Raw genomic sequence first — 65,770 nt, 5'->3', positions numbered from 1 at the left:
GACCAAATTTCCTACAATTTCAAGTGGCATGATTGTATATGTGGCTTATGTTTTAATGTTTTCACTTTTTTGGAGACAGGGTGTCCTCTGTTGCCCAGGCTATCACCTTGCCTTTCCAGACTCTGGCAATTTTCCCACCTCTGCCTTCCAAGTAGTTGGGAGCACAGGCTCACACCACCACATCTGGCTAATTTTTTGTACTTTTGTGGAGATGGGGTTTCACCACATTGCCCAGGCTGGTCTCGAACTCGTAGGCTCAAGTGATCTGCCCACCTCAGCCTCCCAAAGTGCTGAGATTAGAGGCGTGAGCCACCATGCCCAGCCCTAATGCTTTCACTTTTATCCACCAAGCCCCTTGGTCTATTTATATGATCTAGTGGCGCTGCTACTGGGTCTCTTGATTAGGAATCTGACTGTTAGAAAATAAAAGCAAATGTGTTAAACAGGGTTTAGCAACCTTTCAGAAATGGAAAAATCACCATTCTATTACATGCAGAATGACTTGGAGAGGGCAAGGGTCAGTGAAAGAATAAAAGGAAATTTTGTTTGAAAGATTTGAGGAAGCAGGAGGTCAGAATAGAATGATAACTTTGAAGTATGAAATAGTTTGGAAGAGAATAGGCCTAGATAAAGTACTGGACTCCCAAAAGGAAGCATGAATTACACCTGGCCTCAGGGATAGGGAAGAAAATTGGTAGAAAAAGGCAATGAAAATTATCCAACTCTCAGCTGGGCACCGTGACTCATGCCTGTAATCCTAGCACTTTGGGAGGCCAAGGAGGGAGATTCACATGAGGCCAGGAGTTTGAGAGCTGCCTGGGTGACAAAGTGAGCCCCATCTCTACAAAAAATAAAAATAAATATAAATTAGTTGGGTGCGGTCGCACATGCCTGTATTCCTAGCTACTTGGGAAGCTGAGGCGAAAGGATTGCTTGAGCCTGGGAGTTCAAGGTTTAGTGAGTATGATTGCGCCATTGCACTCTTGCTCTGGGCGACAGAACAAGACCCTGCCTCTAACAAAAAAAGGAAAGAAAATTATCTAATAATTTCATATCTAAATATCAAAATTATCTAATGTTCCTCCATGCTAGTGCCTTATTTTTTTTTACTTTAATTGTCACTGTTACTGCTCTAAGATTGCTGGAAAGCAAAAAATCCTATGTATGTCTCAACTAAAAATATTTAAGCATATATAGTTGAAGCACTGCAACATGACTTGGATCTGAAAGATAATCAACTTAGAAATATTTGCTCTTAACCAAAATACAGCTCTCCAAACATTCTCACATTTGCTTCCCGTACTGATGATGTAAAATGATATATCTGTATCTTTTACATAATCAAGCCCCTCTCCTCTCTGCTCTCCTCATTTCTCAGTTCACTGTGTTGACACATGAAGTTATTACTTTGAGACTGGACAGTAAATTTAGATTTATTCTTAATATAGGCTTAGCTACTATCTAGTGAATTCTTTAGCAACCTTGACAGCAGGGTGCTGTGTAAGTAAAGCTTTGTTTCTGAAAGTTGGCTGTGAGGAAAGGGAGGAGAATCTGAGGAAGCTACTTTGTTAGAGAACTTGCATCTGTTTTGCCAACCCTTCTTGCATTCCAATCTCCTCCAACCCTAGCCCTTCTTTGTAGAGAGGAGAAAAGGCACCTGACGAATTAGGACTTACAATGTCTTAGGTTTTCTGTTTGCCTAAGCATAAAACCACAAAGTGAGATCCTTTCCATTTCCCTTATATTTTATGCTTATTTGTCTTGGGAGAAGGAAGCATTTCCTTTTTGGCAGAAGTTTCAAATGGTTCTTATTTCTTGTCTCACTAAGGCAGTAATAGTGTAGTGATGGACCTGGTTAGGTAGTGAGGGACAGCTGAAAAGGCAGGAGTTTTACTTTTGTTTGAAAAGAGACCACATAATGTATAGCATCTCACCATTCACAAAGTGTTTGTACACCCACCGATAGTGCTCTAACTGATGCCAAACCTGAACCTGGAAATAAAAAGATTTTCCTGGAGCAGTAGGATTTCAGACTGTTGGTTGAGCTTATTATCTCAAGGTAGATAAGAAAGCCTTTGAGAAGGTTAGCACAAGGTTCTTTGAAATAACTCATTGGTGTCTTTAAGCTGAAGCCTTTAAGCAAAGACAGCAAAGAAGTGCTTTTCTGTTGCATCTGAAAATGAGGAATTCTTCCAACTGCACCAGTTCTTTCTAATGTGCCAAAATTAGCTTCTAATTTGGCTCCTAAAATTCAGGTTTCCCTAGTGAGGAAAATGCATTTAAAAAAATTTTTTTTGTGGCCGGGTGCGGTGGCTCAAGCCTGTAATCCCAGCACTTTGGGAGGCCAAGGCAGGCGGATCACGAGGTCAGGAGATCAAGACCATCCTGGCTAACATGGTGAAACCCTGTCTCTACTAAAAATGCAAAAAATTACCCGGGCGTGGTGGCGGGTGCCTATAGTCCCAGCTACTTGGGAGGCTGAGGCAGAAGAATGGCATGAACCCAGGAGGCAGAGCTTGCTGTGAGCCAAGATCGCGCCACTGCACTCCAGCCTGGGTGACTGAGCGAGACTCCGTCTCAAAAAAAGAAAAAATTTTTTTTGTAATATGGCAAACTTCTAACTTAACGGGGTCCTTGGTTCTACCAGAGACATAAGAAGCTATGAATATTTAATAGGACAAAGATGGCATTTTAAGTCAGTATGTGAAAAGATTATTTAATAACTGGTGTTAAAACTGTGGATTAGGCTGAGTGCGGTGGCTCACACCTGTAATCCCAACACTTTGGGAGGCTGAGGCGGACAAATCACCTGAGGTCAGGAGTTCGTGACCAGCCTGGCCAACATGGTGAAACCCCATCTCCACTAAAAATACAAAATTAGCCATGTGTGGTGTCGCGTGCCTATAATCCCAGCTACTTGAGAGGCTGAGGCAGGAGAATTGCTTGAACACAGGAGGTGGAGGTTGCAGTTAGCCAATATCATGCCATTGTACTCCAGCCTGGGCAACAAGAGTGAAACTCTGTCAAGAAAGAAAGAGAGAGAGAGAGAGAGCGGGCGGGGAGAGAGAGAGAGAGAGAAAGGAAGGAAGAAAGGAAAGAAGAAAAAGGAAGGAAGGAAGGAAGGAGGGAAGGAAGGGAGGGAGGGAGGGAGGGAGGGAGGGAGGGAGGAAGGAAGGAAGGAAGGAAGGAAGGAAGGAAGGAAGGAAGCAAGCCCACAATGGATTAAAGCTTGAACTCTATCCCCAGTGCCACTACTAGTTCATATAGCACCTTTGTGCTATATGAACTAGTAAGGCCCCTTCCTCTCGTGGATTCAGTACCTCCCAATGCACCATAGCTTGACTGAATTTCAGTCCCCACTCACGCCCTCAGCCTGGTACCTTTGTGCAGCAAATACACTGTGCAGTCTTATGCATTGATCTTGCCTGTTTCACTGCTTATCCCCAAAATAATTTTGGAGAAATCAGAAATTTTAATCAAAATTCAGTGTAATAGATAGTTTTGCAATCTTTTGCCTGTGTGACATAAAAGCAAGATATAAACAAGAAGATTGCTATTACTATAGTAGATAAAAAAAATTAAATATAGCGTGGCCACCTATCCTCCCCTCCAGAAAAATTAAAACACCATAAATTCAAACTAGGAACATTTACTGGCAACAAATATTTACATCTTTTTTTTGCCTTGACCCAGGGATCTTGCTCTGTCGCCCAGGCTGCAATGCAGTGGTGAAATCAATCTCCTGGTTTCGGGCCTCCCAAGTAGCTGGGAGTGTCAGTGCACACCACCACACCTTGCTAATTTTTTTAATCTTTAGTAGAGACAAAGTCTCGCCGTGTTGTCCAGGCTTGCATCGACTTTCATCTGGTCTCATGACTCATCTCTGTATTGTTCGTACCCACCTCCAGCCAAATCGGAACCCTCCAAAGACTTGACCATGGCCTTTAAGACCCTACCCTATCTGACCCCACTCTTTCTCTGACCTCCTCCCTGACCCCCTCTTCCTCACACACTGCTATAGTCAGCCTCCTTGCTGCTTCTCAAACGTGCCAACTAATTTCCCTCTCCCTCTCTTTACACTAAAAAATACAAAAAACTAGCCTTTTGGCTTTAAAGGCCAGATTTTTTTGGCAGAAAAAACATTTCTGCCTGAAAGTTTTTTCCTTGATCTTCAGGTAAATTACTCCCTTTCTTCCTTTCAGGTAGGTGTCTTCTCAAATCTCCACTCTATCAGAGAGGCTGTCCCTGACCATTCTGTACACTATACAGAATAGCATCCCATCCCACACACACTGCTATCACTTTCTATCCCTTTTTACCCTCCTTTATTTTTTTTCTATAGCACCTGTCACCACCTCGTGCATGTGTCTGTGTTGTGTGTGTGCGTGTATACATACACTTTTTTTCTTTATCTTTCTACTAGAATTTGAACTCCTTAAGGGCAGCGATTTTCTTTGTTTCCTGTTTGACTGCACAGTCTAGAACAGTACCTGAACGAATAAAACTGTTTTACCTAAAGTACAAAAACTCTTAAAAATAAAAAATTGAGGCCGGGCGCGGTGGCTCAAGCCTGTAATCCCAGCACTTTGGGAGGCCGAGACGGGCGGATCACGAGGTCAGGAGATCGAGACCATCCTGGCTAACACTGTGAAACCCCGTCTCTACTAAAAAAATACAAAAAACTAGCCGGGCGAAGTGGCGGGCGCCTGTAGTCCCAGCTACTCGGGAGGCCGAGGCAGGAGAATGGCGTGAACCCGGGAGGCGGAGCTTGCAGTGAGCTGAGATCCGGCCACTGCACTCCAGCCCTGGCGACAGAGCGAGACTCCGTCTCAAAAAAAAAATAAAAAATAAAAAATAAAAAATAAAAAATAAAAAAAAAAATAAAAAATAAAAAATTGAAAACCAAAAGAAACAGGCAAAGGACGTGAAAAATCCACTAAAACATTTTAATGGCTCATATACATGAGATGTTCATTCCTAACTAAATAAAATGCAAAATATAATGAGAAATTGTCATTCACTCTAAATGGCTGAAAATTGCATTTGTAAGGATGATAAGAAACAGGCACTCATATATTATTAATTGGGACGCAAATTGGTACCTTATTAGAAGTTGATTTGGCAAAATTCACTTAAATATTCCCTTTAGCTGAGAAATTTTTCTAAGAATTTATCTCACAAAAGCATTGACATAGGAGCTCGGAGAAAGCACTGTTTCTAACACTTGTCCTGTCCGCTTCCAACACTCGACAGTCCCCAGAGGGATAATCCACGTGACAGACCCCAGGAAGGTAGTCCTGGCACTAGTGCAGAGGCACTGGCAGACCATCTCTGCAGGCTTCAGGGTGCCTCGCCATTGGCAGGGAACGCCCTTCCAATTTGCCATGAGCCCTTGTAGATGGCAGAACCTGAGCTAGGCAGACATTTTCAGCCTACATAGGGAAAAAAGCTGTGGGGAAAAGGTGATTGCCTTTCGTGGGGAGAGTGTATGGGAGTGGAGAGAGGAAAGAATGAAGGCTCTTACTTTTCAATTTGTACATTTATAAGCATTTTGAATTTTCAGACCACGTACATGAATTGCTTTTTTAAAAAATGTACTGGGTTAATCTAGGCTAAGAAATTATAGGCTGTATTTTTGTCATCTTTTCCCTCCTCTATGTTATAAAAAATAAGCCTTGTTAAATGTTCGTTTTTTAAAAAACCTTTGACATTGGAAAGCTTTATTATCTAAACATGAAAGCAAGGTTGATATGGAATTCAAATGAAAGTAAAAATAATTTTAAATCATTGAAGATAATATATCTGAGCTTTTATTTTTAGTACATGAAAATTCATGTTTAAATGTTTTATAATGTTCTATTAGAGATATGCTTTGTAAAATTACCATCTTCCTACTATTACAACTTCCTGTGTCTGTGAACAAAGTATAAAATTATATAAAATCCAACTATTTTCAACACAAAATACATTTTTTATGGCTTTCATATAAAAACTTGAGTTTTCACAAAGTGACGTATGTTTAAGAAAAGAACAAACAGTGATGAACTTAGGCTACACTTCTGTAGACGTGTGCTTTATTCCCTCAAAGCATATTACTTCCGATAATCTTGCTCCTTAGAGGCTTGTGTGACCAACCTTCGGCTTATGAGCAGTGTTGTCCTGTAAATTCATGTTAGCCTTTCCACAGGAAACTGTGGCTGTCCCGCCAAACTGCTAGTTTTTAAGCCCCTTGTGAGCAGGGGACTATGTGTCTATTAATTTTATATACTCCCAGAAATGAGCACATGGTTCTTAAAAATAAGTAGTGAATTAAAATATTGGAAAGGAGGAGCTACAAGTTCAGAAAGTAGTTACATTGGAGCCTTGGTGAGAGGGAAAAATATCTGAATGAGGCTCTAGGTATAGCTGAAAGTGTAATCTCACTTTCATTTTTAGTATGCCAGTTTATACATGTTTCTTTAACATGTAATAATTGACTGCTGACCTTACATTGCAATATATTTCACCGTCCTGTTTACACCTTTTTAAATTAAATGTTATTTTCACAAGTATATTCCACCAAAATGTGTACCGTATTTCCTATTAAATTGCATCAGTCTTGAAATTAAAGTGAGGATGGCATTTCATGAAAACAAATACCAATTAAAATCTGTGGACAAAAAGATAGATATGCATTTTATTTGTTTTCTTTTTTAAAACTTTTTTTTTTTTTTTTGGCATCTTAAAGCCTAGCTGGCTCCCCATACCCCCGCACTCTCCCACCAAGAATTAGGGTTTCACTATGTTGCCCGGGCTGGTCTTGAACTCCTGAGCTCAAGCATTTCACCCACCTTGGCCTCCCAAAATGCTGGGACTACAGGCATGAGCCACCACCCTGGCCCTTACTTGTTTCCTTTTGCATTTTAAAACAAAATTGAAAAATCTGATAACCCTAGAACAAAATGATCAGTTTAAAAAGATGACACGCATGAATCTTCAATGATATTTTCTCATTCAAGGAAATGATAGCTAAGGGTGAATGAGTGTGCAGTGAGTCCAGAGTCCCAGCGAGTCAAGGGGGTCAGGCTGGCAGAAATATGAGCGAGACAGAGTAGACAAAAGCTAACTAGCATGGCCAGGAGGGACCTTTTCAGATCAAGTGTACCCCATCACTAAACAGATATAAAGGCCATTGCTCAGGACTCACTCAGACAGGCATGTTCAATATCCTAGCATATGGACCAGTGGTCAAGTTTCCATGGTATAGGCCTTTGGGGGCAGCTGCATAGCTCCTCCCTATATCATTCCTCTGTGACATTTTATTATGAATTGCCTTGGACTTGTCTATATGTATGGCCTTACCTCTCCAACTCATATGAGTTTGTTGGGGGCAAGTTCTCTTTTATTTTTTTCGAGATGGAGTTTCACTCGTTGCCCAGGCTGGAGTGTAGTGGCACAATCTCAGCTCACTGCAACCTCCGCCTTCCGGGTTCAAGCGGTTCTCCTGCGTCAGCCTCCTGAGTAGCTGGGGTTACAGGCGCCCACCACCACACCCAGCTAATTTTGTATTTGTAGTAGAGACGGGAGTTCTCCACGTTGGCCAGGCTGGTCTTGAACTCCCGACCTCAGGTGATCTGCCCCCGTTAGCCTCCCAAAGTGCTGGGATGACAGGCGTGAGCCACCGCGCCCAGCCGGCAAGTTCTCTTTTTATGCCCTGGTTAGGATTTCAATATAGTGCTCACATTATAAGGGGTCGACTTTACAGGCCAAGGTCTGCTTAGAACCTTCTCAGCATTGAGATGGCGCTCTGCCTGTGGTACCAAACCAAACACTAGCATGGTGGCTAGAAATTCTGCCTTTAGCCAAAATATCTGGACTTGAATCCTAGCTGTTTAGCACTGGACAAGTTACTTCACCTCTCTGAACCAGTGTCATCTATAAAATGAGGATAACTGAAGTGCCTACTTTACGAAGCATGGAGAACTGAAGCTTTTAAGTACACACACTTGTAGATGTTTGTATTGATTTAGTTCTAATGGTCTAAGGTTCTCTGGAAACCTCTCAAGTAATTTGAGATCTCCGCTGGTTGATCTCAGCTGGTTGGAGCCTTACTATCTTTTGACTTAATAGACACAGTATAGCTAAACCTGTAATATAATAAAGTGAAAGAAATGCAGTATTCTGTAATTTAAAGATAAGGGAAAATTAGTTGTTTCTATCAGGATAAGTTTCAGGGAACCAAATATTTGTACTTAAAGAGATAGTCCTGGCCGGGCGCGGTGGCTCAAGCCTGTAATCCCAGCACTTTGGGAGGCCGAGACGGGCGGATCACAAGGTCAGGAGATCGAGACCATCCTGGCTAACACGGTGCAACCCTGTCTCTACTAAAAAATACAAAAAAAAAACTAGCCGGGCGAGGTGGCGGGCGCCTGTAGTCCCAGCTACTCGGGAGGCTGAGGCAGGAGAATGACGTAAACCTGGGAGGCGGAGCTTGCAGTGAGCTGAGATCCGGCCACTGCACTCCAGCCTGGGCGACAGAGCCAGACTCCGTCTCAAAAAAAAAAAGAGATAGTCCTTAAGATCAGCTACATACCAAGGTATCAGGAAAGTCCATCCAGTCCCCATTCTCATTCCACAAGGCCATTTCAGCCCAAAGGACCTCTGGCTTGCAGCTGGGCTGCTTCTGTGCCACGTTCAGAGTGCAGAGATCTTTGAAAGACTGTCTTGGGTCCTGTTTGCTCCAAGGTACCAGGCAGGGTCTTGCTGCCCACCAGCCACTTACAGGTGCATCTCAGTCTTCCTCTCCCAACCAGGAGAAATGGCTTTCTAGCATAGGGGCATGGCCTACTGATCCCATTTAAGGCATCTAGTCCCTTCCTGAGACTCTCTTGTTGCTAGAGCATCTAGCCACACAACAGTGTTGTGGTCAACAGTGAACCTCATGTCTGACTGTGGTCCCATAAGATATAATACCATAATTTTACTGTACCTTTTCTATGTTTAAATATGTTTACTTTTTATTATTTTTTGAGACAGTGTCTCACTCTGTTGCAGGCTGGAGTGTGGTGACATGATCAGAGCTCACTTCAGCTCCATTTTCTAGGCTTCAGCGATTCTCCCACCTAAGCCTCCCAAGTAGCTGGGACTACAGGTGTGTGCTACCACACCTGGCTAATTTTCTTTTTTTTTAAATTAGAGACAGTGTCTCACAGTGTTGCCCAGGCTGGTCTCAAACTCCTAAACTCAAGGGATCCTCCCACCTCGGCCTCCCAAAATGCTGGTATTACAGGTGTGGGCAACTGCCTGCAGCCTAAATGTGTTTAGATACACAGATGCGTACCTTTGTGTCACAGCCGCCTACAGTATTCAGTACAGTAACATGCTGTGCAGGTTTGTGGCCTAGGGGCAATAGCCTGCACCATATAGCCTAGGTGTGCAGTAGGTTTATACCATCTAAGTTTGTGTAACTACACTCTGATGTTTGCACGATGAAACTACCTAACAATGCATTTCTCAGAATGTATCTCTATCATTAAGCTAGTATCTGTCATTAAGCAATGTCTGACTGTATTTCTATTTTATGCTCTGCTACATCCCTCACCTGAGCCAATGAATAAAAGGTGATCACTTGCTTAATAGGAAAAAGGAAAGGGGAAATAATAGGAAGCCCTGTGAACTCAATTCAGGAACTGGAAAACCTGGGCTCAACAGCTGCTTGATCTGGTTAGGTCACTGGCTTTGCTTGCCCATCTAAACTAGTACTGATGGCTCCTACCTCAAAGGGTTCTTATGAGAATGAACACAAGACAGTAGGTGAGCATGGAAGTTCCCTGACTTAGAGCAAGCAGTGATTTGTGTCTTGTTTCCCCAGCATCCAGCCCAGGGCAAGGCACATGGGAGGCAGTAGGAGCTGGTGCAAACCACTGGTGAATCTAAGCCACTGTTGAGAGAGATGCCTGACATTCTTATTCACTCCGGCCTGCAGCTGCAACCTGTTGACTCCCATTTTACTCTTTGTTGAACACAGAAATGTGTTCATTTTTGCCCTCCAGGACAGCAAATAATATCTTGGAATGTGGCAAAAAAGATAAGCCCCTAGGGTCAGGCGCAGTGGCTCACACCTGTAATCCCAGCACTTTGGGAGGCCGAGACAGGCAGATCACCTGAGGTCAGGAGTTCAAGACCCACCTGACCAACATGGAGAAACCCCGTCTCTACTAAAAATACAAAATTAGCCAGGCATGGTGGCACATGCCTATAGTCCCAGTTACTCAGGAGGCTGAAGCAAGAGAATCGCTTGATCCCAGGAGGTGGAGGTTGCAGTGACCTGAGATCATGCCATTGTACTCTAGCCTGAGCAACAAGAGCAAAACTCTACCTCCAAAAAAAAAAAAAAAAGCCCCTATATATTAAGTTTTACTGTGGCCTCCACAGTGATGATGGGTACCACGAAGAATATAACAAAATGTAAGGCATGCTCACTCCCTTCAGATAGCTTATAATTTGGAGAAACAGGCCACATCACTTAAAAGCCAAGATAATATTAGAGAAATAAGTCAGTTAAAAACAAACATCTCAAGGGAAGCCATGAGCAGGAGCCGATGGAGTGAAGCAGTGTATGTGTTAGACTGAAGTAAGGGCTAGTGTGGCATGACAGGGGCTGGAGCTGGCTTATATTAGGTAGTTTTCAGCTGCAAAAAAAAAAAAAAACCAGAAGAACAACCAAAATATCTTAAGGGGTAAGAATATCGGTTATTTCATGTAGCAGCAAACCTGGAGCTCAGAAGTTCATGCAGGGCCCAAGTTGTTTCCACCTTCCTATTCCTCCATCCTCAGCATGTTGGCTTTTGTCCTCGAGCTGGTTCCCTTGTGGGTCTCAGTTGGCTACCACAGTTCCAAGTTCCACAACAACTTGGAGCAGCATAAGAAAACTTTCTCCCAGCCGGGCGCGGTGGCTCAAGCGTGTAATCCCAGCACTTTGGGAGGCCGAGACGGGCGGATCACGAGGTCAGGAGATCGAGACCATCCTAGCTAACACGGTGAAACCCCGTCTCTACTAAAAAATACAAAAAACTAGCCGGGCGCGGTGGCAGGCACCTGTAGTCCCAGCTACTCGGGAGGCTGAGGCAGGAGAATGGCGTGAACCCGGGAGGCAGAGCTTGCAGTGAGCTGAGATCCGGCCACTGCACTCCAGCCCGGGCGACAGAGCAAGACTCCGTCTCAAAAAAAAAAAAAAAGAAAAAGAAAACTTTCTCCCAAAACCCTCCTAGCTGGCTTCCTCACATGTCTGTTGGCCAGATTGTCACATATCTGGGCCTACACCAATCCCTGGCAAAGGGAAGGGCGTTACCAAGATTAGTTTAAACTTAAGAGTCACCCCTAAGGGCTGGGGCTGGGGAGGGGCCTTTCGCTGAGTACACAGTTAGGAGAGGAGTGTACATTCTAATAAACAGGGTTTCTTCCAGCAAGGGAGGTGAGATGGATTTAGAAAGGTAACCAAGCCGGGCATGGTGGCTCACACCTGTAATCCCAGCTACTCAGGAGGCTGAGGCGGGAGGATCAGTTGATCCAAGGAGTTTGAGGTTACTCTAAGCTATGATGGCACCAATACACTCCAGCCTGTGTGACAGAGCAAGACCCCATTCTTTTTTTTTTTTTTTTTTCTTTAAACAAAAGGTAACCAACAGTGTCTGCTATATAGGTAGTGTGTTGTTGGGAAGAAAAAAGGAAGGATTTGGTAACACAATAGCATCCTAGACTCTGAAATAGATCACCTGGGTTCAAACCCATGTCCTGTCATTTAATGACCTGAGTTAGTTAACATCACGATGCCTTAGTTGCCTCATCTCTGAAATGGGATTATAATGGTTCCTAGCCAGACTATAAATTTCATGGGGACAGGGTCTCAATTTGCTCACTGAGTTCTCCCCAGCGCCTAGCAGAAAGCATTGTACCTAGCAGGTACTCAGTAGATATTTGTTGAATGGGTTAGTTAATTGTATTGTGAGGATTAAGTGAGTTAGTGTATGGCAAGGGTTCAACACAACACATAATCTAAAGTACGTGCTCAAAAAAATAGTGTTTCACTTCAGGCTTTGTAGAGACCTTTGGAACCCTCTGTCAGCAGTCCCCAACCTTTTTGGCACCAGGGACCAGTCTCATGGAAGATAGTTTTTCCACAGATGAGGGGTGGTGGGGGATGGTTTTGGGGTGAAACTAAATTCTCAACCTAGATCCCTTGCATGCACAGTTCACGATAGGGTTCGCATGCCTATGAGAATCTAATGCCACTTGCAGGAGGCAGAGCTCAGGCAGTCATGCTTGCTTGCCTGCTGCTCACCTCCTACTGTACAGCCCAGTTCCTATCAGGCCACAGACTGGTACCAGTCCGCAGCCCAGGGGTTGGGGACCCCTGCTCTGTGTGTGTCTTTTGGCTCCTTTGCACCACCTATGCTGCCAGGCTTAGCAGCAGCCCTAGAAACAGGTGTGTCAAGAAGGCTCTGCTCCTGGTGGGCTGGGGCTGAGATGGCAGAGGCCCATCCCATCATATGCCAGAAAGAGGACACACCTGTGAGCCCAGGACTTGGGACTCTACAGTTTGCAGCTCTGCTCAGACTGGCTTCTGGGCAGCTCCTCACTTTGCCATTAACTCCTCAGAGTCAAGACCCAGATGCCGCGTGGACCAGCCCCACTCCTAAGGTCATCTGGTCAGGGTCTGCAGGGGTGACCCTTTCACTGCCAAAAGGCTTTTATTTTTGGTCCTATCCCTAGTGAAGTCCCAGCCAGTCTTGGTAGTTCCCCTCTTTTCCTGCTCTGACAGAGATGGGCCAGCCCCTCTCATAGGGGCTGCTCTGGGGAAAGGCTCATCCACAGGCTAGGCCTCTGCCGGGCCTGCTGCCAGCCACTGAGCCTTTGGAGATTGAAAGCTGAGTCCCCACTGAGGTGTAGTCCTCCATCCAGCCAGCACAGAGGGAGGCACACCCCTTGAAGCAGTACCCGCAGCCCCGGTCACAGCAGGCTGTGGCCAGACCCTGATTGAGTGGCTCCCTCTCAGCCATCTGTTCAGTCACCCAGAAACAAGTCAAGTCAAAGCTCCCAGTGAGTTCCTGCCTCAGCCATGTGGTGTCACAAGGAAAGCCAGGGCGTTGCGACTTCCTGATTTGGGAGAAGATGTGTACACACATTGAGCCTCAGACTCCTTATCTGTAGAACCTGGAATAATGATACCTACTTCATGGTGTTTTGAGGAGTCCATGGAATCACAGATGGAAAGGGCCTAGATGTACTACGCCTGATGTGTTGGAGACTTCACATAAAAGGGTTTTCAGCTGCTGCCACCCCATCTTGTGAAATCAAGTATTTTCACAATTCCATACACCTGGTCCTGGAAAAAAGCATTTCATTCCCTGTTCACTTACTTTGAAAATCCCTCCTTTTTTTTCGAGAGAGAGGGTCTCACTCTGTTGCCCAGGCTGGAGTGCAGTGGCCAAATCTCAGCTCACTGCAACCTCAACCTCCCAAGCAGATGGGACTACAGATGTGCACCAGCATGCCTGGCTAATTTTGTTTATTTTTTGTGAGACAAGGTCTCGCTTGCCCAGGCTGGTCTCGAATTCCTGAACTCAAGAGATCCTCCGGCCTCAGCCTCCCAAAGTGCCAGGATTAAGGCGCGAGCCACCACGCCCAGCCTGAAAACCCTTTCTCCTGAGGGAAAACTGTTCGAGAAGTCAGCAGCAGAGTCCCTTGCCAGGGCCTCTTCCAATACTGACGAGATTCTGGTCTGTGCTTCCCTCCCTCATATCTTGTATAGCTTTGTGACTAGAGATTGGGTAAAAAGGGAAGACCTTGCCAGATGGTGCCCTCCTGCTACCCTCTCTGGCTGTCTGCTGACATTGGCTACTTGTCTTGAGTCTCTTGTCACTTACTGTGCCCACCCTTGGCCCCTGCCAGCATCCTCCACACACCTTGCCCACAGGAGGACAGCGGGAGCAGGGCCACAGGGGAGGGCTTGCAAGGGACATATCTGACAAGGCCCTGAAACTTCCCTCCCACTGAGGACCCCAGGACTTTACTTAGTCATCCCCTACTTTGCTGCCAATACTTTGGGGGCAGGCAGATGTCCAGGAAGCGTCTGTTCCTCTGTACCCTCCTGGCCAAGGAAGGCACTTGAGAAAAATCTCTTGAAGGTAGAGCCCCTGCTTCTGGCCTAGCTCTCCTGGAGGCGCAGGGCTGACGAGTGCCGCCAAGGTAAGGCCATCTCAGGAGTATGGGATATACAGGCCTCCAGTGGCAACACCTCATTAATCAAGCCCGTCCTTTCCGGAACCTGCCCTGACTTGGGATGGTGGGAAGGAAGGAGGGCAGAATCTGTTCCTCCCTTCCTGGCCCTGCGGTGAGAGGCGCTGACTAGTGTAGGTGGATGGAGACAGGCCCATCAGAACGCCTGAGTGAGGCACCTTCTGTACATGCAGCACAAGCGGGTGTGCAGTGTGGGGAGGAATCTAAAGATCTAGAAAAATTTGGCAGCAAATGAATTTTACCCACATACTGGAGCCCTAGGCTTTGTTTCTAGAAGTTTTTATTATTCTTTAGGAAAACTTGGGAAGCACTGGTGTATGAAAATTTTTAGAACTTCATTGCTACATGGCCTTTCCAAAGACATCCCCAGATGGTTATTTTAAAACCACACAGTGGGACAAGGTTGATATAAACAGTTGTTCCAGCTGAATCCAACTCACCAAAATGATGCAGGTGAGGCAAATTACTTTTGAGACTGCAAGTACTGTATATGTCCATTAACAAAAACACAGTAAAAGACTAAGAAATTGTAAGGATACTGGGTTGGCTGATTCATGCTGCTGCAAATCCCTAGGAGCCAAGATTCAAAGGTAGAAATGTCTGTGGTGACAGCACCACCACTGCCTTTGACCAAATTACAGATCTGTCACACTCAGAGTGTGCTGCTAGCATGGGGCTGCCGAAGGGAACTCCATGGGTCTGTGAGGAGGAACAGCTGAGTTCCTGACTGCCTTTAATTTTCTCTGAGGCTTTGCTGAATCACCTAATCTCTTGGGGCTGTGATTTTCTCACCTGTAGAAGGAGGGCCAGGGCTGATGTCCCTAGAGTGCCTTTCAGCTCTGGGATGCACACATTCTAAGGAGGGTGGCTAGAGCACAGAACCTCTAAAGATGTTCATTCGTTCCTTCAACAAAGTTTACTTGAGCACCTGCCATGTACTAAGCACCAGGGCCCACCACTGGCCCAGAGACACAGGCATCTGCTGCCCTGCCCGCTGCAGCAGCAGCCACCTTTGCAGGCTAGTGGAGCCCCCTTTCTACAGCCTGTGGAAAAAAACTGGTTCTAAATTTGCAGATCCTCTCATCAAATCAGGAAGTCATGAAACATGATATAATAGAGGAACTGATCTCAGTTTGCACAGGCCATCAGTTTCACAAGACAGGAATCAAATATCAACAATGACTGATTATCACACTCAGGAATTGAAAATAATTAGAAAAAGTGGCAGAGATGCTGTGGCAACCATTGGCTGGTCCCCTTTGGTCTCCAGCACCCATTCCCCCTTTGGTTTAGTAACAGCACCCTAACTTTCCTCCCTAGATCATGTGATAACGGAATAGGATACCCTCCCTGAGAAACAGGCATACGACCTGAGCCAGCCAATCAGACTCCTTCCCTGCAAGGATGCACTAAGTGGACAGCATGGTGGGAGCACCTCTCATCCAGGCAGGGGTGATCTGTGGGACTGCAGTCAGTCCTGACGCTTAAGAGACCCCAGGACTGCCATAGCTTCTGTCCTGGACTTGATTCTCCAGGCTGACAGAGAACCTGACTGATGCAGATTCAGGGGAGGTGGTTTGTTTTGTTCTCAGTTCCTTTCATGAAATGGCTATTATCTCTGCTAGCTACTATAGCAGAAATCTGGAAAACATGATTTTTCTTGATTTATGAAATTACTGATGTTTCTTCAGGAATTTCTGCCTGCTTCTCATAAACAGGCAGAAACTTAGAAATGTTACATTTCTTAAAGAGAGTCATGGTAATTATTATCTGAAAAAGATGATAGTGGTTTGAATTTAACGTAATGTACTCTATCTCCTGCCTTAGTGCCCTCACATTGTCATGCTGCCCTCCCTCTAACAACATTTCTGAAAATTTGAAAGACACGAGGGAAGAAAAAGTATTTTCCACATCCCCACATTTTTGCCTTAAAGTGGAATTTGTACAGGAAAATGTGCAAATATACAAGTTTTAAGTACTCTCCATAGCTCTTGGGTTTCTATTATTAGGTTTTGTTTGTTTGTTTTGAGACTGAGCCTCATTCTGTTGCTGCCCAGGCTGGAGTGCAATGGCACAATCTGCTCACAGCAAACTCCACCTCCCGGGTTCGAGCAATTCACCTGCCTCAGCCTCCTGAGTAGCTGAGATTTCAGGTGCCCACCACCACACCCTGCTAATTATTGTATTTTTAGTAGAGACGAGGTTTCGCCACGTTAGCCAGGCTGGTCTCGAACTCCTGACCTCAAGTGATCCACCCGCCTCGGCCTCCGAAAGTGCTGGGATTACAGGTGTGTGCCACTGCGCCTGACCTATTATTAGTTTTAAAAGCATACACTCCTTTATTTTTAATTTTGTATTGTTTAAATACAACAATACATGTTCACTGAAACAATGCAAGAGTGTAAAAAGTCCAAAGTGAAAGACCCCTGTCACCAGCACTCCTATTTCCAAGGATAACCATATTGACAGTTTGTGGTTTCAACATACAGATACAGAAATATCTTTAAATAAAAAACTTATATGAGATTATGCCATCTCATATTTTCAAGTTAACATTGATCAACCTGGTCTTTTCTCTCAACTATGGTGGTCATCCTTCCTCATACATACAGACTGACCAAACTCATTCATTTTAAGGCTGCAGATACTTCATTGCATGGGGATGTATCATCCTGTATTAATCTGTCACCCAATTAATCTGCCCAATTGATGCACATTTTGGTGGCTTCCAGTTCTTTGCAGTTACAAACAGTGCTACCGTGAATATTCTTATACCAATATCTTCAGGCCGATGTGCAACTATTTTTTTTTTTTTTTTTTTATGTTTTTGAGACGGAGTCTCGCTCTGTCGCCCAGGCTGGAGTGCAGTGGCCGGATCTCAGCTCACTCCAGGTTCCCGCCATTCTCCTGCCTCAGCCTCCGGAGTAGCTGGAACTACAGGCGCCTGCCACCGCGCCCGGCTAGTTTTTTGTATTTTTTTAGTAGAGACGGGGTTTCACCGTATTAGCCAGGATGGAACTATTTCTTAACTTGGATTCCTAGAAGTGCATTTGCTGGATCAAGTACATACACATTTTGAAATTTTGGTCAAAACTGTAAAATTGCCCCCCAAGAAGACTGTACCGATTCACTCTCCCACCTGCCTTTTTTTTTTTTTTTCACTGTATTATGGCAGGGAGTCGTATATCCTTTTGTTTTGGTTTGCATTTCCTGGATCATTCATTAGTGAGACAGAGCAGAAGTGGATTATATATAAGTTTACACACAAAATTACATGGAGATACAAAAAGAAGAAAAATACAGCGTCCCTCTTCAAAGCGAACTGATAACTTAGAGAGAAATGTTTCATGATGACCACAAATGGAATTTTTTTTTTTTTTTTTGAGACAGAGTCTCGCTCTGTCACCAGGCTGGAGTGCAGTAGCGCGATCTCGGCTCACTGCAACCTCCGCCTCACGGGTTCAAGCGATTCTCCTGCCTCAGCCTCCCGAGTAGCTGGGATTACAGGCACACGCCACCACGCCTGGCTAATTTTTGTATTTTTAGTAGAACGGGGTTTCACCATGTTGGCCAGGCTGGTCTCGATCTCTTGACCTCATGATCTGTCCGCCTCTGCCTCCCAAAGTGCTGGGACTACAGGTGTGAGCCATCGTGCCCGGCCACAAATTGAAATTCTTGTGTTTAATGCCATGCTATCTAACACTGCATTCAATCAAAATGTCTACGCATGCAGCCTGAGACCTTTGCGCAGAAGGTGCCTAGGGTCGTGGTTTGGGAAGATTAATCTGCCACCAGTGGAGGGGTGGATAAAAACTAATGTTTATTGGGATCAAGATGAGCAGTCTCTGTGCCAGAAACTTTATTCATTTAATTCCCACAGCCCTGTGAGGCAGGTGAAATCATCACCATTTTATGGATGAGGAAATTGAAGTTCAATTGGTTCAATAACATGCCAAAAGTCACTCAACTGACGAACAGTGGAGCTCAGATGCGGAAGACTGAAAACTTAGAGCCTGGGCTTTTAACCAAACACCACATGGCTTCGCTACAGAAGAAAGTTAGAAAGAGTTTTCAAAAATAAAATGTGAGGCCGGGCACGGTGGCTCAAGCCTGTAATCCCAGCACTTTGGGAGGCCGAGACGGGCGGATCACGAGGTCAGGAGATCGAGACCATCCTGGCTAACACGGTGAAACCCCGTCTCTACTAAAAATACAAAAACTAGCTGGGCGAGGTGGCAGGCGCCTGTAGTCCCAGCTACTCGGGAGGCTGAGGCAGAAGAATGGCGTAAACCCAGGAGGCAGAGCTTGCAGTGAGCTGAGATCCGGCCACTGCACTCCAGTCCGGGCGACAGAGCGAGACTCCGCCTCAAAAATAAATAAATAAAATAAATAAAAATAAAAAAATAAAATGTGGAGCCGGGTGCCACCTTGGATATAAGGGACTGGGGGACAGAAAGAGTCAAGAACTCCCAGGCTTCCCTGTGGCTGTCAATAGCCAGTGGGTCCTGGCAGTGGGAGCTGGGCCATCAGAGGTGGTGCCTGAAGTGGGGCAGGCACAAAATGGGTTTTGGGGCCAGCGTTTGCCCAGGTGATGGTCAGAGCCCCAGAAAAAAGGTGTTTTGACGGAGTGGTGGCTGAATGTGGCTAGAGATGAGCAGGGGACCAAGCCTGGAGCTTGGGGAGCCCACAATTGGACACTGGGAGAAGAAAAGGGGCCAGCGGAGGAGACACTGAGGCTAGGAATGGGAAGGGCACTGTGGAAGTCTGGGCTCCACCTGGCGCTCCGGGGAGCTGGTGGGGGGCACATCAAAGAGCTCAAGCTGCCTCACCAGCAAATACCTCTGTTTTTGACCAGTGAAATAAAGGGACCCAGTTAAGTAACTCGTTTCTGGTTCCTGCCAACCCAGGAAGCCGGCACCGGCCCTGCCTCACATCCCGTGTGCCACTGTCGCCTTCAAAGCAAAACCAGCTGAGGCCAGCACCTGCCAGGTCTGAATGCGCAGCTCCAAGTTCTGGGGGGTGGGGGTGGGGTGAGCCAAGGAGGTCTGGCTTCTCTAGGGCAAGGATAGGGAGGACAGCAGGGAGGCTCACCCTGAGCCCGCAGGCAGCCCTTCCTCCTCCTCCCCTTCAGCAAAGAAAGGCAGAGAAAAACGTGTTTTTATAAATAGCTCCAGCCCCAGCTGATTTGTAAATTCCGTGGGTTTTTTTGTGTCAATGACATCACCTTCCTCCCCATGGCAACCCCCGACGATATCAAAATTGCCAAGCAACGTTGGAGCAGCTCGGCGCCCCAAACGAGCAGGTCGATGCCTGAGGATTTAATGGAGAAATCCCAAAGTGAGCCGGGGCGCACGGTGGAGGAGGGGCGCGCCGCAGCCGGGGCCGCTGGGCCCTGATGGGCGGGAGCGGGGTGGAGCGGCCTCGCCTGACAGGCAGCCCTGGGCGCTGGGCTCCGCGGCCACACTCTGGAGACAGCCACGGTCCAGGCAGGTGGGGGAGGGCGCTGCTCCCGTCCTGATGTACCAGGAGCCGCCAGCAGCCATCCAGGTGACTAAGCCAGCCCACTAGCACTGAGTCACCGCCCGCCTGGAGCTGTTCTTGCTTCTCCTTTGCATCTGATTATTTTGGGAGCTGGAAACTTGGAGCTGCACCTGAGTCCCGCCCCTTCTAGCTCTCCCCTCCCTACCTTGGGCTCCAGGAAGATGGGACTTGCTGTGAGTCTGCTGCCACCCGCTAAAGATATGGAAGACGCTGTGGGGGCCAGAGGTGCCCGGGGGGCTGTGGCAGCAGGCAGAGTGCAATAGCAGATATGGTGGTCAGGCTGCCCGTGTGTGTCCTCTGGAGGTGTAAGGACAGAAGGGCAGTCTTGTCCGAGCGCTGACTGGAGTCCTCCCGGGCTGGCTGTGAACTCATCTCCCACGGGGATGTTTCTGTAAAGGAGTGGCTTCTGGGGTCGGAGTGGCATTTGGAGAGCGAGGCTGGATTGGCTTAGGCTGGCCTGGGCAGGTAGGTGGCTCTATGCTGGGCGTGGACCCACGTGTGCGTGAGTGCGAGAGTGTGTAAGCCAGTGTGTGTGCCGTCCGCCTGCTGGGGACAGCAGCTGGGTCCAGCAGAGAGCTGGCTGGGGGCCTGACAGCAGTTTATCCTAACTGATGGTGGGTGGGCGCAGGCCCTGAGATGGGCATCAGGGAGAGGGGACGCCAGACACACGGCCTGAGCAGGGTGAGGAGCAGCTGCCAGCCCCGGCAGGCCCAGGCCCTGTCTGGGTGCACAGGACCGAGACACAGCAACATGCCCAGGTAGGAAGCCTTCCGGAGGGGCTGGCCGGGGTGAGAGCCCATCACTGAGGGGCTGGGCTGCCCCTTCATTCTGGCAGGTCTGGGTACCAAGGAAACAGCTTCCTACCAAGAACCTTGTCACTCTCTTAGGCAGGGCCAGTCAGCACCCATGTGCGTCTCTGCTGAGCTCACAGGGACACCATTCAGTGAGAAGGGTGCTGGCCAGGGCACGGCTTCCCCATGATCAGGACCCAGCGGGTGCCACCCTCAAGCCCCTGGTCCCCACAGGGCATGCCCCAGTGTGTGTCAGGAGGGGGGAGGTCCCACCTCCCCCACACAGCTGGCAGCTTTGCGGGCACCAGTGAGTAAGCTGCCAGAGGGAAGGAGGCTGTGTGCCCACAGAGGCAGGACGACACCAACCAGGAGCCTTCAGGAGAAGAGGCTGGGTGAAAAAAGCACTGAGGTTTTCTTTTCCATTTTTTTTTTTTTCTATTTTGCCTGAAGGGAGTGCCGCTTCCTGGACTAGAAACAAGCACCAGCCTGCAGTGGAGAACGTGGGGCCCCGCTGCCCAGAAGGAGCGGCCACGGTAAGGTTCCCCCTGCCGCTGCATGCTCCGGATTCCTGGGCTAGGGACAGGGGTGCTAAGGTGTCCAGGCTGCCTCCCACCTGGGACAGGGAGGCTGACTCCACAGCTCTGGGTTCCTGGGTCAAGGAGCTCCACTCCCAACCCGACCTGCCACCCTCTTTCCAGATTGATTGTGAAACAGTCCAATCCCAGCTAGACGCTGGCTCCCTAGCTAGAGGGAGAGGTGCTTGTTTCTGCTGTTCCTGCATGTACTTCCTGCCCCTTCTGGGCCAAGCCAGTGTCACCAGGACACCCCTATACCAGGCCCCTCTCACTGTACTGCCTCTGGGACATTTCCCTTGTGTATTCATTCCACAAATATTTAGGGAGCACTGCTGGGTTCCAGGCTCCAAGTCACACCCTTTTGCTGGGTTTCACCTGGCACAGATTCTGACTCTGAAACTCAGTGTCAGGGCAGGTTCAGGGAGCTGCCTGGCCGAGCATGGTCACTCCTCACAGGCCTTGGGCTCCCCACCCCTGCTGCAGGGTGGATGACCTGGTCAGCTTTGGGGACATCAGGCCGAGTGAGCTTGGGTTTATAAAGCACTGGGCCCCACCAGGAAGCCAGGCTAATGTCCTGCGGTCTCCAGTTGTCCTTTCCCTGGCATCATACACCAAGAGGTTTGTGCGGTTCTGCTTGGGGTCTTCCTGAGGCTGGTTCTGGTGGGAACTGGGCTGCAGGAGGAGAGGATGAGCTTAGGAGCCATCCCAGGTGGGCCTGGGACTCAGCCCCACGGGAGCTCATCGAGCTGGGGTTGAAGCATTTGGGGCAAGCAAGGAGTCCCCTCTGCAGGCAGACTTCCCTGGTGGTTGTCCTGGCCAGGCTTGGAGGTGGTACCTGGGAGCCCTAGTGAGCAGAGCGCCTGGTCAGGGAAGGGTCAGCGCCAGAGGCAAGCCCTTCTGGGAGCAGCTGATTTGGATGGAAGCTCTGCGCACCTGAGATGGGGAGTGTGGGGACTGCACGGCCTGTCCAGCGCCCCGAGGACAAACTGAAGCCCTCCCGGACTTGCCAGACACAGGGAGGATGCAGTGGGTGGGGTCTCCAGCCAAGGAAAGCCCACTCTGTGCACAACTCCTAAGGATGACCAAAAAATTCCCCGTGCTGGAGGAGCACGTGCACTCAGAGGCAGGAGGAACCCGTAAGTGTCTCTCATGCCAGTGAATTCCCACACCTGGCTCCCGGATGAGGAGAATGACCCAGCTGTGGGGTATCTCCTGCTGCCTCATAAAAGGTGACTCTGTGCCTAGGAGTCTTCCACGAATGCAGAGCTGAGCAGGGGCTGCTGCCCAGTTGGGGGCAGAGGGGCCGAGGCTGTTGAGCACCAGGCAGACAGCAGGCCAGCAGCGGGCAGCAGGCTGGGCCAGGAGGGAGCAGAGAGTACGGGCCAGCGCAGGCTGGGCAGGAGAGGAAAAGGCGCCTGGGGTCCTGAGGGCTCAGGGAGGACTCCAGACAGCTGACCTTCTTATGCCAGCCCACTTCTGTGGGAGAGGTCCCCTGCATAGGGGACTGGGCAGGGAAGAGGCTGAGACACTGAAAGACTGAATTCCTCACCCAAATGGCCCAGAGATGCCCACTGCACACAGTGTCCTGGGTGCGGAAGGCAGGAAGGACTCATGGGAGGCTGTCCTGTGGACTGAAGCAGGAGGTCCTTCCCGTAAGATGCCCTCGTCACCCTGAGCAGGAAGGCCCGGGCTGCGGAAGCAGTGCCTAAGACCTGAGCAGCAGGAAGGATGCCAGTAAAGCTCATCAGGAGGCATCTGTCTGCCTGCACCTCGCGGGCCTCAAGGAGAGAGCTTGGCGGACTAGCCAGCAGGTTGGGGTGGAGCATTGCAAATGGAAGCTTCTGAGGCAGAATGAGTTCCCAACTTGCTGAAGCCAAGGCTGGCCCTCCTGCCCAGGGCGAGCAGTCTGCCTGGGCCTGGGAAGCTGCCCCCTTCTGAGAGCTCAGCCCTAGGGCCCAGGAAGGGCTAAGGCGAGAAGAGTGAGGTGTGAGATAGAGGGGACTGTGTCTTTTCCTGGCAGGGTGTGGGGTCCAGGCCGCACCTTGTTCTGACGCACAGGCTGCCAAGCAGATGACAGCCATGGCCTGCCTACTAGGTACAAGCACTGGTGGCAGGAAGAGGGGGTGGACTAGGCAGGACAGAGCTCGTGCCCTGGGGATGCTTATAGCCCTGGAGCAGAGCAGTGGAGAAGAAAGCTGAGCTGAGTGTGGGGCCAACTGCACCAGAAACAAGCGGAGCCACAAAACCACAATCAGCCCCCGGGGCGGCTTCGTCCTTTTGCCCACTCTGTGTCCCAGACTCATCGCTGAACTTGGCAGCCATGACCCATCCAGCCCAGATAATTTATACATTTACACCAACACTGGGCGATGGTTCTTAACATAGAACTTTATAAAGAGGGACAAAACAGATAACTTGAGAATGACAAAGGAAGAAGCAGCTTCTATCTGCAGTTGCAGGAGGAGGTGAAGGCTGGGGGAGACAGACCAGGGCGGGAAGAGGCAGGATGGTGGTTGGTTAACATGAAGTCAGCAGCGTGAGCCTCAGGCCCGGTGCTGCCTCTTCCTGGTGACTCGGGCAAGTTACTTCATGTCTCTGGGTCTCAATTTCCTCTCCTGTCCAACAGAGATAATTATAGTACCTACGAGTTAGGGTTGTTGAGAAGATTAAATAAGATAATAAGTGAATGCTCTGAACGGCATGACTGGCACGTACGTACATGTTCAGCAAGAGATAACTATTATCACTGTGATGATAACTGGTGTCAGAGGAACGAAGTGCCAGGAGAGACCATACCTTGTTCAGGGGAATCAGGAAAGGCTTCACGGAGGAGGTGACTTTGAAAGAACCCTCCTCCGAGGAGAAACGAAAGCTCTCAGAATGCCCGGGAAAGCTGGGAAGAAACAATCATGCCAGGTCTATTTTTTTCCCAAATAGCACATTGTTTGTCCTCTGAGACTTCCTAAGGAGTAACTTGAGATTCCTCCTTCTGGGGTCTAGACTTGGAGATCCTGAGGACTTGAAGTGGGCTGCCCCTGGTGAAGGGATCGAGAGCCCAGCCGTGGCCCTGGCCCTACTCCTTTTGGGGCCTGGAAGCTTTTTTCACATGCTGGCCCTAACTCCATGAGGAACTGCGTTCTGCTGCGTCCCATCTAAAGCCTACACTTGGCGATGCGGCAGGCAGAGGGGCCAGACCGGGCCGCGGCAGGCTCCGGACCACCCTGGCAAGTGATTTAGAAATGCCTAGTAATCGTGGCCCAGGCGCTGTGGTTCATGCCTGTAATCCCAGCACTTTGGGAGGCTGAGGTGGGCAGATCACGAGGTCAAGAGATAGAGACCATCCTGGCCAACATGGTGAAACCCCATCTCTACCAAAAAATACAAAAAATTAGCCTGGTGTGGTGGCGCATGCCTGTAGTCCCAGCTACCCAGGAGGCTGAGGCAGGGGAATCGCTTGAACCCGGGAGGTGGAGCTTGCAGTGAGCTGAGATCGCGCCACTGCACTCCGGCCTGGCCACAGAGCGAGACTCTGTCTCAAAAAAAAGAAATGCCTAGTAATTGTGAGGCTCCATCTCAGAAACTTTTCGTTTTTCCTTTTTTCCTTTTTCTTTTTTTTTTTTTTTTTTGAGACGGAGTTTCGCTCTTGTTGCCTAGCCTGGAGTGCAGTGGCACGATCTTGGCTCTATGCAACCTCCGCCTCCCAGGTTCAAGCGATTCTCCTGCCTCAGCCTCCCGAGTAGGTGGGATTACAGGCACCCACCACCACACCCGGTTAATTTTTGTATTTTTAGTAGAGATGGGGTTTCACCATGTTGGCCAGGCTGATCTCAAACTCCTGACCTCAGGTGATCTGCCCACCTCGGCCTCCCAAAATGCTGGGATTACAGGTGTGAGCCACCACACCCAGCCTGTTTTTTTTTTTTTTTTTTTTTTTTGAGACGGAGTCTCGCTCTGTCACCCAGGCTGGAGTGCTGTGGCCGGATCTCAGCTCACTGCAAGCTCCGCCTCCCGGGTTCACGCCATTCTCCTGCCTCAGCCTCCCGGGTAGCTGGGACTACAGGCGCCCGCCACCTCGCCTGGCTAGTTTTTTGTAGTTTTCTTTAGTAGAGACGGGGTTTCACCGTGTTAGCCAGGATGGTCTCGATCTCCGAACCTCGTGATCCGCCCGTCTCGGCCTCCCAAAGTGCTGGGATTACAGGCTTGAGCCACCGCGCCCGGCCACCAGCCTGTTTTTTCTACAAAGGGTTATCTGTTCTGTGAATTTAGGAAAGGTAATCCTAAAGCCTGTTCACCTAAGAAAAACGAGGCAACCCCAGAGCATGACAGGCTTTCTTGGGCTGGGGGAACTCACATGCGAAAAAAACAGGTTCCCTCATAACCACACGAGAGGCTGCAACCGCCTCGGCCCCAGCAAAGGGACACCTCTGCTGGCCAGCATTTCCTACTAAACCTCATTACGACACATCAGGCAGGGCAGAGACCCAAGTATTCACAGAGGGACAGTGACGACTTTTTTTGTACACCTGTGGATTCTCCCTGGCAACCTATTCCCCAAAAGTGCTGTGTCGGTCAGCAAATCCCAGTGTCTCTCTGCCCAGGCGACAGTCTCTTGTGCTCTGGTCTGCCCACAGCCTCCATGCATTCAGCTCCTTGGGCCTCTTGCTATGGGGCCAGAAGCAGAGCTGTGTCCTTCAGGCTGTCAGGGACCTGGCTAGGGAATCCTCTGGGTGTCCAGGGAAGCAGGATCAGAAAGCTCAGTTCAGCTGGGGCTGTGTTTTGATCTCTGATCCCAGTGCAGCGGGGACCAGCCCGCTGAACTCAGGGCAGACAGCAACAAACCAGTCACCTCTCCCGAGGCCTGCTGCCTGCCTGCCTGCCTGCCTGGTGACCAGGAGTCCTGAAGGCTGCAGCAGCGGCAGAGTTAGAACTTTAAAACCGGGAAGACTGGTTATGTGGCTCAGCTTCCTGGCCTGAAGAGGCTCCAGACTCCATTTTCTTTCTTTCAGCTTAGGGAATTGTGCAAGAAAGCACAGAGGGTGGAGGGAGCGAGGGGACCACTTATGCCACAGCCTCCTGCACCACCAGAGCACAGTCCCAGGCCAGCAAGGAGGAGCTCTGAGACGGAAAAGGCTGCCCCAGGAATGAGCTGGCCATCTCAGATTGCTGTAGCACATTCAAGCCAGAGGGAGTCCCCAGAGGATGTTTCATCCAGCCCCCATAATTTTAAAGCAGGAAACAGGTCCAGAGAAGGAAAGTGGGAACTGAGGCCACACAGCTAACTAATGGCAGGGTGAGTTTCCAGCCCAGGGATCCTCAGCTGCCTGCCCAGCACTCTTGCTACCCAGACTGCCCCCTACCCCGCCCCCGTGCTACCAAGGGCACATGCAGAAGGAGGCAGCAGCCACTGGGTAACCTGATGGATTGGGAGACGCAGCCTGGCCTGACACATTGGGAGTCTGGGCAGGTCCCTTCGCTCCTGGGTGCCTCCTGCCATCCCCCCAGCATCCTGCTAGACCTGAAACCACAGCCCAGCCCATGCTTGTCAGTCAAGTGCTTCCCGAGGACGAACTTTGCACACGGCACCCAGGCCACTCTTGGGTACCAGGCCACTCTCTGATGAAGAGATCTAACTAATTTATGAATGGATTGATTCAAGTTCTTTTTATCCCAGGTAACTTCATGTCTTAAGCCAAAGAAGGGAGTCTTGATGAGTGTCAGAGATGAAACAGAGGTTCTGGGGCGGAGGGTAGGGGAGGCACCTGGGAGGCCCTGTTCCTCAGGTGATCTGATCGGTGTAGACTTTTGACCCCAGGCAGGCATTTACTTGTCCAATAGCCACCATCAGAGGTCAGTTCCCAGAGGCAGGAGGCCTGTCACTTGTCGCCGGTCACCAGGCCCAAGCTAGACAAGAAAACTTTTTCTATTCCACTAGAGTGGATCTTGCTGGAAGACGATGTGTCTGGGATCCAGAAAGGTGGGGAGAGGTAGAGGTCTCAGATCCTGGGGAGGGATGGAGCCGGCCCCGGGGGGAAGAATGCAAGGCCACGAGTGAGCAGCATTCAGAGCTCCTGTGACAAGAGGTGTGGTCAGGACAGGAGGAGGGGCTGCCTCATGGACGATGAGGCCCATCATCCTAGCAGAGGCTGCTGTACCAGCCGCTGGTGAGGGTATGGCAGTGGTGTTACCAGGACCCTGCTTTGTCAGCGTTCAACTAAATGTCCCAGCAGGCCAACCACCCCTGCAGTAGTCCAGGGGCTCTGTCTGGTGTGTGCCAGAATACTGGGGAAGGGAGGACCCTGAGAAGCGTGGCAGCACAGCACAGATCCGCCATGTGGCCGTTAGGCCATGCCTTCTGACCCACGGCACATGCAGAGGTCCACAGACTCTAGGACCAGCTAGTTAGAGTTCCTAGGGGGCCGCACAGCCCAGAGTCTGTGTGTTTTGTGCATCTGGAACTAAGGTGTTCTGCCCAAAGTGTTGGAGGTGGGCCTCAGGCAACAAATACCCTGCTTTCTCACACCCTTTTCTTCCTTGGAGCTTGGGCCTGGGCCCTCACCTAGTCAGGCACAGGCCTCCGCTCCCTCACACTCACCTGTCCTTCCTGAAAGTCAGCCACTGGGCTCCACGCAGGAGCGTCACAGTCACAGCCCTCCCCCAATCTCAGACCTGGGGCAGTCGCTGGAAGCTCAGAAGGGAGAAGACAAGACAATGAAAGTTTCCCATTCAAGAAGGCATCCAGCTATTAGTTCTGCCAGCAAAAATGCCAGCCAGAGAGCTAAACTGCCAGCAAAAGATATTTGGATGAAAGTTTGGAGGCCATTAAGAGCAGGCGCTGCAAAACAATTGTAGCGAGAAGATATTAAATGAATCCATCATGTCTCTAAAATGAGTGTCCTTACCACAGATCTGGCTCTTGCTGTTCCCCAGCCCTTCCCAGGGTAGCCCAGGATGCACCTGGGATGGGCGCCACAGCCTGCAATGGTCCCTGCATCTGAGGGGCTCCTCCCGGGTCACCAGGCCCCTTTGGGACTGTCAAGCAAGTTTAGCCCCCAGTGTCAGCTTGTGTTTGGGGAGGATGGTTTTATATATTCTCGTTGGAACAGGAAGCCTAGTACACATGCAGAACCTGAGAGAAAGGCAGGCAGAGAGAGAGAGGCTTGAGGTTCTGCTGAGGCCCAGGGTATCAGCAGGACATGTCTGTCCAGCAGCCAGGCAGGAACCCACGGGCTTTCCCAAAACACCTAACCAGGCCCCAGACAGTGCTACTCCCTAGCGCTGGGCTCTCTTTCCGGAATCTGGGGTGAACAGACCTGTTGGGTTGATTTAGTAGCAAGTGGTAGTAGCCTTGTTTTCTAGACGAATCCTGGGATTCGACTCCGTGGCACATCAAACCAAGCTCCAGTGTGCACGCCTGGGGTCGGGGAGGGGAGCTTTCTCCTTGGTCCCTTCTGCAACTGTGAGGGCTGAGGGTTAAGAACCTCTCACCCCGTTTGGGGGTGCTGCTCCTCCATACTTCTGTATTCCAATGCTCTAGACCTCATTATTCCACCACCCTCCCAAGGGAGGGAGGTACTCTTTCCATTACACGCATCAGGAAACTGAGGCCAGAGACATGCCATAAGTCTCGAGAGGCAAGAGGGCTCCCATCCGCAGGACTCCACGGCTCTGCAGCTAGACTCCATCAACTTCCCTCCTGCCTGGGGGCCCCAAGGGCCTGGCAGCGTCAGCTCCCTAGGCTCACACTTCCAGATGCGCGGAGGTCCGGAGGTGTGCACCTCTCTCTTGGTCCCATCAGCAGAGAGAGATGGGTGGTCCCATCGGGGTGAGGAGCAGGAAGAAGCAGGTGCCGGACAGCCTGGAGGAGAGTGGGAGGAAGGGATTTTCCCCCAAGAGTGCCTCTCTCCCAGGCCTCGGGCTCCAGGGTGAGTGGGCGGGGACCCCTCTGGGAGCCCCGGCTCCTCAGGGCTCCTCCTGCCAAGCATCCAGCACACGTGCCCCCACCTCCCTGGCAGGTCCTGCCTGAGGGCCTGAGGCGGCTGGGCCGCTGGGTCTGTGAAGGGCAGGCGTGGGATGCAGGAACTTCAGGCAGGGTGCTGGCTTGTGGCCAGGAAAGCCTAGCACCTGATTCCTAGCAGGGAACTCAGTGACAGAGTGGGGGAACCTGAGGACCCCTCTGCCCCTCACACCCAGTGCCATGTGGGGGTCCTCATATGTTACTCAGAAACAGGGAGGGACAGTCCCCCTACCCCCACCCCTCTTGTGTCTCATGTGACAGCCTTCCTGGGCAGTGATTTTTTAAAAATACAAATGCCTTATATTAAGGTCTGAGTTGGTCTCTCCCCACTGCCTGTTCAAACATTCCATGGCGCCAGCAGCCATGAGAGAACCAGCTGTGGGGTCAGACACACTTCCATTCAAATGCCAGCTCCTCCACTCAGTAACTGGCTTACTTAGTCTTTCTGGACTGGATAACAAAATACTGTGGACTGGTGGTTTATAAACAACAGAAATTTATTTCTCACAGTTCTGGAAGCTGAGAAGCCCAAGAGCAAGATGCTGGCAGATCTGGTGTCTGGGGAGGGCCTGCGTCCAGGTTCAGAGGTGGCTGTCTTTTTGCTACAGTCTCACATGATGGAAAGGGCCAGGGATCTCTCTGGGGGCCTCTTTCGTAAAGGTGTGAAGCCCATTCATGAGGGCCCTGCTTTTGTGACTTAATCACCTGCCAACACCCCACCTCCTAATACCCTCGTATTGGTGATTAGGTTTCAACAAATGAATCTTGGGGGGGACAGAGGTTTCAACAGATGACTCTTGGGGGGACACAAACATTCCGTCTATAGCAGTAATTAGGACACCTTCAGCTGTTCTTTAACCGCCCCGGGCCTCAGTTTCCTCATTCGTCAAATGTGAATAATAAGTGTACAGGACTTCCATCCCAGGGTTGCTGTGAAGACTAAGGGAGGTAGCACAGGTACACAGCTTTGTACGGGGCCTGGTCCACGGGAAGCATGCCATCATTGGCAGCCATTATTATTTCTATTATTAGGGGAGGGCGGAGTCGCCCAATGGAAGGAGGCTGGAAGGAGTAAAAGAGCTAGTTAGTCGCCTTCCTCATCCCCAGGAAGCTTTTCAAGTCATGGAGCAGAAAGATGCAGGGAAGGGATAATGTGTTTGTCTTTCTAAACCACAAGCTGATCCCTATCTTTCCTCTTTGGCCCTAGCCCGAGCACTCAGCCCTGGCTGTTGGCGCTCAGATGTTACAACAGGCCCCAATAGCCACAGGCTGAGGGAGAACCGGGAAGTACTTGCCCCACGCGACGTGCCCGCCTTGCTGCCCTCCCAGACCATACTGGTCTGCCAATGCCTCTGAAATGGCACCCCTCCAAGAGCCATGTCCCGTGGTGAAATGTCTGTTTTGGGTGTCTCTTCCAGAGCTCCTACCCAATTTGTAGAATGGGAATGCCTGGACAATTCCTTCAACCAGAAGGTCTGTGCCAGCAGCCAAGGTTCCTCAAAGGAGGATGTGCCTGGCGCTCCCTGTGCTCAGCATGGCAACCTGGGAACAAGGCAGAGGGTGGCACGTGGACGCTGCAGGAAACACTGTCCCCAGACTGCTCCTGATGCTTCCCGTGCTGTTGTTCTACCCTTTCCTCCTGGGCAGGGCTGAACTGGGCATGGCTCAGAGGAGGACAGAGAAGGGGAAGAGCCACGCAGGAATTAATCACTCAGGACCTGCCCTCAATGGATGGTTCAGTGTGGATCCCCAGCTGTCTCCATGTGTGGGGAGGGGGCGGCAACGGGGGGACCATGCAACCCAGTGCAGCTGAACTTCACGTAGATGAGACTGGAAGTGCAAAAAACTGGTGTTGTGATGGACCTGAGGGATTCCCCAGTGTAGTCTTATATCCAGTTCTCTGGCCTACCTGACTGACAGTTATTCTTGAATACCTCCAGTGATGGGGCACTCATTACCTCCTTGGTCAGTCTAACTTGACCCTCTGCCTCTCTCAAGGCCCCAAACCCACTGTAGCTCCCAAGGAGTGGGAGGAACCCAGGGTTTCCTAGAGTTACTCTCTATAGGGTGAGGATGGGACTTGGCTAGTAGCCATTCTAGGGTACCTAAGCCTGGATTCAAACCAAATTAAATACCAGTTCATTTCTGGTAATATTCTAACATTCATACTTTATCGTAGTTCTGTTCAAAAGTACTGCTTGGAGCTGTGATTTGGGTATATAAGGCATTTGTAGTAAAAGAAAATAATTCGCATGTGCATTCATGAATCAGTAAAAATAATTTAGGGTGTTGACTCCAGGTTAGACAATATAATGCATTTCATTCTAGCTTTGGTTCATGGTTCCTTTCAAATCCTCAGCAACTAATCTCTCCCGCCTCCACACAGCATATTCTGCTTCCGCAGCCAGCATCCGGCCAGTGCACCCATGTCCTTGGGTAACTCATCTGTGGGGGGAGCCATTCTTGTATCACCTGGTCCCCCTCCCACTGCCCCCTCATCCGAGGCCTAGCGGTCAGCTTCCTGGGTGACCACAGGAGGTCAGAGTTTGTCTAAGTGGGTCAGGCCTACAGTATTGTCCAGTCAGAGGAAAGAGAAAGAATCCGTGTGGGAAAGACACAAAGAGGAGGAGGAGGAGAGGACGGAGTAAGGGGAGGAGAACAGAAACTAAATATAAATATTGTGTTGGGGATGTGGGGGATGGCAGCGAGGACCTATGGTTAGCTGGCTGGCTCCCACACCACTGTCCCATGGCACACAGGGCCAGCATCTGCACCTGGCACCATGCTTTTCCAAGGAAAGCTGAGGGCATTGGACTTGTGGTGCAGCCACACAGGGTACAGACCTGTTTGGGGCTGGCAGGTTCCCACGGGTTGCCTGAGCTCTATTTGGTGGGTGCCTTAGAGTAAACTGTGTGTAACCAATACAGCCTGTAATGCAAAAGATTGAGCTATGAGTAGCATTGATACGTCTAAAGAATCAGTGAACAAAAATAAGTGGCCATAGTGACCTCAGTTAATCATTGAAGTCTGAGGTGCCCAACAATGATTTTTTTAAATCCCTGCACTGTCCTTGGTCCCCGCTCTGTGACACTGGCAGTCACCCAGCCACCACTTGAGGGCAGCCATTTAGAGTCCACATGTACTGAGTTTCCAAGCCAGAACCTCCTCAGCACTCAGCACTCAGAGAGAAGAGCACACATCTTCTCTCTGGGGGCCCAAGGCAAGGAGAGCAAAGGTCTTCTCAGTTCTTTATTTGGGGAAGAGACAGGTGATCCCTGTCCCTTCCCCCAATATAGAAAACACCCGGTACCCCAAAAGAAACATGGCACGGGGGGGCAGCCAGGAGTGAGCCCCTTGGAATGGCCATTCTGATCTCAGGCAGGGACTGCTGAGGACAAGCAGGGGATGCCGACTCTGGAACAGAATCACAGGCAGAGAGCTCCGGAACAGGCCCCAGCGGCGCTCCTGGAAGCTTTCTGTCGGTGCGGGTCTCCTGCCCTAGGACTCTCAGGCTAGAAAGTCCTCAGGACTCAGGACTGCGCAAGGTCTGACAAGGGAACTGGAATCCCTTAAATCCCACTTTCCTGCCTGCGCAAGGGGCTACCTCAGCACAGTCTTGGGGCCCTGTCCACATGGGACAGATCATCCAACGTGACGGGTTTTCGGACTTCCGCGTGGGCTCTCCAGGATGTGTGGGTGGGCACACGCGGCCCCGCGACAAAGGAGAGTCGGCCCGCGGCTCTGGAGCGTGCATCTGCGATGCCAGTGAACCAGGTGATTACACACAGCCGGCACCCAGCTGGTTCTCCGGGTCGGGTTTCCGCGAGGCGGCCACCGGGCCGTGGAGCCGCAGGCAGGTCCCCACGGCTGTGGCCAGCCAGGGCCCGGAGGCGAAGGGCGGGCGGGAGCTGGGGGCAAGCAGGTGAAGAGAGAGTTAGGCAGCGGGGCGCCCCTCGGGCAGAGGCCCCGGCGACCCTGGGCAACTTCTCCCGCGCTCTGGGTTCGCCGCCGCGTCCTACCTGAGGCCACACCCTGAAATCAAAACCGCGGCCAGGTGAAGCAGGCGCTGCACCAACCTGTAAGCACGGCCCCTCCTCGGCGTTCCCGCGCCGAAGTCCCTCCCGCAGAGGGCGGGCCCGGCTCCCACGGCCTCTTCGAGCGTTCCTGGGCTTCCCGCTCCTCAGGTGGGTGCCCCGGCTGCCCTGGAGGCTCGCGGCGAGGACAGGCCTCCCAACACGCGCGGCCCCCTTCCTGGATGCCCATGCCCCGAAGTTCGGGACCAGCTGGCGCCAGGCGAGGGGCCTTGGGCGTAAGCATCTGGAGTTCCGCGCCCCTGGAGCGGGACCTCCCTCCGCGGGCGCCCGCCCGGCTCGGGGCATTCGCGTCCCCGAGAGGGCGCAGCAGTGGGGCCTGCGAGCGGGGGCCGGGTGGCCGGGCCGGGTGGCCGCGCCGGGTCGGAGTGCGGCGGGAGAGGGGCCGCCCCGGAAGCGGTGCTGCGCCCAACGTCCCCTTCTCCCCGTGAACCCCGCAAGGAGGCTGCCGCCTCTTGCACCTGAGCCAGGAGTTCAGTGGGGAGGCGGGAGCGGGGCGGTTCCCAACGCCTGGACGCCAGCCAGTCGCAACACCCGCGGGAACACTTGCTACATTTGCCATAATGCATTTCTGATCTGTTTCCGCGCAGGCCTGCGGAGGACTGGCCCAGGAAGGTCCCAGGTCTTCCCTCTCCTCGGCACCTAAGAGAGCTGTCCAGAGCGGGTGAGGAGTCTCGAGGAACAGGCGAAAGGCGCCGGAAGGTGAGTGAGCGAGCGTACCCCGGCCCTAGAGCCTTCTGTACCCATTTTGAAGAGCAGACAGGGAGGGACAGTGGGAAGGCAGGTGGCCCTCCTGGGCTGGCTCCTTCCTGGTACTGCTAGGCAGCGGAGGTGGTCCCTTCCAAGTGCCGCCTCTCGATCCTTAGTGGGTGCATGTTAAGTCACTTCCACCACTTTGCCCCATGGCCCCATGGTAGGCTGGTAGACGTCAAGGTCTCAAATGGCCCGCCCTGCCCCGGGCCCATCTTCAGGTCTGATTGCCATCAGGTCTGATGCCAGTCCTGGGTGAGGGTGTCACCGCGGCAGAGTGCAGGGAATTCATGCTGGGGAAGAGGTTCCCAAACAAGAAGGGTGGTGGCAGGCCCAGTGGCTGTGCAGGGCAGGGTGGGAGGCAGCCGCGGGAGACTGCTGCAGGAGTCACAGGTGAAGCTGCCGCTGCACACACCCCAGCCCACTGCTCATTCCCCAGGTCTCCAGACCTGCTCAGGTGGCATCCATCCGATCTGGACTGCAGTTGCTGCTAGGAGCACTGGAGGCTAAGCCATGAAGAGCTCCCAGGGTTGCATTTTCTGTATCTTGCTCCATTCTGGTGTTTTTGTTTTTGTTTTTGTTTGGGGGGGCGGGGGGCTTTTCTGACTTGTTTTTCTGGGTGAAGGGGGCAGAGGGGCTCAGGTCTGTATCCGTGCTCATTTTTTGTGGCTGGTGTGGCATAGGTTGCCACACTGGATAAAAAAACGCCTGATTCCATGCAAGGTTAAGAGTCAGCCTGCAATGCCATGAATTCTACATGGTATATAGGACAGTAGTCAAAGACACATTTGGAACCAAAGAGAGTGGGGTTTGAATCCATCCAGACTTTGCCTTTGACTCCTTAGACAAGTTGCTTCACTTCTCTATGAGCTTATAAAAGGCCTCATCTGTAAAATGGGAATGCGAATGCCTTCCTCATAAGGCGGTTGTGGGGAGTAACTGCCTCAGCCTCCAGCTGCTATGTTGGGAAGGGCTAAACCACTCTGAGTGCTCCCATCCTGGAGAGCTTTGAGGGCAGTCTGGCTGTTTGGCAAGCTATTGTCAGAGGGTATTAGAGCAAAGCAATAGGAATAAAGTAAAGGTAGGGGTCCTTGGAGGGCACTCGAGTAGTGAGAGACCCTAATTCAGGGTGTCTGGACCTTGTGGTGACCGAGGGAAGGGGCCATTTCTGGAAGAGGATCTGGCTTGGGCATCAGAAACAGCAGCATCCCCTGCATGTCACACATGTTCATGTGTTCATGGGTGACTCTGGAACCTCAACTGTTGCCTGGGACAGAGGGAGCCTCTGGCTTGAGCTTCCAGTCCCATCTCTGCTCTGCATAGCTGTGTGATCCAGGGCAGGTCATTTGACTTCTCTGGGCACTGGGCATTGTGGATGAGCCTGGAGTTTGGAGTCGGAGAGATCTGACTTTGAATCCCAGCTCCACACTTCATGTCTTGGACAGTTCTCTCTGAGGCTCAGTTTCTTCATCTGTAAAACAGAGCTTGCAATAGCTACAAATAGTACCATTAAATACACTAATAAAAAGCAGCTAGCACAGCCTCTCCTGACGGGCACTTTATAAGCATACCTTTCTTTTCTTACCTCCTCCTCCTCTCTCCAGCTCCCTGCTTTCTTTAAAATGGGCCCAGCAGGTTCAGCCCAACTCACAGTGGTGTTGTGAGTATAAGGAGGTGAAATAGAGGTCTGGAAAGTTAAGGGCTGTAGGAAAAAAAGGCAATCTTGTGATTAGGGATGCCAGAGGTTCCTTCTACCTAGGCATTGAGGACCCTGTGCTGAGGACTCAGACCTTTGTGTGCAGAGGCTGTGGAGAATCTGGGGTAGTGAGAAGGTTCCTGGCTTGCAGCCCTCCCAGGAAGCCATTCTTCAGGTCTTGCCTTAGAAATAACCACACGCCCAGGAAAGCCCAGTGCTGTGCAGCAGGAGAGGACAGGCAAGAGTTGGGATTCGAGGTACAGTAAATGGAAGTCAGAGGGCTGGTCTGGCCTGAGCTGCTGCTGGACCGCAGCACTGTGTGTGCAGGCTGAAGCTGGGCCCAGGAGGAGGGCCTGAGTCAATATTGACCTTCCTTGGCTGGCCGGCCTGCTCTTCAGCCTCTCATTCAGCTGGAGTGTTGACACAAGCGACTGAACGAGCTGTATTGTTGTATTCTTTTAAACAGCAGCCCATTATCTCTCCTCTGGGGGTTCACTGGGGCCAGTGGTGTGGGAATGGTGACAAAGGCAGGCAGCCCAAACATTTTGACAGATTACCTGTCCTGCTCTCTGCCCTGGCCCATGCTGCATCTCTCTGGGTCCCTCAAGTGGGACAGCAGAGCTTCAGGGTCCTGCTCATCCCCCCAGGGCCTCTCCGCACTTCAGCACAGTGACCCTGGGCAGGTTGCCTGAAGCTTGTGGGCATCCACATGAGGGCCACGACCTGCGTCTAGCACCCTCCTCCCCTGCAGGTGACAGATGAGCAGAAAAGCAGATGGAATGTCCTTCCTCCGTGTATTTTGGGGGCCAGGATAGAGTGCTGGGGTGCCGCCTCTCCTGACTCTCGAGTCACGTGAAGAGGAGCAGATGGCAGACTCGGACCCCAGTGGAGGCTGAGGTGAGACAGAGTTCAGCTCCACATAAGGATCAGTGAGGGGACAGAGGGGACAGAAGGCAGGGGCTGCAGGGGGAAGTTTTCATCGCTGAATGAGTTCTGGCAGAGTGTGGGCAGCCTCCTGTTGGGAATACCAGAGGGACTGCAATTTGGGCTGAGGGGAAGGTCAGACCATGTCAGGAGCCCCACAGATCTTGCATTACCATCTCTTCTGGCTGCAGAAGGTTGGCCTAGGGCAACATCTGTTTGGAAGAAGCAAGCAACCGCACAGGAGTGAGGATTTCCTCTCGTTTACCATGGTCCCCAGAGCCTGGAGTAGAGTAGGTCCGTAACAGATACTTTTTGAATAAAGGAATAGTATGATTTCCCAGCCGGGCACAGTGGTGTGCTCCTCTAGTCCTAACTACTCAAGCAACTGAGGTGGGAGGGTGGGTTGAGGCCAGAAGTTCGAGGCTGTAGTAAGCTCTGATCGTGCTACTGCATTTCAGCCTGGGCGACTGAGCGAGACTCTGTCTCTAAAAAAAAAAAATTTTTTTTTAAACAAACTTCTGAAAGTAAAGTTTGAGAAAAATCCTTCTGGCCAATGAGAATAGTCCAGTGAAAGACTGTCTTCTGTTCACAGTAATTCTCAGCCAAGGGGTCGGGTGAGGCCTGTCACCTGTCAGAATGTGTGTGGGATGACAGTTCCCAAAGGGGGTCACGAAGAGGTCAAGAAACCCTGCTGCAGGTCTCAGGGCGTCAGGGCCCAGCCCTGGAGGTGACAGGGTCCTCTGGAGGCCACTCAGACAAGATGGTGATGGTAGTCGGGTACTTTCCTAAGTTTTGTAGCACTCGAGGGCTCACCTCTATCTTGGGGCTGTGATTCTAGAATGGGCCCTTCCCCAAAGTGTCTTGGGTGGGCCTGAGAATAAAAGAGGGTGGTGGTAGGAGCAGATGGCCACTGCAGCCAAGTTCACATCTGGTTCTGGGTCAGACTCGTGGCTGCCTCTTCTTTGCCTCTTGGCTTGAACAAGTCACTTCGTCTCTCCTTCTCTGCATAATGGAGACAGTACTAGTGCTACCTCACAGGCTTGTGGCGAAGAGATCACATGTGTGAAATGCTCAGCCCAGAGCCTGCTGCTTACAACTTACGCTAGGCGTTTCCTGAGTGACGACCATGAGAAATACCCAAAGCTCCTCCGTGAGCAGAAACAGATGCTCCCCCTCACTGTGCCTGGAGAAGCTGGCAGAGGTGAATGAATCCATCCCTTGTCACCTACAAAAATGCCGAGGGCTACAGAAGGCAAGTAGGCCAAGGTCACAAGCTGGAACTTAGGAACACCAAGCCCAAGGTCCACGCCCGCTTGGCCTTGTGGCTCAGCCACGCTGAACCGGTGCTCGGCCTTGTGGTCAGGACTTGAGCCCTGATAAGCAGACATGAGCCTCGCTGTGAGAAAGCCGGGGCATGACACCCCCCTCTCACTCCCTGGCACCTTCAGCAACCCAGGAGCTGGCCCACTAGGCAGCAGCCTCCTCTCTTCCCAGTCACCCGGAAATGGCAGGGAATTCCACCAGCTTCATTTCTAACAGCTTCCCAGCAATCCGAGCACTTACACAGCCAACCCAAAGCTGACCCCTCCAGGTGGCTGCAAAGCCCTTTAGACTCACTTTTTGAAAGCTTCCCAGCCTCAGCACGTTCTCGGGAATCCCTTCGGTGGGCTGTGCCCTTTCCTTGAAAGGGACTCAATATGTGCAAACAGCCCAAACTTACCCTAGGCCAGGTCTGGAGGGTCAGGTGGGTGACCACGTGGGATACCACCACTTCTGGTGAAAAGTGGGGTGACGGGTTAGGAGGACAGCTGAGGTGGGCTCACAATGGCCCCAAAGGCAGTTCCCAAAGAGGAGTTCTGGAAATACCAGAGCATGTTTGAAACAGGCAGGTACATTCCCAAGGGGTCTGCCTCGCACAGCAACGCTCATTTGAATGCCCACGCTCTGGCTTGAGGTTTAAAGGCAGACTCATCCTCTGTAGTGCCACCCTGCATTTGTGGGACCCTGATGGCTCTGGTGGCCCTGGCATCCCAGGGCCCGGCACAGGGATGTCTCCTCTCCAGGGAGGAGATGTTGTTGGGGAGGGTAGTCCACCCACAGCGCAGCTGCTTTTCTCAGCTGTGGACACTAGACCAGCCAAGCCTCAGTGCTATGCTCTGGGAATCCCCTTGTCTCTGCGGAACAGCAGCATCTGCCACAAAACTTACCCCGCTTCAAGCCAAGGCTGCAGGTTGCCTTGGGCTTGGTGTTCCTAAGTTCCGGCTTCAGGCTGAGCCCCTGCAGGAGGGTTGTGGGCGCACCCTGTGCTGGAGAGAACACACACCCGCTGTTTCCGTAGCTTTTCCTAGATGCCAGGCCCTGACCATCACAGCCCCCACCATGACCTCTTGGAAACATTTTACTCACCCCTTGCTGGGTGGAAAAACACCTGGTTCCTTGCAAGGTAAGGGTCAGCCTGCAAGTTAGGACGGCCCCAGGCCCCTTGGCCTCTGACTCACAGGTCAGCCCAGGAAAGAACTTAGCAGGCTCCTTCCCTGGAGGGGCCAGCCCTGTCCTACATATCTCACCATATCTCACCCGTTTCTGTTCATAAAGACCTCCAGCAAGAGAGAAGAACCACAGCCAACTCAGTCTGGGGTGAGCATGGTGGACAGAGCAGGGGCTCCGGAATCAGATCTGGGTTCAAACCTCAGCTCGGTCATTTCCTGGTTCTGCGCCCTCAGGCGAGCTGTTGAACCTCTTTGAGCCACGTCTGGATTTGTGGATAACAATTCTTCCTCTCAGGATCGCTGTGAGGATTCAATGAGTTAACCCTCGGAAGGGGCTTGGCACCTAATAGGTACTCAAGAAAAGTTCCTTCCCTTTCTGTGTCTGAGACTGCCACTCCTCCAACACCACTGTCCCACTCTTCAGTGACCCCAGGTGCACGGCTCCCTGAACTGTCCACCAGCTCTGCCTGAACTCCTCAGCTCCCTGAACTCCTCAGCGACCCCAGGTGCACCAGCTCTGCCCTCAGCTCCCTGAACTGTCCACCAGCTCTGCCCTCAGGTTTACTGGAGGTAGCAGCGTTTCCTTCAGAAAGCCTGTGCCAGGAACTGTTGGCCCCCACTGGCCAGGCTCCGGCTGGAGGAAGCCCCACAGCAGGGGAGCTTCCTTCTTGAACTGGTTTGGGCTGGACCCTTCCCTCCCAGCCCTGGGCATCCCCCTGATGCAGTTATGGGTCAGCCAGCAGGAAGATGTCCGCAGACATCCAGAAGAGGGAAGTTCAAAGCAGTCCTCACATACCGCGGTGCATTTCCAGCTTGAGGTGGAATCTTCAGTGTGGCCTCCCTCCCCTGTGTTAGGGCAAGGTGTCAGCCAGGAGGGGCTGGGGCTGTGCCCGAGCTGGCCGCCCCGCTCTGCTTGTTGCCACTTCAGGGTCTTAGGCTCACATCACTTCTTTCAAGCTAGGCAGGAGAAATGGCAGAGTCTGGCTGTCTGAGGGGAAGTCCTCCTCCTTCCTCCTCCTGGTGTCTTCTTGAAGGAAAGCTGCTCCTCTAGCTGAATTGCGTGCCAATGGAGATGCTAGAGGGGTGACAGGTAACAGCTGGCATGGCCTGTTTGACTTAACCTTGGGGCCTCATGGCTGGTGCAGCACCTGCCTCCGTCAGCCCGGCGGCCTTGGAGATATGGATGGGAAAAGGAACCCTGGCAATGGCAAGTGGAGGCCCTGCTGACCGGGTGGGTGTGCTCTGAGGACGTGGCCTGATGCTGAGGAGAGTCAGGGCATGTTCTGTCCTGGATGATTCACTCACGATGACCAGGGCAACCCTGGTCCCATTCAGGTGGGCGAACGTCTCTTAGGCACTCAGTCTCCATGGATCACTCTTCTCTGTATTTAAAAATACTTTGTTTTTGGCCGGACGCAGTGGCTCACGCCTGTAATCCCAACACTTTGGGAGGCTGAGGTGGGTGGATCACCTAAGGTCAGGAGTTGAAGACCAGTCCGGTCAACATGGTGAAACCTCATCTCTACTAAAAATACAAAAACTAGCCAGACGTGGTGGTGGGCGCCTATAGTCCCAGCTACTCAGGAGGCTGAGGCGGGATAATCACTTGAACCTGGAAGGCAGAGGTTGCAGTGAGCCAAGATTGCACCACTGTACACCAGCCTGGGCAACAGAATAAAATTCTGTCTCAAAAAAAAAAAAAAAAAAAGTGTTTTTTAAAGAGAAGCAATCTGTCATCTTTAAGGAAAACTTAGAAAAAGAGTAGAAAGATGTGACAGAAGGAAATCACCTGTAGCCCCACCAGGAAAATGGGACAACTAATATTTTGATGTATTTCCTTCAAATAGCCATTGTATTCACACTGCACTGACAAATTACCATAGGCAAAATCTTTAGAAATCCCCTACCCCTAATCTATATCATCAAGAATTCCACTTTGGGCAAAGAAAACCTTGATCTTTAATTTGTGTCTGGGACATATCAGTGTGGACAGGTTTAGGCCCCAGCAGGTTGTGGGCTCCAGGAGAGCCCACCAAACCGGGCCCCTCAGAATGACCACACTGGACCTCAGGGAAGGGACAGCCAGGCTACGGGTGCCCGCCACCACTCCCACCGGCTTTATTATTTTACTTTTCACGCTGAGGTCTGTGATCTGTCTGTATAATTTTGGAGTATGATATGAGCTCATTCTTCCAGATTCATTTTTTTCCATGCAGATATCAAATTATTTCAACTACATTTATTAAAAAGATCATCCATTCCCCCAGCATGTTGCAGGGTCACCTTTGTTATTAATCAAATGACCTCATAAGAGTGGGTCTATTTTTGGATTCTCTCTTCTGTTCCATTGGTCTATTTGTCAATCTTTTTGCCAATTCCATACTAAATTGATTATTGTAGCCTTATAATAAATCTTGGTATCTATTTAGTATAATCCTCCAATTTTGTTCGTTAAGATTGTCTTGGCTATTCCTAGTTCTTTATGTTTCTGTATACATTTTAGAATCCGTTTATCAATTTCTACCAAAGGAAATATGCTGGGATTTTGTTTGAGATTTAAGTAAATCTGCAGGTTAACTTGGGAATAATTGACATTTTTACAGTATTGAATCTTCTAATCTATGAACATTCTTTAATATCTTTAATAATGTTTTGTATTTTCCAATATAAGGACTTTGTATATCTTTTTGTTAGATTTATTCTAGATATTTTGTATTTTTAATGTAAAATGGTATCTTTAAAAAAATTTTTTTTTCTTTTTATTTTTTTGAGACAGAGTCTCACTCTGTCACCCAGGCTGGAGTGCAGTGGCACGATCTCGGCTCACTGCAAGCTCCGCCTCCCAGGTTCACACCATTCTCCTGCCTCAGCCTCCCGAGTAGCTGGGACTACAGGCACCCGCCACCATGCCCGGCTAATGTTTTATATTTTTAGTAGAGACGGGGTTTCACTGTGTTAGCCAGGACGGTCTCGATCTCCTGACCTCGTGATCTGCCCACCTCGGCCTCCCAAAGTTCTGGGATTACAGGTGTGAGCCACTGCGCCTGGCCCCTTTTAAAAATTTTATGTTGGCCGGGCGCGGTGGCTCAAGCCTGTAATCCCAGTACTTTGGGAGGCCGAGATGGGCGGATCACGAGGTCAGGAGATCGAGACCATCCTGGCTAACACGGTGAAACCCCATCTCTACTAAAAATACAAAAAAAAAAAAACTAGCCGGGCGAGGTGGCGGGCGCCTGTAGTCCCAGCTACTCGGGAGGCTGAGGCAGGAGAATGGCGTGAACCCGGGAGGTGGAGCTTGCAGTGAGCAGAGATTGCGCCACTGCACTCCAGTCTGGGTGACAGAGCGAGACTCCGCCTCAAAAAAAAAAAAAAAAGAAAAATTTTATGTTGTTACTGGTGTGTAGAAATCCAGTTGATTTTTTAAAATATTGACCTTGAGGCCAGGCATGGTGGCTCACGCCTGTAATCCCAGCACTTTGGGAGGCTCAGGTGAGTGGATCACAAGGTCAAGAGATCAAGACCATCCTGGCCAACATGGTAAAACCCCATCTCTACTAAAAATACAGAAAGTAGAGCTGGGCGTGTTGATGCACGCCTGTAGTCCCAGCTACTTGAGAGGCTGAGGCAGGAGAAGCACTTGAACCCGGGAGGCGGAGTTCTCAGTGAGTCGAGATCACTGCACTCCAGCCTGGGCAACAGAGCAAGACTCCATCTCAAAAAGATATATATATATATAGTCCTTGAATCAAGGACCTTTTAAATTCACTCCCTTAATCCCAGTTTTATGTAGATTCTTCCGCACTTCCTACTTACACAGTCATGTTGTCCCACGCAGTGTTGGCCTCACATTTCAAATGAGTCCTGGCAGCCCCCTTTAGGTGGCTGATTTTCCAGAGCTAAGTGATGGCCTCTGGTTTCTAAAGCTCTACTCCCTAGGCCCCAAAGCCTGAGCTCAGCTGATTGCTTCTGCCGACTCCCACCCTCACCATCACCACTCCTGGCCCTGGGACAGCCTCTGGGCTGTCCTTCTTTCTTCTCCAGCCTCCCTGCTGCCTCTGGGAAGAACTTGTGCCGGAATGGCTCGCTATTAGAGTGGACTCAGGAGAGGCCCCCAGAGTCACTGAGACCATTTGCTAAAGATGCTCTCCCTGTGCATCTCCAGAGCAAAAGCTGAGTGCATGGGAGGGGCAGGGGAGCTGGGGAGAGGGGTGCTTTCGGGTGGGTGGTGGGGGGCGAATTCGCCAGCTCTTCTTCAGCTGCAGTCTGTGTCCCTGCACCTCCAGAAGACTTCACAGAGCTAGGGAGGAGGGCAAAACAGGCAGCTCAACTAATCCAGGGATAGCGGGTCTGTCCAAGAGACTGGGGGAATAGACCTGCTGAATAAAGCCTCTTCTGTAGCAAAAGGCAAAGGCTGTAATCCCAGCACTTTGGGAGGCCAAGGCAGGTGGATCATTTGAGGTCAGAAGTAAGAGACCAGCCTGGCCAACATGGTGAAATCCGTCTATACTAAAAATACAAAAATTAGCCGGGTATGGTGGTGGGTGCCTGTAATCTCAGTTATTCAGGTGGCTGAGGCAAGAGAATCACTTGAACCTGGGAGATGGAGATTGTAGTGAGCCCAGATGGTGCCACTACACTCCAGTCTGGGCGACAGGGCAGCAAGACTCCTAGAAAAAAAAAAAAAAAAAAAAGGCAAAGGCCAAATGGGAGGAGGACAAATTTTACCAAGCCATGATGTATATATGGCAAGGTCCCCAGGTCCCAGACCCCTGACATCAGGCATGACCCCTTTGACTGGTAAGTCTAAGCAGAAAGTGGTTTGGTGTTACTCCCAGACTTGTATCTGCCCAAGTGCCAGCGTATGGAGGGCCTGAGCGTCAAGACAGGGATACAAAGAGAGGTGACATCCCAAGAGAAACAGCCGTCATGTATGGGGACTCTGCTTACTTCACACACCCTAAACCATGTGAGCTGTGTTTCATTAACCCCACTGGCTCAGATCATTTCGGTAACTTGTTCAAAGTCTCTCCAAATTAGTGGGAGACTCCCTACAACTCACCTGCAGCTCACACAGGTTATTTTATTGCAAAGTGGTTGGTCTGTAAGGGTCCCGCCCATGTGGCTCTGCCTCTAGGGAGTGTCTGGTGGACTCCCGAACCTCCAGACCCAGCAGCACGACTGACATTGAGATGTGACGTGGGTTCTGATTGAGGCATGCATGGTGACTTCCTAGTGGGGAACCACTGGCTGTCCAGGGTCCCAGCCTTTCTGCCAGCTGCCTCCCAGGTCTGCGACCTCCTTCAGAACCTGCCAAAATGACTAGGAAAATGCTGTTTCCAGAGGAGGAGCCAAAAGAGAACACGATGGCCCTGAACTCCAGATCTTCGGGTGGATGAGTAATCCAAGCTTTCAGTTCAAGAATCACGTTTCAGTTTGTTTCTTGAAGCCTGGAAGTGACCTTTTCCGATACATAAGAACCCAGTGAGCTGTTTTGAACCTCTTCAGATCCGAAAGCATTCAAGCGGCAGCCCTGACCCTGTCTGCCATCAACATGTGATCCCAGGTCCTGGGCTCCCCTGAAGGCAAAACTAGAGCAGCCCTTTGGAAGTGTCCCTCCCCTTCCCAGGCCCCTAGTTCCCCGCTCTCCGATCTAGCCACGCTCTCCATTGCAAGCCTGTATCACATCTGTGGATGGCGCTCAGCACGACCTTAGGCAAAGCCAGAATCAGCAAGGCACGAGACACAGGCTTGATTGCAGGTTAAGTGTTTTTGTTTTGTTTATTTTTTTGAGACAGAGTCTCACTCTGTTGCCCAGCCTGGAGTGCAGGGGTGCAATATCGGCTCACCGCAACCTCAGCCTCCTGGGTTCAGGCGATTCTCCTCCCTCAACCCCATGGGTATCTGGGACTACAGGCACGTGCCACCAGGCCCGGCTAATTTTTTTGTATTTTTAGTGAAGACAGGTTTTCACCATGTTGGCCAGGCTGGTCTCAAACTCCTGACCTCAGGTAATCCACCCGCCTCGGCCTCCCAAAGTGCTGGGATTACAGGCACGAGCCACCATGCCCAACCCAGGTGATGTTTTACATACAGCTCCAACACCAGAGAGAAGAAGAGTGTCAAGGGGAGGTGGTGCTCTCTGCCTTCTCTGGAGAGCTTGACCCCTAAGTTAGCTGCTCCTCACCGCGCCCCCCCAGGCTCTCCTCTTGGCTCAAGGCCTTTCTGGAATTGAGGTAAAGCACCTGGTAATCGTGAAGGCCCTTTGGAGGATCCCTGATACATAATAGTCCCAGCCCAGGCGGCATGTCTGTGATCAGCTGGTTGGTTTTTTATTAATGTATCATATTAACAGGTTCGGCCATCCGGGGACAAAGCTGAATTGTAATAAAAAAAAAAAAACAAAAAGCCAACAAAAAAAAACTTTAATATACTGTTGGATTCAATGTGATCGTTTTGTTTAAGATTTTCATAGTTATGTTCCTAAATGATATTGAGTCAAATTTTCCTTTCTTGTACTCTCCTTATCTGGTTTTAAGAATCAGGGTCATACTCGTTTCATAAAACAAGCTTGCTAACTTTCCTCCCTCTTTCCCCCTTTTTAAAATTCGTTGACAGTGGAATGATACTTGTAATGGGCTTTGGATTTTATAGAAACAAACGCCCCGAGTCTGCCTGCTCCGCAGGGGACTTGGCACAGACAAGAAGACACCTCTTTTCCTTGTTTATAGTCTGCATTGGCTTATTTATGGCGCTTTTGTTGTTTCTGGGACTGTTCTGCTGGGAGCCAGCCATTTCCCTGAGGAAGCAGAGATGAAGGTGGAGGGAAGCCCTAGGCTTCTAGGGGAGCTTTGCTGGGGGAGGGGAGGGAGCCCTGAGCCTGGTGCCCCAGCCCCTGCTGCAGCCACCCCTCTTTCCTGCAGGAGCTCAACCTGACTCTACCTTTACAGGCATCATGTTCCGCAAGAAAAAGAAGAAACGCCCTGAGATCTCAGCCCCACAGAACTTCCAGCACCGTGTCCACACCTCCTTCGACCCCAAAGAAGGCAAGTTTGTGGGCCTTCCCCCACAATGGCAGAACATCCTGGACACACTGCGGCGCCCCAAGCCCGTGGTGGACCCTTCGCGAATCACACGGGTGCAGCTCCAGCCCATGAAGGTAAGAGGGGCAGGCAGGGATGAGGTTCAGCCTCTCCCAGTACACAGGCAACCATGCCTGGCTAAACTTCAGAAAGGCCCCTGGAGGAACCACCTACTTCACAGCTATCAATTAACCAGCCATTTTAACTCCCTGCCTGTCAGCCTGCCATTCTCTCCCTGGGTAAGCCAGGGTGAAGGAGCCTGGGGAGACCCTCTCTGCAGGGTGGTGGGGTTGCCAGACTCAGCGCATGAAAATGTAAGATGCTCAATTGCATTTATATTTTAGGTGACAACGAATAGTCTTTTAGAACATGTCCCATTCAATATTTGGACCTGCAGCCCCATAGGGACTGAGGGCTCTCCCAGACCAGGAGAATTTTAGTTGTGAGGGTCAGGACTGGTAGACCCAAGAGCCTGGTAGAAGTTGGGATCAGGGGCCCTATCAGGGTTTGGAGGCCACGACGCCAGTGTGTGTGGAGGAGCCTCCTGGCCTGGTCTCTTTTCCTCAGTGGGCTGGGTACATCTCTCCCAGCCACCCGTGGAGCTAGAGAATGGAGCCCCGCCCCCTGAGCCTCAGCTCCCTGGCCCAGCCGACCACACCCCTGGGCATGCTGGATGCAGCCCCATGGCACTCACCATCTGCTCTGCTGATGCTGGGCCTTCTCCCCGCATCCCTGCATCGGGCACAGGTGGGACCCACAGTGGCCCTATTAATGGAAGCAGGGAAGGTCTTTAGGCAGTCCTCCCCAGGGCCTCCAAGGACATTCTCTGACCCTGATCTCCCGGCTGCCCCTCCCTGCCACAGTCAGGCGGCTCCCACATACTTCTCTCTTCCCCCTACAGACAGTGGTGCGGGGCAGCGCGGTGCCTGTGGATGGCTACATCTCGGGGCTGCTCAACGACATCCAGAAGTTGTCGGTCATCAGCTCCAACACCCTGCGTGGCCGCAGCCCCACCAGCCGGCGGCGGGCACAGTCCCTGGGGCTGCTGGGGGATGAGCACTGGGCCACCGACCCAGACATGTACCTCCAGAGTCCCCAGTCTGAGCGCACCGACCCCCACGGCCTCTACCTCAGCTGCAACGGGGGCACACCAGCAGGCCACAAGCAGATGCCGTGGCCCGAGCCACAGAGCCCACGGGTCCTGCCCAATGGGCTGGCTGCAAAGGCACAGTCCCTGGGCCCCGCCGAATTTCACGGTGCCTCACAGCGCTGTCTGCAGCTGGGTGCTTGCCTGCAGAGCTCCCCACCAGGAGCCTCACCCCCCACAGCCACTGGTAGGCGTGGAATGAAGGCTGCCAAGCATGGCTCTGAGGAGGCCCGGCCACAGTCCTGCCTGGTGGGCTCAGCCACGGGCAGGCCAGGTGGGGAAGGCAGCCCTAGCCCTAAGACCCAGGAGAGCAGCCTGAAGCGTAGGCTATTCCGAAGCATGTTCCTGTCCACTGCTGCCACGGCCCCTCCAAGCAGCAGCAAGCCAGGCCCTCCACCATACAGCAAGGTAAGTCAGGAGCCTGGTCTGCAGCTGTCCACTGGGGAGTGGGTGTAGGGACACAGGCCCTGCCTGGCCTTCCCCTTGGAGGACTTGCAAAGAGGCTCCCTGGACTGCTTCCGCCTAAGGCGGCAGAAATGTGCACGGTATCCGCTCCTCTAAGGAGGGTGGCTGCCGCCTCCTTCCCTCCCTTCCTTTCGTTCTTTTCTCTGTGGCAGTTGTGTTGTTTCCCATTTCTGTCATTATTTGTTCCCGAGTGTGTGGCCGTAGGAAAAGCTGGATTTGCCTTGTCCGGGGGCAGCAGGAGGCCGACTCGTGGCATGTGTGACTGCTTCAGATGCGCGTTTTTCTTGTGCGAAAGGAAAAGATGAAGGGAGCCCCGTGGTGGCATTTCTCGGCAGGCAGAGTGGAGCACCTTGTCACTTCTTGTAGGCTCTCCAGCATCCTGTCCATAGCGACAGTAACCTCCTTCCCCATTTGGCAAAGAGGAGACTGACAGAGAGAGGGTGAGACACCCCAGGCATGATGGAGAATGAGTCAGAGAAGGAAGGTGGGGAGTCCTCTGGGGCTGCCTGTCTGCCCGGGCCCTCTTGGCTCATGACTCTTGCGTATGAAGGCTTTACAAGCACAGCAGTCGCTTGTTCTTTAGCTCCTTCCTGGGAGGGTGGAAGGCAGGCCTAAGAAACGACTGCTGACAGTGGCATGGGTCATAGAGCCTCCCCTCCCTCCTGGGAGGGCTTTAAGACAAGCCTGGGTCCTCCCCTGTCATCGGTGGGGTGAGTGTGGCCTGCACAGGGTATCGGTTTGGGGATGGCCTGGACTACAACCTCCCTCGGTCACTGCCTGCCGGCTGAGGTACTCAGAGAAGGTTCTTGGCTTTGTGCACTCCGGTCCCCTACTAAGTTAAAGGACAGTGGGTTGGGGTCCCCATGGGGTGTGGCTTGATGTACCTGTGAGAGGAACATGAGAATCTGTGAGCTGCAGGGTGTCAGGAAGGCTGTGCCCCTGGGGAGACTCGGCCAGAAAACTAAGGTAAGATCAGGACAGTGCACCCTGCTGGGAAGGTGAGAATCGCAGCCTGACCTCCCTCTGTCTCTCAGGAGTCCTGCTGGGAGGCCTCAGGGATTTGGAGAAAGGGGTTGTCAACACTGGGCTGGGCACTCATTTGCATATTTCTGGGCTTCTACCAGCTCCCCACAGCACGGGGGAGGCCTGTCCATCCCTGCACAGTGCACTGAGTACTCACCGTGGGCCACTGCTGCGGGGGGAGGCCTGTCCATCCCTGCACAGTGCACTGAGTACTCGCCGTGGGCCACTGCTGCGGGGGGAGGCCTGTCCATCCCTGCACAGTGCACTGAGTACTCGCCGTGGGCCACTGCTGCGGGGGGAGGCCTGTCATCCTGCACAGTGCACTGAGTACTCGCCGTGGGCCACTGCTGCGGGGGAGGGCTGTCCATCCCTGCACAGTGCACTGAGTACTCGCCGTGGGCCACTGCTGCGGGGGGAGGCCTGTCCATCCCTGCACAGTGCACTGAGTACTCGCCGTGGGCCACTGCTGCGGGGGGAGGCCTGTCCATCCCTGCACAGTGCACTGAGTACTCACCGTGGGCCACTGCTGCTGGGTGTGCTGGAATGCCCCCCATGCTTGTGGGAGCAGGTGGTAGTTATCTTGAGCTCGACAAATCCAGGGCAGTGGTTTCCTTCTGGGCAACTCAGACACACCTTTTGAGAGTGCTGCTCTGGAGCCAGACCTCTCAATGGCAAGGCTGAGACCCCCTGAGCTGCTCTGGGCCAGGGCTTCTCAGTGTCCGCACTGCTGACGCTCAGGTCAGGCCATCCTTTGTGGTGGGCTCTCCTTGCACTGTAGCAGCCTCCCTGGCCTCTACTCACTAGAAGCTGGTGGTATCCCCGGTTGGAATAACCAAAAACGCCTCCAGATATTGCCAAATGTCACTTGAGCACCCCCATTAAGAACCACTGCCTTAAGCAAATTCAATAACATAGATGGGGAGCATCAGCCTTCCTCCTCCTCCTCCTCCACCACCTACCCCAGGAGCCCCCAGATCAAGCCAGCAGCCCTTGGCACTGGAGCTGACTCTGGACACTCGCAGCAGCTTCCAGAACGGCAGGTAGGCCACAGAGGCCATGCAGTGTGCCAGGCATGGCTGCAGGACGGTCTGAGTATAGACTCCGGGGCTCCTGTACCTAGCCCCAGGCAGGGAGGCCTGGAGTCTCTCTAGCAAAAGAGAACAGGAACACAGGGCTTGGGGGCACAGAGGCCAAAGAGGCAAGACAGTTTGTTAGGAGCTTGCAGGGTTTAGACATGTTCCACTTAGAGTCGGAAGGGCAAACATTGGTTAAGCACCCACTGTGTACTCCGATATATGTCAAGGATACATGGCACCAGTGGGATTGCAGCAGCGGAGTCGCAGCCACGGGTGTCTGTGGGTTCCAGTGCCTACAGGACAACCAGACAAGCCACAGGGTTATGAGGATTCCATGAGATAGAGCATTGAAGGCACTTGTCAAAGTGCTAAGCCCTCAATAAATGGCTTTATTAGTAGTATTTGAGATGGCTCCTCCCTCTGTTGCCCAGGCTGGAGTGCAGTGGCGCAATCTTGGCTCACTGCAACCCCCACCTCCTGGGTTCAAGTGATCCACCCACCTCAGCCTCCCAAGTAGCTGGTGTTACAGGCGTGCTCCACCATACCCAGCTAATTTTTATAGTTTTAGTAGAGATGGGGTTTCACCATGTTGGCCAGGCTGGTCTCGAACTCCTGACCTCAAGTGATCCATCTGCCTTGGCCTCCCAAAGTGCTGGGATTACAGGCACCTGAGCCACCATGCCAGGCCGGCTTTATTATTTTTAAAAATATTATGCCATGGCCTCTCCCCTCCCCTTTAGGATACTTACAGTACAACCCCCTAAGCCCGCAGCTGGAGACCATGGCTCAGGGCGGGAAATGAGGCATTGATGTAAATGTATGCATGACTCTTCTAGTGGCTTTCTTCCCAAGAGGTCTGTCACATGAGTAACTTCAGAATTAATCCAGAGCCCATAACAATTAATTAATTCCACTGTCGTGTCCCCCTTTCTCTTTCTTGTGTGGCTTCACAAGTTTCATCTGATCCTTGCTTGTGATTACATTGATAAAAGCTCCCTCCCTGTGGAACAGGCAGTGAAGCCAATGAAAGGACACTGGGAACCCGACCTTGCCAGGCTGAAGACCGAGCCAGCTCCTGGGACTCCCCAGCCTGTGTTGCAGACTCTGCTGGTGCTGGGCTACCCCTCCCCCAGTCTCCAGACGCAGGCTCCGCCCTGAGCCCAGCCAGCACCTGCAGCAGCAGCAGCACAGGGACCTGGCCCGTGGAGACAGGGAAGGAACCCCCACCTTGGCCTGTCCACGTGGCTCTCGCTCCCACGCCCACACATCCTCAGAGTAGAGCTGGCCCATGCAGAAGCCCTGGAGGCCAGGAGGGGAATGATCTCATTTTAGAGCCTTTCTTAGGAGCTTCAGGATGAGAGGTCATCAGAGCCACCTCAAGAGGAGCTTTAGGTGGTCCCCAAGCTTCTGCCCCGACCCACACGGATGGGTGCCTGGAGAGCATGTTTTCTGAGTTAAGTCCACACTCAAGCCAGCAGGCAGCCTCCTTAGCACCCTGAGCCTTTCTACAGGTTGACTGTGTGATGCAGTGAGCCCTGCCCCACTTCCCTCCCTGTCCCTGCCTGGTGACGTCTCATGGAACCTCTGTTCCCAGGACCTGGCATCATAGCCTCAGTCATGGCCATGCTCCGTCCACCCCCTTCATAGCCCTCCCAGAGGCTCCCTGAGGCCATAAGATCATACTGCCCACTCATGCAGAGCTTCTCAAAGTATGTTCCATGAACCTCCTAGGACGCAGGGACATTGTTCAAGTGCAGAGTCTCTGCTCTAGGGCCCCACTGAATCAGACTGTGAGGCGGGAAGTCCGCAGTTTATCTAGCTCCCCCGATCACTGCGCATGTCCCTGCATCGTAGCGGAGACCCGGGCGCAGAGAAAATGACTCGCCTAAGGCTCACTGCAGGGCAGAGCAGCCCAGGGCTGGGCCCCAGGTCCTGACAGCCCAGTCCAGGGTTCCCACTGCTCCACTACACAGTGGATGGTGACAGTGTCACAGTGGATGGTGACAGTCAGGTGCTGGCGACGACATGGGAGAATGTTTACTGTCCAAATGCACTCATTAGGGATGGAGTGAGTCCAGGCAGTCCTGGGAGAATTTCTAGCTTCTTTCCTGTGAAGGTCAAGCACACACTCAGGTGGGCAGGCAGGTGTGGGGGTGGCAGAAGTCTGCCCCAGCATGGCTTTGGGCCAGTAGGAGTACCTGTTCCACCCTAAGCAGGCCAGGGACTTGACTGGAGAGTGGAAGCCCTGAAGCCGTGGGGAGTCGGGGAAGGAAGGGAGTGAGGGTTGCTAAAGACGTTGAAAAGACTCTGGTGGGGCCCAAGGCCCAGATTTGGGGTTTGGGGTCCCTGAGCAAGCACCCCAGCTCAAACTTACTGCTTGAGATTTCCTGCAAGTTGTTTCAGCTCTGGGATCAGGACCAGGACCCCCTGGGCACCTAAGACAATGGCTTCCATGATGGGTTTGCAGAAGTTCCTAGAAGGCTTTCTCTGCAGCCCCTGAAGCATCCCTCTCCAGGTGCCCTTTAAAACACATAATCCCTGGGAGGGGTCATGGTGCACATCACCGCTTTTTGGGGAGAACCCAAAGATGGGCGGGTGCCTTTCCTGCCAGACAGAGCAGGAGGGCTTGGGCTCAGAAAAGCAGGAAGCCCCACAGGCTTCCAGGGCTGGGCCTGAGCAGGGCTCACTGGGCGCCCAGGCTGCCCCTCTGCTCCCCCTTCCCTCCCTCCCCGCCAGAGCCCACGAGGATAGGCCCCCTGCCTTCTCCTCCCTCCCGGGGGCTCCTTAGCCAGGAGTTTCATGCCTAGGAGGAAGTGGAAGGATTCCTTTATGGGGTCTTTAAGACATCTCCTCATCCCTGGCCTCAAGGCTTGGGTTTGGCTGGACCTAGCCTCCTAACTCCAGATCTCTCTGGCACCAGATTCCCAGCCCAGGGGAGACACCTGAGGACCCCCCAGATGGTGACATACCTCTGTGGTCCTCTGTCAGGGACATAACCTCCCAGCACAGATTCACAAGCAGGCCTATCAGGCCCCAGGTGTGGCTCCCCTGCCTTGGTTCGGGGAGTGGAGACGCAGCTGCCCACTGCTCCCCACCCCACTGCCTGGGCCTCTTCTGCCCCCATGGGTTCTGGAGTGGAGGAGCCTTGGGAGTGAAGAATGCCTCTGACCCAGATTCTTCAAGCAGCCTCTTAGCACAGAGGAAGATTCGGCCTTACAGCAGCCTCCCTGGGGTCTAGCTACCAATCGCCAAGGAAGAAATACCCAGCACAGGACCCGGTGGGGAGTGGCCTGCCCTGTCTTCCCAGGTGCAGTAGGGCGAGTGGAAGCAGCTGTCTTGGGCCTGCCCAGCTTGGCGCCCTGCGGGGGGCTGCTCACACAGGACTGTGGCTGGGCTTCAGCTCCGTCTGAAAATCTTTGCTCAGAGCACCTCCCTAGTTTGATCTGACACCCTGCCTGACCCTGCCAGAGTCCAGAGGTCACGGCGGCCAGTCCCTGCCTCTGGGAAAGTTATTCCAAATGCTCCCACAGCCATGCCCCTTCCTGTTGCTTTGTCCCTACAGCCCAACTCCTCTTTCCGACCGCCACAGAAAGACAACCCTCCAAGCCTGGTGGCCAAGGCCCAGTCCTTGCCCTCGGACCAGCCGGTGGGGACCTTCAGCCCTCTGACCACTTCGGATACCAGCAGCCCCCAGAAGTCCCTCCGCATAGCCGCGGCCGCAGGCCCGCTTCCAGGCCGGTCTTCCCCAGCAGGTTCCCCCCGCACCTGGCATGCCCAGATCAGCACCAGCAACCTGTACCTGCCCCAGGACCCCACGGTTGCCAAGGGCGCTCTGGCTGGTGAGGACACAGGTGTTGTGACACATGAGCAGTTCAAGGCTGCACTCAGGATGGTGGTGGACCAGGGTGACCCCCGGCTGTTGCTGGACAGCTACGTGAAGATTGGCGAGGGCTCCACCGGCATCGTCTGTTTGGCCCGGGAGAAGCACTCGGGCCGCCAGGTGGCCGTCAAGATGATGGACCTCAGGAAGCAGCAGCGCAGGGAGTTGCTCTTCAATGAGGTGGGAGGACAGGGTGGGACAGGCGGGGGCGTTGGGGATGGGCAGTGAACAGCCAGCCAGGCTGGACATCTGTGAGCAGGGGCAGTGGGTGGCCATGCTTCTGGGCACCGTGCCCGGCACTCAGGCCCCCACCTGCCCCCAGGTGGTGATCATGCGGGACTACCAGCACTTCAACGTGGTGGAGATGTACAAGAGCTACCTAGTGGGCGAGGAGCTGTGGGTGCTCATGGAGTTCCTGCAGGGAGGAGCCCTCACAGACATCGTCTCCCAAGTCAGGTGGGCAGCTGGGAGGGCTGGATCCTGAGTGCGGGCTGCCCTCACCATGGCCCTGCCAGAGCATGTGTTGTTCTGCCTGTGGCCCAGAAGACTTGGGATGCCTGTTGGATCATCCTGGGCTCCCCTGCCTGCTGGGGTAACTGACATCCAGGGGTCTTGGGACTGGAGAAGAGAAGGGTGGCTTCTATCCAAGGCTCAGGCCCGTTTTCACCAGGGCTATGGCCTGAATGTGCTGCCAAACAGATTGCCTGGGAGCCATGGGGCCTAGCACCAGGGACTCCTACTCTGCTCAGCCACCCCACAACCTGCCAGAGCTAACGCTCTCTTCCATCGGGCGGCCCCACCTTCCTATCCAGGCTGAATGAAGAGCAGATCGCCACTGTGTGTGAGGCTGTGCTGCAGGCCCTGGCTTACCTGCATGCCCAGGGTGTCATCCACCGGGACATCAAGAGTGACTCCATCCTGCTGACCCTGGATGGCAGGGTAGGTTCCATACTGTCCCTGGCATAGCCACGCTCCCACTTCCTCCTGGTCTACCACTCACTCCCCTTTCAACCCTAGGTGAAGCTCTCGGACTTCGGATTCTGTGCTCAGATCAGCAAAGACGTCCCTAAGAGGAAGTCCCTGGTGGGAACCCCCTACTGGATGGCTCCTGAAGTGATCTCCAGGTCTTTGTATGCCACTGAGGTAACCGTTCCCTCCACCCGCCAGACCTCCCAAAAGCAACTTGGAAACTGGCAGCCCTTCTGCTGTGGCCCCTCCAGTGACCTCACCAAAAGCAGCCCTGGTTTTCAGAGTCCCACCTAGTCAACACTCTTCCCCCTTTCCATGGGGCTGCTCTCGCCCATGACCTTGCTGCCAGGAACAAGTCCTGCAAGTGCTTTCCTCAGCTCAAGGGCAGAATGGGGTATGGCCAGGCCTCCCATGGATGATGGCCTTTCTCTGAGTGACTGACAGCTGTGTCCCTATAGGCAGTGGTCACTCATGCAGGCAGTAACTGGCCACAGGGCAGGTGGCCGGGGGAGGAAGAAGACAGACTCACCAAGGAGAGCTGGGGCCAGCTGTCCCCCCTCCACCACTGCCGCCACCAGAACACGGCTACCAACGGGCCAGGCCAGGCTCTGGCCATGGGGTCAGGGACATTTTCCTCCTGCAGGTGGATATCTGGTCTCTGGGCATCATGGTGATTGAGATGGTGGATGGGGAGCCACCCTACTTCAGTGACTCCCCGGTGCAAGCCATGAAGAGGCTCCGGGACAGCCCCCCGCCCAAGCTGAAAAACTCTCACAAGGTCAGTTGGCACACAAGGGTGCGACCTCGCAGACCCCATTCCTCCTGAGGCAAGAGGACCAGAGCCTAGGCTCCCAGCATCTCCCTCCCACAGAAGCTACACGGTCTGGGCTCCTGGAAAAGGCTCCTCTTTTTCCACACAAAACCTGCCCCTGCGTGTGGAGCCGCATCTATGCACAAGTTCGCATGTGCGCTCCAACAAGTCGCCTCCCACGGCTGTGGAGGGTTGCTACTCGGCAGGCACTGGTCGGAAGCCCAGGGGGGCCTATGAGCAGGGAAAGCCAGGACACCAGCAATCCCTGCTGTCCCAGAAGGAATGCGGGGAAGCTTCATTGAGCACAAACCTTTCTACCCCAAGTGTCGGGAGATCCATACCATGATTCGATGTCCCTGTCCATCACGGCGAGTCGGTTCATGCTTCATTATTGCACACCCCGACATAGCTGAGCCACAGCATTCCCCTTAAAGCCAGTATATGTGCATGGACGTGTGTGTATACACGTAACCCTTTTTGCCAAATCCGCCCCAACCCCGCAGGCCTTACTGTGGACGCCCCCTGCTGGCAGGTCAGCACGAGGCTGCTAAGTGGCATCGCCATCTGGTGGCCAAAGCTAGAAATGTCTCAGGGGGCTGAAGCCTCGCCTCTAAATGGCAAAAAAAGAGTTCTGTGGCCCCAACACAAAGCTGGATGACAGGACCAACAGGAAACATCTTCCAGGACAACTGCCCCTTGGAGCCTGCACTGCTAACTCCAAAATTAGCATATAAAGATCTTTAGTTGGCTAATTGCTCAGAGGATGTAGCCTTCTGCCCAAGACTCAGCTTCATCCCAAGATACTGGCTCAAAATGAACCAAGATAAGCCCTTGCCTTAGACTCTAAGGCCTAGAGCAACAAAGAAATCTTCCTTTTCAGGTCTCACTTTACTTTCTATTTTTCAGAACACTTCCTCATCCTTGACCTGTTTGTTTTTGTTGTTTTTGTTTTTTGTTTTTGTTTTTGAGATGGAGTCTCTGTTGCTCAGGCTGGAATGCAGTGGTGCAATCTCAGCTCACTGCAACCTCCGCCTCCTGGGTTCAAGCAATTCTCCTGCTTCAGCCTCCTGAGTAGCTGGGAATACAGGCACGTGCCACCACGCCCGGCTAATTTTTGCATTTTTAGTAGAGACGGGGTTTTGCCATGTTGGTCAGGCTGGTCTACAAACTCCTGACCTTGTGATCTGCCCAACTTGGCCTCCCAAAGTGCTGGGATTACAGGCAATGAGCCACTGCACCCAATGACCTGTTTTTAAAATTTTCTCGAAAGCCCTATGTGGCAGACAGGGCAAGCATACTTTATCACTAGCCCATTTTACAGATGAGAAAACTGAGGCCTAGAGAAAACTGTGACTTGCCTGAGATCAGGGATAGAGCCAGGCCTGGATCACTGATGCCAATTCTCTGCCCCTTCCACAGAGCTATAGCATCTGAATGCTGAGAACCTTGGGGGATGGGGAGGGGCAAAGGGACAGGAAGTTAAAAAACCAGCGAATTCAAGACTTTCAAACAATGACAGGGCCAGGCAATCAGGTCACCCCAAAGTGACTACAAATTGTGGCTTAATCTCACTGCCCTGTCTCTACAGGTCTCCCCAGTACTGCGAGACTTCCTGGAGCGGATGCTGGTGCGGGACCCCCAAGAGAGAGCCACAGCCCAGGAGCTCCTAGACCACCCCTTCCTGCTGCAGACAGGGCTACCCGAGTGCCTGGTGCCCCTGATCCAGCTCTACCGCAAGCAGACCTCCACCTGCTGAGCCCACCCTGAGTACAACCTGCCACCTGTGCCCACAGGCAGGGCACACAGGGCAGCCAGCCTGCCGGCAGGGCTTGCCTGCCTCCTCCTCTCAGTATTCTCTCCAAAGATTGAAATGTGAAGCCCCAGCCCCACCCTCTGCCCCTCAGCCCACTGGGCCAGGCCGGACCTGCCCCCTCAGTGTCTCTCCCTCCTGAGTCCCCAGATGGAGACCCCTTCTACAGGATGACCCCTTGATATTTGCACAGGGATATTTCTAAGAAACGCAGAGACCAGCGTTCCTGGCCTCTGCAGCCAACACAGTAGAAAAGGCTACTGTGGTTTTTTAAAGGTAGTTGTCCACTAGCGTCCTAGGCCACTGCAGAGGGCAGCCTGCTGGTCTCCACAGATACTTGCTGTTCTCAGCTCCAGCTTCAAACCTCGGGTCTCGAGAGGGCCACGGGCCACGGGGTGGTTTTTATGACCTGAATCCCGCTTCCTCCCTCACGTCTGATGTCCTGAAGGTGCAGTCCCAGCTGTACGGCCCCTCCCCGCCCAGAACTGTGAATGGCCTGTTCCAGGCCATGGCTGTGGGCAGGGAGTGAGGGGGCAATTTCTGAGTGAAAAAGAATGGGGTCAGTGGTGAAGGTGCTCTCACTTTACAGAATGGAGAGAACATCGTGTGTGTGTGTTTGTGTGTGTGTATGTGTGTGTGTGTGTGTGTGTGTAAGGGGGAGGAAAGCCACCTTGACAGCCCAGGTCCCTTCAGGTCACCCACAGCCAGCTTCAGGAAGGCTGCCCCATCCGCTCTCCCACTAAGTTCTGGCCTAAAGGGACCTGCTTTCTTGGCCTGGCTTCCACCTCTCCAGTCCTGTGTCTGCCTGGCCAGTGGAGTGGTCCATGCTAAGTCTAACACATCCTGGGGGCTCGGCAGGCTTCTGAGCTTCTCCTGTACTGTGCAGTGTGAGGGCCAGAGACAGCAATGTAAGGAATGGTAACTGTGTTCCCTTTCAAGTTTCTCCCAATAACCAGGCCATCAGGGACCCATTGTTCTCTTCAGAACCCTATCTGGGAGAGAAGGCGAGCCACCTCCGGGTTTCCATCACGCCAAGGTTACAGGCACCCGCGCAAACCATCCGCCCCGGCTGCCTCCACAGACAGCTGTCTCCTTGTCCTTCTCGGCCCGCCCCACTTCAGGGCCGCTGTGACATGGAATTCCAGGAAAGAACTTCAGGTGTCTGGACCCTTTCTATCTAGATAGTATTTTTAGATTCTTCTGCTCCCTAGTGACCTACCTGGGGGCAAAGAAATTGCGAGGACTTTTTTTTAAGGGTCAGAGTTTTCAAAACAAAAACATCTTCCCTAGAAATGTTTGTGAATTGTTTGCACTTGTGCCTGTTTTAAATTAAATTGAGTGTTCAAAGCCATTGGGCTTCCTGTGTCTCTGGGGGCGGAGACCGGCCGTCTTGGAGGGGGGGCCGCCTGTGGTGGGTGAATCTCGTGCAGCCTCCCCTCCTCCCCACGTGAGCTCTCCAGCAGCCAGGCCACAGAACACCCAACTTCCCTGGTGACCTGTGGGCCCGAAAGGAAGGCAGAGAGGAAGGGAAACAGGAAGTGAACGGCCCTTGGGAATGAAGGCGATGAAAAATAGACGGGGCTACTTCCCCAGGGGAGAAGAGCCCACGAGGAAAGCCAGGGCCCTGCGCTGCGTTTGCTAAGGGTGGCCACAGTGGCTGACGACCACCCTACGTGTCGGCTTCTCCCATCCTCTGCGGCTCCTCACCCCCACTCCGGACCTCCAGCCGTCCACAGGAAGTGGTCTGAAACTGCTTCCAGTGGGAGAGCAGTCCCTGTCTCACTCCTCAGTACTGAGGGAGATGGTGTGGAGTTGAGAAAGAACGGAGCGGAGCCTGGAAACCAGGGAGCCTGGGCTCTCGTCCTGGGGGTGGGGAGGTGGATACAATTATCTTGCGATTTCCAGCTCCCACATGGATTCTCGCACTTCCTTCCTGAGATCTCCCACTGCCCAGGGTTCAGGAGCAAGCCAGGAGCAAGAAACCATGCAGCCTTTCTTTCACTTCCCAGTGCATTCACACCGACAGGTAGGTGCCCTGGTGCTGCGGCCAGGCCCGGCCCCGCCACCCAGCTCAGCAGAAGCAGCACCTGTGACTTACCTTCAGGAGCCAGCACCGTGGGAGGGGCAGGGCAGAGGCTCACTAAGGCAGGGGCCTCTATAGGAGGCAAGGGCTCAGTCCATCTCTCCAAAGGGAGCCGAGGGTCCAGGAGTGCTTGATAAGGCAAAGAGAGGCCAGTTCTCGCAACGGAATAATACTGGATTTATTAACTATTCTTTGAGTTCTAACAGTCCTTCCACCACACAATATCACTCTGAAAGGGTGTGCGTATGTCCCACAGCTCACACACAGACCGCTTCTGATCTTAGGGTACCGAGCGCTAGCATCCTGGGTGACTCTTCACAATGACAAAAGCAACAAGAATTGGAAAAGCAAAAGATTTAGAAGTCTCTTCTGAAGGTAGAGATTGCTAGAGAGGACCCAGCCTCAACACCCTGGGGCTGACAAAGGGAGTTCAGGGGAGAAAACTGTGGAAGTTCTGCATGGAGCCGGGCCTGGGAAGGAGTCTGCACGGACAGCAAGGCAGTCAGACACACGATGCAGTTGTTTAGGAACGTCACTTTCTACCACCAAGCTCTTGGCAGCTCCACAGAGAAGAGCCCTCATGGTGGTTTATCCAGTCAAGAGGGCCCAGGGTGACATTCAACCAGAAAGCCGCATATCAGAGATACTGGAAAGATTACGGCACCTCTGATACAATGTGGAACCCAGACTTCATGCTGTTGAGCCAAAATACTTGCATTCCTACACCACTAAAAACGTCATTAAAATGCAACACAGTTGAAAAGGGAGTACATGAGCAAGCAACGGTCAGAAAGCAGCAGTTTGCACTCGGGGTGTCCAGTGGTCCCCACCCCAGACCCTCTCCCTCAAGGGCTTTTCAGGCACTCGGTATTGTGCACCCACCACCCAGACAGGGGAACTGAGGAGAGGCAGATGTTTTGGGAGAAGAGGGGAGGGAAAGGGCAGAATACCTCGGAAACCAAAGCAAGTATCAGAAAAAAACTGCATAATCGGCAGGCCCCAAGGGAAGGGTTGGCAGCTCCGACTTTTCGGAAGAGAGCAGTAGCTCTCAGGACACGCAGCCTTAACTTGGAAGATTTAACTTGGGGTCCTCAGTGAAGGGTCTGGGCTCCTGCTTTCAATGCCAGTGTTTTGTTCATTGTTCCCTCGCTTCACTGCTGTGAAGTGACTTCAAGTATCCGGATTTAATATTCTACAAGAGGAAGAGGATTCCACGATAAATGCACATGGAGGAAGAAGTACACAGGTGTGATCCCAAAGAAAACCAGGTGTCTGAGCTCCGAGCCGCGGCCCAGCGGGGAGGGCCCAACGCTGCCACCAGGGGGCACCAGAGATCACGTCCAGTGCGCCGGCCTGCGTGGCCTAGCGGATGGGGGCAGCGGGGTGCAAGGACTGGGTAGCTGTCCTGACACCTGCACGAGGCTCACTCCTGGCCCCCCACCCCTCACCGCCAGGCCCAGCAGTATCTCGGCACAGTCATTCTCGCTCTGGGCAGTTCCCTGGGAGTTACTGGCGAGAAACCGTCCGTACTGCAAAGGCAAACAGATCGACGTCTTGCAAAGACCCCACTGCAGGCAGGTGAAAGGCTTCAAGTTCCACCCTCAGGGTTCACAAAAGAGCCCCACCTGCCGCCTCCCCGCGGGCTCGGCGCACTGACACACGTGCTAGCACTTCCGCAGGGTCCTAGCGCACGCGCCCCGCCGGACCCCCGCCCCCAACCCCGCCGCCTCGCTAGGCTAGCACGGGGCAGAGGGGTGGGGGCGAGCAGGCAGGGGACAACGTCAGGAAAGGGCCTCTGACTCACTCATCTGCCCAGTAATAAACCTGGGCCGGCCTGCTTCCCACGCGGTGGGACCAAGGCAGGAGTCCCGGGTCTCTACCTACAGCACCGATCATCCGCCCTGCCCTCCATTAACGGCCCAGCGAGAAGCAGGAGCCGTTTAACAGGCCCCTTCCAGCTCTCGCCAGAGTTTGATGTAATTTAAACCTGGGCCTGCGGCTCGTGTGGGCTCCCGACTCCCGCGCGCCGCCGTTTCACGTCGCAAACACTTCAGTCAATTATCCCCCTCGCGGAGCTTCTATTTAAAGAGATATTGTCAGGCTCTTAAGCCTCGGAATCAGACCCGCTGCTTTCTGCTTCATATACAAAGGCTTAAAACACGAGTTCTTTGAGGATTGGAAGAAATACAATTAAGCACAGCCTTCGCAACCGTTCCACCCCGCGGGAGCACCCACGTGCGGGACGGGGGAGCTGGGAGGCGGGGAAGCGCTCAGTCCTTTCCTTTTCAGGCCTCTGTGAGCCAGCGGAAAGAGGGCTTGGGCCTCCAGGGGTGAGGTGTTGAACCTCGATGATGGAATTCAAATGCATCCGAGCTGAAGAGCGGGCTGGCTCAGGAGCCCGGATTTGGCCTGGGTAGGGGTTGTGTGGAGCAGTGACCCCACATTATCAATGAAGCTGAATCCTGGGGCAGAGACAGAGGGAGCTGGAGTTACCCAGGAGCTGATTCAAGGGACAATTGGTGTTCAACACTAGGGACTCTCCCACTCCCAAAATATGCTTTCATTGCCTTGAGGCAAGAGTTTCTACCCTAGAAAAACAGAACAGCCAGACCCCTTCCTCCTCAACCCTCCAGTCCAGAAAGGCTCTAGGGCCCCCTCGGTCCCTTCCGTCTCCCACACTTCGAGGGAAAGGAGACTTTGGTAGTTTGTGGGATTATTCTCAGCATCAGTAGGCAGAGAGTGGGGAGGCTGGGTCTTTATTCTCCAAGGTGGACCCTTCTATTTGCCTGGCTGCCCGGGTGTTAGGAAACCCAACGAGGGGAGGGGGCCGGAGAGGAGCGACAGGTGGCTAGGCAGACCCAGGACTGAACCTGAGGGCTGGGGACGGGGAATCCACCTTCCTGGCTGTAGCCTACGGAACCAGTCAATCAACACCTCTAGACCTAGGCCGGGAATACCGAGGAACACAAAAAAGATGGAGGTCCCTTAGGGCTGGTGGAGGTCTCGCCTTGGCAGGGAGGCAGGTTCCAAAATGGGCTGCGGGGGGCGGCTGCCGAAAAGGTGAGGGACCCATAAGGAAGAAATACCAGTGGAGTAGAAACGGGAAGGTGGGGGAAGCAGGCCTCGGGCCTTGGCGCCGTTTACCGTTGAGCACGCAGCACCACAGCCTCGGTGCCCGCCTGCCAAGGGTTCGGCCCAGGCACCGAGACAGGCAGAGCGTTGGCCTCTAACTCCGGGCCACTCTCGGGCCCTGGCGCCTCCCCGACCAGGCTGGGGATATCTGGGGCTGTGGAGCGTCGGCGCAAACCCAGGCGGCCGGAGCCGGGGCCGCCCTCCGGATGGGGGCTGAGGCCAATGGGGGCTTGCACTAAGGTTGGGGGCGCTCCCTCCAGCACCTCCTGTGAGCGCCACCGCCCAGTCCCCGAAGACTGGGGCGAGTTTGGTAGGGCCATCAGGGCCCCAGCCCGCAGGCGGGCCGCCTCCTCCTCGGTCACCGCACCCAGCGCCAGGCTCATGCTCCGGCCCAGCTCGGGCCGTTCACTGCCCTGCGCCCGGTGCCGGCCCGAATTCTTGCCCGCTGAGCCAGCCTCGCCGCCGTGGCCGTGGCCGCCCGCCGCTCGCGCAAAGCGCGCCAGGAGAGGCCGCGGGAGGCGGCGGGGGCTGGGTCGTCGACGCTCGGGGCTGGGCGCGGGGGCGGGGCGGCCAGGGGGACTATCGGAGTTGGAGCCCCGGGCCGCGGCTGCGGCGGCAGCGCGGCCCCAGGGCCCAGTGAGGGCCTGCACACAGGTCCCATGGCCGCGGGAGGCAGCCAGTTGCAGCGCGGTGAGCCCCGCACGGTTGGTGCGGTCGAGGCGCAGGCCTAGGCGGCGGAAGGACCGCACCAGGAACTCGAGCACTGCCCCGTGGCCGCAGGCCGCCGCCCACATCACCGGGCTGTTGCCCGCAGAGTCGGCCGCCTCGGGGTCACCACTGAACTGCACCAGCAGCTGCACGGCGTCCAGGTGGCCTCGCTCGCACGCCAGGCTGAGTGCGGTGCGGCCGCGCTCGTCCCGCAGGTTCACGGCAGCACCCTGCTCAAGCAGCAGCCGCACGAAGCGCGCGCGCAGAGCGGGGTCCGGCAGCCCCACGGCCACCATGAGCGGCGTACGGCCCTGCTCCGCGCGGCAGTCGATGATGCTGCGGTCCAGCGCATCCAACACGAAGCGGGCCAAGTGCACTTTGCCCGCCTGCATGGCCTCCAGGAAGGTGCGCGTCCCCGCTCGGGGACACAGGTCCTTGGGTTTGAGCATGGCCCCGACCGCCGCGCCCGGGCAGCCTGGCACCTCCGCACGGGGGCGCCCCTGTTCTCGCGCCCCGCGGGGCACCGGCCTCCGCCCGCGCTCTGATACCTCTCCCTCCGCGCGTGGGCGGCTGCAGCCGACGGTCCCAAGGTTCCTACTCCGGTGTCCCGGAGGCTCCGACTGCCCCGCCGCTGCTGGGCCGTACGCCTGGCGTCTCGCCGCTCCTTCCCCGGGCCTCCCGCCTGGAGGTGTTGATTGCTCGCTACTCCGGGCTCCGCTCCTGGCCCGCCACCAGACGTCGGCAGCCGAGGCTCGACCCTCTCCCGGCTCTCCCGCCGCTTTCCCCGTGTCCGGCGCCCCTCAGTCCTCGTGGTTTGGAGCCGTGCCACTCACCCGCACCCAGGGCAAACCCCCGCTCCCCCGCAGCGACGGTGGCGCCCGCCGTGCACGCCTGCCTCCAGCCCTGGCGGGGCGCGCCGCTCCTCAAGCTGCTGGCGCCGTTCCTCCGCCTCCTCCCCTCTCGCGGGGGCCGGGCCACACCGGGGTGCTTGCTCCTTTCTTGGGGGGCTCGGCGGCGTAGGAGCTGCCGCCCGCCTAGATACCTGACTTTATAGCCTTGGGGGTCTCCATGGCAATGGCTGCCCTGGAAGCCGACTGCCCCGTCAGGGCAGAGACGGACAGGGCGGGGGAGACCGCTCCTGACCCCCACCCCTTCGTGGCCCACGAAGTCGGGGAGCGGCTCCTCCTCCGCGCTCCGCTGGGAATGCGGCGGCGGTTGCGGGGCGGGGGCGGGGGCTGCTCGCCGGGGGCCACATGCACCCGACCGGGCCAATCCCAAAGTTGCAGTCTTCTCTCCCCGCCCTCCGCCCCCACCCGAGTCCGTGCCCTCGGCTCCTTAGAAACTGGCGGGAGCTCGGGCTTGTCGGGGAAGACTGAGAGCTGCCCCCAGCAGTCCAGGGTGAAAGGAAATGGGACCCCATGAGCGCAGAACTGGACCACGCGCGAGCTAGGGGTGGCAGCGAAAGGCGGATGAGGAGTAACTTGGGGGAGGGGGTATACGTGCCGCGGGTTGGGGGCGCTCAGCCTGGCTGGAAACTGCTACTCGAAGTGCAGAGAATCACGCACTCACACACAATTGTTCCTCCCGCACACGCTCCGTGGAACGAGAGGTGGGGGCCGAGTGCACTCTCCAATTTCAGACGTCTCCAACCCCGACAACGCACCCGCGTGTCAACTCCCGGTGGCTGCCGAGCGGGCAGAGTGTAGACGCCCAAACCAGGAAGGGGCTCCTTAGGACCCGGGAGTGCCGCGGGCATGTTAGGAGTTCCCTGGCGCCGCCACCCTGGAAAGAGCTAGGGACCCACGCGAGGTTGCCTGCCCCTCGCTTCTCCCTTGAGCACAAAACAACCCCCAGGCCACAGGGTTCTGGCTCTGACCACTGGCTGGCCCCTAAGGACAGGAGGCGAGCACAAGTTCCATTTGCTGTAAGATGCTTAGAGAAACCACTGCATCTCCTCTCCCTCCGGCCAGCAGGTCCCCCTCGGTCCTGGAGGAGGGGGATGATACACAAGCCTGGGCGGAGCGGAGTTAGGGCGCATCAGAGCCTGGGTGTGGGTGGTGGGGAGGGAGGGAGTAGGGTTGGAATGGATATTTGTAAAGGAGTGAAGCAGGTATCAGCTGCAGAATTGACTGAGACTTTTCATGAGCCGCACATTTTGTTGCCGGCAGCGGTAAGAGAGAGGCAGAAGCTCGGTTCTGGATGCGAGACGTTCCCCCTCTTAAGAAGACAACACTGGGACTTAAAAAGTGGACGTTGTCATCTGAGGGCTGAATACATCTGCTAAATACCTACCAACACAGTCCTTGGATGAAAAGATGGAGTTGTGGGGAGGAGAGGGCTCTGGGGCCTTCTAAAGATGGGACTTCGAGGATGTGCGGGATCTGGGCTATTTCCAAGGAAGGAATCCCAGGCCGGGCGCAGTGGCTCACGCTTGTAATC

At 53.3% G+C, this 65,770-nt stretch overlaps 3 protein-coding genes across 8 annotated transcripts; 1 reads left to right on the top strand and 2 right to left on the bottom strand.

Annotated features, from left to right (window-relative positions):
- The first annotated feature begins 19,493 nt into the window (after window positions 1–19,493).
- Window positions 19,494–58,759, top strand: PAK6 (p21 (RAC1) activated kinase 6). 5 transcript variants are annotated; one of them, XM_033190597.1, is made up of 11 exons: window positions 19,494–19,614; window positions 21,060–21,142; window positions 33,880–33,991; window positions 46,096–46,304; window positions 47,129–47,782; window positions 53,501–53,998; window positions 54,141–54,274; window positions 54,631–54,757; window positions 54,836–54,961; window positions 55,431–55,565; window positions 57,187–58,759. In XM_033190597.1, exons 4-11 carry the CDS (start codon window positions 46,101–46,103, stop codon window positions 57,352–57,354), a joined length of 2,046 nt encoding a protein of 681 aa, XP_033046488.1. In that variant the 5' UTR covers window positions 19,494–19,614; window positions 21,060–21,142; window positions 33,880–33,991; window positions 46,096–46,100; the 3' UTR covers window positions 57,355–58,759. The 5 variants fall into 5 exon arrangements, with proteins under 5 accessions (XP_033046488.1, XP_033046485.1, XP_033046486.1 ...); XM_033190594.1 differs by having other exon boundaries at window positions 19,494–20,283; XM_033190595.1 differs by lacking the exon at window positions 19,494–19,614 and adding an exon at window positions 20,278–20,576.
- CUNH15orf56 (chromosome unknown C15orf56 homolog) lies at window positions 32,107–33,873 on the bottom strand. Of its 2 annotated transcripts, none has more exons than XM_033190600.1 (2): window positions 33,275–33,873; window positions 32,107–33,106 (listed from the first exon to the last, which is right to left on the bottom strand). In XM_033190600.1, the coding sequence occupies exons 1-2, from the start codon at window positions 33,849–33,851 to the stop codon at window positions 32,841–32,843; spliced, it is 843 nt and encodes a 280-aa protein (XP_033046491.1). In that variant the 5' UTR covers window positions 33,852–33,873; the 3' UTR covers window positions 32,107–32,840. The 2 variants fall into 2 exon arrangements, with proteins under 2 accessions (XP_033046491.1, XP_033046492.1); XM_033190601.1 differs by having other exon boundaries at window positions 32,111–33,106; window positions 33,218–33,871.
- An 888-nt stretch (window positions 58,760–59,647) lies between the features above and the next one.
- Window positions 59,648–64,270, bottom strand: ANKRD63 (ankyrin repeat domain 63). Its single transcript, XM_033190591.1, has one exon. The coding sequence runs from the start codon at window positions 63,778–63,780 to the stop codon at window positions 62,632–62,634; it is 1,149 nt and encodes a 382-aa protein (XP_033046482.1). The 5' UTR covers window positions 63,781–64,270; the 3' UTR covers window positions 59,648–62,631.
- Between the last annotated feature and the right edge of the window lie 1,500 nt (window positions 64,271–65,770).

The sequence above is a fragment of the Trachypithecus francoisi genome, unplaced genomic scaffold (assembly GCF_009764315.1).
Source record: "Trachypithecus francoisi isolate TF-2019V2 unplaced genomic scaffold, Tfra_2.0 Lachesis_group3, whole genome shotgun sequence".
NCBI lineage: Eukaryota > Metazoa > Chordata > Mammalia > Primates > Cercopithecidae > Trachypithecus > Trachypithecus francoisi.
The sequence above is the reverse complement of the archived record's forward strand: the minus strand, read 5'-3'. Positions and strand labels throughout refer to the sequence as shown.

Bases quoted from the DNA above. Each gene is read 5' to 3' on its own strand.
- ANKRD63 (XM_033190591.1), bottom strand. From the start codon at position 63,780: ATGCTCAAACCCAAGGACCTGTGTCCCCGAGCGGGGACGCGCACCTTC.
- PAK6 (XM_033190597.1), top strand. From the start codon at position 46,101: ATGTTCCGCAAGAAAAAGAAGAAACGCCCTGAGATCTCAGCCCCACAG. The intron at 46,305-47,128 runs GTAAGAGGGGCA...TTCCCCCTACAG, and splicing joins TGCAGCTCCAGCCCATGAAG to ACAGTGGTGCGGGGCAGCGC. The intron at 47,783-53,500 runs GTAAGTCAGGAG...TTGTCCCTACAG, and splicing joins GCCCTCCACCATACAGCAAG to CCCAACTCCTCTTTCCGACC.
- CUNH15orf56 (XM_033190600.1), bottom strand. From the start codon at position 33,851: ATGGCAAATGTAGCAAGTGTTCCCGCGGGTGTTGCGACTGGCTGGCGT. The intron at 33,107-33,274 runs GTTGGTGCAGCG...GCTTGCCCCCAG, and splicing joins AGGAGGGGCCGTGCTTACAG to CTCCCGCCCGCCCTTCGCCT.